Here is a 62,470-nt window from a genome sequence, read left to right on the forward strand (position 1 = left end):
GTGAGGCCAGAAAGAGCACAGCAGAGGAAAGAAAATTGCTAGGGGCTGGAGCGAGAGCACAGCGGGTAGGGCATTTGCCTTGCATGCAGGCCGACCCCGGTTCAATTCCCAGCATCCCATATGGTCCCCTGAGCACTGCCAGGAGTAACCCGTATGCATCGCCAGGTGTAACCCAAAAAGCAAAAAATAAAAATAAAAAACTAGATAATTTATCTCCCTCTCTGAGGTCCTAAGTTCTGGGGCCTGAGCCAGACACTGGGTTAACGGTGAGAGTTTTAGGGGAAAAAAACTTCATCTTCAAGAAGTTTATGGGGACAGAGCAATGTCTCCAAGGACCGGAGCATGTGGAAGGTCACGGGGGATGCCTGGTACCGCATAGTCCTGCCATGGTCGCTTCGTGTGCCAAGAAGAGTCCCCCACCAAAACAGAGAGGGCAAAGCACAGATTCTGGAGGCAGGGTCATTCCTGGACTCTCTTGTGCGTAAAGTTCTGGAAGACGGTGGTAATGGTTGCACTACACTGGCCCCTGCAGATGAGCCAGGCGAAAAAAATCAGTACAAAGTTGTCTGTTCAGGGGTCAGAAAAATAGGATAGCAAGTAAGGAACTTGCCTTGCACATGGCCAACCTGGGTTTGATCTCTGGCACCATATAGCATCTCCTGAGCACCACTTGGAGTGATCCCTGAGCACAGCCAGGAGGAGTAAGCCCCAAGCATCATCGAATGTGTCCTCCCCCAACAACAACAATAACAAAAGACTACAAAAGCTTGACTCAGGCTTTTGGGCCCTGGCCTCACCCACCAGATTGTTTTTTGTTTGTTTAATTTTTTTTTTTAATTTTATTGAATCACCGTGAGATACAGTTACAAGCTTTCATGTTCGAGTTACAGTCATACAATGATCAAACACCCATCCCTCCACCAGTCCACATTCCCCACCACCAATCTTCCCAGCATACCCCCCTTTCCCACCATCCCCCTGCCTCCCTGGCAGACAATTTCTCCCATACTCTCTCTACTTTTGGGCATTATGGTTTGCAACACAGGTACCGAGACCCACCAGACTGTTATACGCCAAATAGTGCAGGGACCAGAGAGTACAGTGGGTAAGGCACTCACATCCCGTTGACCCTAGTTCCATCCCAGCACCGCATGTGATTCCCTTGAGCCCTGTCAGGAGTGATCCCTGAGCTCAGACCCAGGAGTAAGCCTTAAGCGCTGCCAAATGTGGCCCTCAAACAAAAACAAACTTAAAAAAAAAAAAACACAGAGTCCAGAAAACAAGCTCAGAGAGAGGACGCTGAACCCCAGGGGGTGAACCGGGGGTGGGGACAGATGGAACTGTTGGAATATTTAGTGCCACCTCAGTGCTTCTGGAATGTGAATAACCTCCGAGCGCAGGCGGGCACCTTAGGAGGCAGGAAAGAACCTTCTGAAACCATTGTGATCAGAATCCTTGCTCAGAACCAGGGAGGGAACCCTGCGGGCTTAGCCTGTCCCCACCTTCACCTCTCCCAGGGCCTGGCTCCCTCCAGCAGTAGGACCAGGGTAAGGGGAATGACACTGACATGTGCAAGGGACCGTCCTCAGTGTGCCTGACACCAGCACTAAGAGATGCCCCCTGGGTGACAGGCACTAGGTGACTCTCCCACTAGGCCCCTTTGCAGGGGGGTGCGGAGGGGCACACCTGGTGCTGCTTGGGGGAGGGAGGACCATGCAGGGCCAGGGATGGAACCTGGAGCTCCAGCCCATTGAGTCACCCTCACCTTCCCCAAAGGACACCCGTTGAGGACTGAAGAGGGGGATGGACCCAGAACAAAGGCTTCATTGAAGGGCCCGGGCCTATTTCTGTTGTTGTTTTTGTCTGCGGGATATACCTCACAGTGCTCCGGGCTCACGTGCTGGGCTCTCTGCAGGCAAGGCAGGTCTTGGGCCCAGCAAGCTCTCTCCAGCCCAGGTCCAGGATGTTTTTGTTTGTGTTCGCTTTGGGGCCACACCTGGGCTGTCCTCAGGACTGACTCCTGACTCTGAGCTCAGATTCACTCCTGGCAGGCTCAGGAGACCATAGGTGGTGCTGGGGATCAAACCTGGGCCAGCTGCGTTCGACTGCTTTGACGCCCAAGCCCAGAATATTGGGAGGCAGGGAGGAACCACATAACGGATGACAAGAGCGTCCTTCTGGAAGGCACACGGCCCGGGGAGCAGGACAGGACTACGGAGGGGGGATGCTGAGCCCCAGATTTCCCTTGCTAAGGCCGGTGTCAGCCCTAAAACTGGGTTCACTGTCCCGTGTTTATTCACCTGGTGCTCACAGCGCTCATCATCTGAGGCTGAGGCACATCCGGCAGCTAAGCTGGCATGGCCCTGCCAACCTTGGGCCTCTGTTCCGGAGAAGTGAGACAAGCAATATGAGTCAACGAGATGTCATCATTCCCCCAGTGTGTAGGGGACAGGGATGGGGAGGACCATTTCAATAGGGGCCTCAGGTGACATGCATTTGTGCAAAGGACTGAAGAACAATGGGGGGAGCTGATCATGAAATATTGGAGGGAACGTTGTTCCAGGTGGGGGAAAGAGCCAATACAAAGGCCTTGCATAGGGAGCAGGTAGGGCACGTTCTGGGTGAGCAGGAAGGCTGGCAGAGAGTAGAGGCACAGGAATGGGTCTTGGAGGGAAGGTGAGTCACAGAGGGCCTGGGCCTGGCTTCATTCAGAGTGAAGGAAGATCGGGGCTGAGTAGTGCAGAGAAGGAGTCTGGTGATTTGTTTTCATTCGAGGGGAGGGACCCTCCCAGGCTTTGGGGCCTGCACAGGAAATGGGGTGTGGGAGAGGGGAGGGGGGAGGGGAGGGCTATGTTGTGAGCTGGAGGTGGAAGTGAGAAGTCTCAGAGTCTGGAATGTGGGAGAAATCACCGACTTCAAGATGCTGCTAGAAGCAGTTTCTGCTGCGGGTGGAAAATCGGACTGAGATTGCCGAGTGGCTGAGTTGTAAAGATTTGGGCCTTTTGGGCTGGAGCGAAAGCACAGCGGGTAGGGCATTTGCCTTGCATGCGGCTGACCCGGGTTCGATTCCCAGCATCCCATATGGTCCCCTGAGCACCGCCGGGAGTAGGAGTAATTCCTGAGTGCATGAACCAGGAGTAACCCCTATGCATCGCCGGGTGTGACCCCCCAAAAAAGGAAAAAAAATGATTTGGGCCTTTCGGTAGAAGTCTCTGCTGTGAGGGCTGGAACGTGGGGGGCAGGGTGGGGTGCTGAGCTGGAAGGGAGGGCAGTTTTGTCTGGGTGGGATCTGTCTCCTGACCTCAGGGATGGAGAACGCTATGGGGAAGGGAGTCTTCACACAGAAGATTCACAGGACTCAGTTTCCCCATCAGTGCTGAAACCCTGCCACTCAGGACTCTGGCCAGACTCATCTTCAAAGGACGTGAGAAGGTCCCCAGGACCATGCCTCTGACACAGGCAGTTAACTTGTAGGACCAAGACCCCCATGGAGATAACCAGACCCTCTACTCCAGGCCTTTATCTACAACTTCCTGCCCAAATCACTAAGCCCCAGAATCTGCACCTGGACACACCTGACACCTGCCCACACCCACTGAAATGCAACAGCATCATCTAGGTGAACAACCCATGACGTCAACTCTCTTTGAAGCCCCCAGACTCGCTTCTCCCTGTGAGGCCTCCTGGGTCCTGCAATCCTCCCCTCACCCTTGGCTTTGCAAAGAGAAGCCCTAAGCTGTCCAGCCTGTCCCCTGCCCAGCCCCCACCTCACCGCCTCCCAGTCCCCCCCTCCCCCTCCCTCGCCCACCCCCCAGGGCACCGAGGTCAAGCTGAGGCGTGAGTCATCCTGTGTGGGGGAGGGGCTTCAAGTCCATAAATGGGCAAAAACTCTGATTTCAGGTTTCAGTTTCCAGGAAAGGTCGAATCTGTCCCTCGAGGTCCTCCTCCCCCAAAGGAATTCCCAGGGAAAAGGAAGGTCTGGCGGACGGCTGGCTGTGACCGACGACGGAATTCTAGAAACAACAGACATTCTTTGGAGATATAGTGGAGGCTGACTCAGCTTCCCTGACAGACAGACTGCCTGTCAGGATTTTCCCAGCCTGAAAAGACAAACCTCTGTTTCCGGGTGGCTGGTTTGGGAGTTGCACCACCCCCCATTCACGGCTCTGTAGCCCTCAGGGTGCCTGTCCCCCCCATACACGCTGGACACTCAGCCTTGGCACTGTGTGGTCACAGGCGCTGCCTTGGACGCAGGGGAAAGGCTACGGAGACCCTTCAAAGCTCCCAGCTGGCTGGTGGCACTTCGCAGCGCCTCAGACCCCTGGTTCCTGACTGTGATTCCTATTGTCCTTCTGGAGGTCCCTGACCTGACCGGAAGCACCTTTGTCCTCACAGTGGGCACTGCTGGCAAGGTTCCCCTTTCAGCTAAGACTCCCTCTCCTGGCCCAGGGCACAGTTCTCCGGGAATCGAAACTGGGAGAGGCTGGATATCATCTGGGGAGAGTCCTGCCCTGTGCCAGGGTCCAGCAGGATCGCAGGAGCTGGAACTCACTTGGATGCACCAACCAGACTGTTGCTTGTTGCGGCAAACTCAGAAATTCTGAGTTGGACCGTGACAATGTCCTCTCATTGAACTACAGTGACCCCATAACTGCTGCCCACCCGGCAGGGACAGGACTGCCGCAGGGTTCTGTTGGGAAGTTCACAGAGGGGATGTTCAGGTTCAGGGACGTTTGCTGGGGAATGGGGGGAGGAGTGATCCTTGGAAACAGGGCCAGGAGAGCAAGTTGAGTGGGCTTCCTGGCAGGACCTTCTGCCAGGGTCCACAGGGGGTGATGCTCAGGACCCCCGACCCATCTAGTCCTGGGAACTGTTCACGATTCATCCAGGGCCTTGGGGTGACTCCTGGGTGCTGCATTCCTCCTGCCCTCCAGGCCTTGCACACCCTACACTCGCTTCGAAAGTCACTTTCACAGTCCATACACGCCCTTCAGGTGAAGGTGCTTCATACGTGATCCCCACGCAAAGCACACCGGGCCCTGAGAGACAGTGTTCAATAAACGTTTAATAAAGGGCCTCCACCTGCTTCCCTGGAGCCGGCCTCTTACAAAGGAGACTCGATGGTTCAATCAGTGATAAGCCAGCCCCTAATAAACCCACCAACTGAGACCTCAGCATTGTTCTGGGAGCCATGGAAAATACAGAAGCAATAAAGCACGGTCTCCTCCCCGTCCCCTCCCACCAGGAATGTATAGACAACAAAGCAGGAGCTGTAAGCCAGCACCTCAGGCTACCCCTGACCTGTGGGGTGCAGGACAGGCTCAGGGTGTGGCTGGAACAGAAACTGGAAGAGGTTCCAGCTCCACTGCAGCTGGTTGTAGGGGACCCTTGGGTGGGCGACACACACTGGCTGTATTAGGTCCGCACTCTGCATTAACGGGTTAGCAGCAGACTGGGGACTCCAGCAGTGGAGGAAGGAGCCCCTTAACCAGAGGTGTGAGGACCCTGGGCCAGAGGCATGGTCTGATGCTGGAGGTTACTCAGCTATGAGGTGGGGACCTGGGGGACAAGCTCCCAGCCAGCATTAGCCCCGCTCCCAACCACCCTCTGCAGGAAGTGAGGCTGAGTTGCAAGGAGCAGACCTGGGGCTGAGCTGGTAAGTCCCTCTGGTGCCAGCTGATGCCCTCTGGTGCCAGCCCAGAGAGAGGACCAGAGAGAGAGATGAGTGAACACCAGATTCTCTCTCTCTCTCTCTCTCTCTCTCTCTCTCCTCTTTTTGGCCCATGGCCCATGTGCTCAGGTCTTACTCCTAGTCTATTCTCAGGAACCATATACGGTGCTAGGGATAGAACCCGACTGAATCAGCCACATGCAAGGCAAAAAAGTGCCCTACCCATTGTACTATCTCTCTGGCCCTTCATTCAATCTCATCTTCCTGATGAAGGGGTTCCACATCTGCTAATGTCCTGGCATAATGTGGAGTTGTTGAGATTCTTCTCAATTGAGAAAACTTGGCCCAATTCACACCCTGTAGGCGTGCCCAGGCCCCATGTTTTTCTACACCCAGTTTGTTTTGTTTGTTTTGTTTTGGGGCCACAGGTGCTCAGGGCATACATGTGACTGTGCTCAGGGATCATTCCTGGCAGTGCATGAGGAACATATGGGGTGCCGGGAATTGAACCCAGGTTGGTCGTGTGCAAGGCAAGTACCTTAACCACTGTACTATCTCTTCGGCCCGCTACACTCAGTTTTTCATTGCTTCCAGGTACTAGGCAAGACTCAGTCTCTGCCTCTTCCTATGGTTGCTACATAGGAACCCAGCTTGGAACCATACCAACCTCCCTCCCCTCCCAGAAAAGGCAAGGGTCTGGGGAGATGGTTCAGGGGGCAGAGGCACATGCCTTACATGTACAAGGACACAATTTTGAACCCAGGACTTCATGGTCCTCTGAACTCTGCCAAGGTGGCCCCAGCACTGACGGACCCGAGCATTGAGTTGGCCAGTGGGTTGTCTGAGTATCACTATGAGTAGCCCCTGGGCACTTGCCTTGCACACAGTCAAACTACGTTTGATCCCCGGCATCCCATATGAGCATTGCCAGGTATGGTTCTTCACCCAAAAAAAGAGTGGCCCCCTGGGTACCCTGAACTTTAGGAGATCCTCCCCCAAAAAAGAGGGGGCAAGAAGTTTCGCTCTAGAACACTGGTTCTCAAAGAGGATTCCAGGGACCCTTGGAAGATTCCCAGTTTCTATCAGAGGATCCAAGAGGTCAAAACTGTTTTTACTACTAACATGAAAACATTGTTTGCCTTTTCACACTTATTCTCTCCTGTGTCTAGCGGAATTTTTCAGAGTGTGTGATTTTGCAACAGACCTCATGCTGAAGGAGATAGAAGAGTTCAACTTGGCAAAAGGGACTGAGAAAATGCTAGTGATGTTCGGGTGTCAGCTAAGCAACAAATCATTTTCTAGTCTACTAGGACCTGGGACATGCTGAACCAGACTGCCGGTTGCTTAGCTGACGTTCCATCTCAGTGAGTGTCTGCTTGTGTGGTGGTTGCCTGCTGAGCTGGCGCTGTGAGAGCAGGAAAGATGGAGGCACCACTGAGAGGTCAGAGATCAGGTGGTTGTTGCTCAGGGCTGGGAGTTACAATCCAAAATCAGGCCCAACACCCTCCTACCCTCCCTTCCAGGCCCTCAGAGGGAGAGGGGAAAGCAACGCCATGGGAGGGGGGGGCATGGAGATATGCCGGGCCTGAGCAGGACAGCGTGGGGGCAGGAAGACTGACTCCCCTGGGTGAGGCCCCCTTCTCTCCTGAGCTCTGTTAGAAAGAGTTGCGGTCTCTCAAGAGATGACCAAAAAGCTCCTAGAAACAATAAGCCTATTCAGCAATGTTCCCAGCTACAAAGTCAACACACACAATGAGTCCTACTCTTTCTTTGTTTTCTTTTGTTTTGGGGGGCATAGCGGCAATGCTCAGGAGTTACTCCTGGCTCTGCACTAAGGAGTAGCTCCTGGCAAGTGCTCAGAGGACCACGCAGGATGCTGAGGATTGAACCTTGGTCGGCCAAGCGAAAGTCAAACACGCTACCCTCTATAGCAGATCTGCAGTCTCATTCTTTTGTGTTTGTTCTTTTGAGGTCACGCCCAGCAATGTTCAGGGGTTATTCTTGGCTCTGCACTCAGGAATTAACTCCTGGCAGTGCTTGGGGGACCATATGGGATGCCAGGGATGGAACCTGGGTCAGCTGAATGAAAGGGAAACTCCCTACCTGCTGTACTATCTCTTTGTCCTCAGTCTCATTTTTACATGCAAATAATTAATCAGAGGAGAAAGCAAACAAGGAGTTAATCCCATTTAAATTAGGATCCTCCCCCAAAATCAAGTATCTAGCTAAACAAAATATGTGGGAGACCTGTGCCATGAAAACTTGAAAACTCTTAAGAAAGACATAAAAAACCTTAGAAAATGAAAAAACATTCCATGCTCATAGATTGGAAGAATCAATATTGTTAAAATGACTATTCTACTTAAACTATAAATTCAAAGCAATCCCCAGCCAAATTCAGACTACATTCTGCAAGGACCTAAAAGTGTCAGTAGTATGGTTCATACAGATCCAGAGAAGGCCCCAAGTAGGTAAACCACACTGAAAAAATAAGAAATTGGAAGGCATCTCATTACCTAATTTGGAACTGTACTATAAAGCTACAGTAATCAAAACGGCATAGACAGGCTCTCTGATCAGTGGGTCAGAATTGAATACCCAAGGACAAATTATGAACAGGTAATTTTTGCCAAAGAAGCTGAGAACATGAAATAGAACAAAGATTGTCTCTTCAACAAGTGGTGCTGAGACAACTGGAGAACCACTGTAAAAAAAAAATTAAAGCAGGGGCTGGAGCAATAGCACAGCGGTTAGGGCATTTGCCTTGCACGCGGCCAACCCGGGTTCAATTCCCAACATCCCATACGGTCCCCAGAGCACCGCCAGGGGTGATTCCTGAGTGCAGAGCCAGGAGTAACCCCCTGTGCATTGCTGGGTGTGACCCCCCCCAAAAAAAATTAAAGCTGGATTCATAGCTCACACCTCACACAAAAGCCAACTCAAAGTGGATCAAAGACCTTGAGGAAAATACAGGCAGAATGGTCCAAGATTTGGAACCTCAAAGACATCTTCAGTGACATGATGACACTGGCAAATGCAAAAGAGTCAAAAATAAACAAATGGGACTACATCACATAAAAACATTTCAGCATGGCAAAAAAAAAAACATGGTCTAAAACTAAAGGACAATTAACTGAAAGGGGAAACTATTCTCATTCAACACATCAGATAAAGGGTCGATATCCAGGAACTATAAAGTACTCACAAAGATTAAAAAAAAAAACCCTTAAAAAACATATAAAAAATGCTGAGGGAGAATGAACAGACACTTTTCAGAGGAAGACAGACAGATGGCTAGTAGGCACATGAAAAAATGCCCAGCATCATTTATTATTAGGGAAATTCATATCAAGACGACAGGAGCTAACGTCTCACACCAGTGAGAATGGCACATATCAAAAATAATCAGAACAATCTGTAATTGAGGGAATGTGGGAAAAAAAGGAACTTTCATCCACTGCTGGTGGGAACGTTGAGCCAGAGTTTAATCCCTGTGGAAAAACACAATTCAAGTTCTCAGTAAACTTAGAAATGAGTGTGCCATAGGACCAAGCAATTCCACTTTTGTGCCTCCCTACCCTGCCGGATACACAAAAACTTTCATTCAAACATTCAAAAGGACACACGCATATCATTATTCATTGCTGCAGTTGGTACAATAGCTAAGATATGGAATCAACCTGGGTGTTCAGCGGCAGATGAATGGATGATGAAGATGTGGCATGCACTATGCAGCTGCAAGGAATGATAAAACCGTGCAACGTGGTACAACCTGGATGAAACTGGAAGGCACATTACATGAAGTAAACTAGAAGAAGGATAAACACAGCATGGTGTCACTGATCTGTGGTATATAGAATAAGTGGAAGAGGGAAAGAATGTAGTAAAGGGGGCTGCCTACATCACCCTTGACCCCAGAGTACAAGAAGAAGGACAGAGAAGGGGAGAAATCAAAGGATCAAGGAAAAAGATGAGAATGGGAAGAAACAGGGGGTCAGGGGTCAGGAGCCTGAGGTGTATTGAAAATGTAGGGGAGTGATACAACTATATACCCACAGAGCCCAGACTCAACAACACTGAAAACACAAGATCCAAAATACAACCACCGAACTATAAAATGTACCTATCAAGGTGGCAGCCTGGGGGTGCAGGAGGGAACCTGGGGACATGGTGGAAGAAAGCTGACACTGGAGGTGGGATTGGTGTTAGAGCATTCTATGACTAAAACTCAACCATCAATAACTTTGTAAACCATGATTCTTTAATTTAAAATTGGCGGAAAAAAAAACTCCCCAAAAACCCCAACCCATAACTATTAGTGGTCTTGGAGCTCTGGTTGTTAGGAGGCTGGGGGTGGTGGCCAACAAAATGGACAAAGATTAGGCCCCAAAGCAGCCCAAGAGATGGCCCTACCCTCCTGCAGAGAGCAGAGGGGGCCCCCTCCACCCACCCGCCTCCGTGGGCCTGGGAAGCTCAGAGAAGCTCTTCCTGTTCAGAAAGGCAGGGCCCCCACCCCGCCCCGAAATAAAGCTGGGAGGGAGCTTGTGGTGTGTTGGTCACACCCAGCAGTGTTTGGAGAACCACATATTGTTGGAGTTCAAACCCAGGCCCTGGCATGCAAAGCATTTGTGCCAGTCTTTCGAGCCATCCCTCTGGCCCCCAGTGCACTTTTTTCCTTTCTTGCATACTGAGCATCATCTGTGTACTTGGCCTTGTACCAGGCCCCAGGGATTCTGAACTGAATAAAATATGTTTCCTGGATCATGGCTGCGTGGGAGCTTAAGTAGCCGGTGGCCGTTTGTGGGTGTCATCTCGAGTCCCATCGGGTCGGTGGAGGGGAAGGAGAAGGGCCGGCTCTTCCCCTGTCTTGCATGATACACACACACACACACACACACACACACACACACACACACACATCTCAGGATCGAGCATCTCCCTGCAGAGATCTCTCCACACCCTAACTGTAAAAATTTTAGAATTCCTAGGATGTGCGGCCGCCACACAACATTATATTTTATCTATAACAAGCAATACAAAGAAGTTGTCTAGCATTGCCTTTTCAGCAGGTTTGAGTGGTGGTGGGAATAGTGTCGAAATATCGAATGTAACCGAAGTAAAGAGTATTGTGCAAATTGTCTGCCACACAGGCAGTGGAAGGGGTGGAATTGGGTGTGTGTGGGGGGGGATACTCGGGATTTTGGTGGCAAGGGATGGGTGTTTGATGATTGTATGATCGAAGCTCAAATATGAAAGCTTTGTAACTGTATCTCACGGTGAATCAATAAAAAGGGGGAAAAATGTTTCCCTACTCTGCAGAGTGCAGGAATGCAGTGGGGGAATCCATGTGCTCAAGGTTATAAGATTCCCGAAACGGAGGTCAGGCGAAGCACTGTTTGAATTCGAGCGAAGCAATCCAGTTTGGGGAAGGACAGAAAAGTGTCAGCCTTCTTTCCTGCCCTTGGCCCTGCCTGGGCGCAGCCTGGCCAGTCTTGGCTGCTCTTTAAAGAGCTTTGTGATTGGCTCCAACTGGGGGAAGAGGGCGGGCCTACTGAGATTAGGAAACAGCTTAAAGTCACAGAACAATGGAGACAAAAGACCCTTCTCGGACCCTGAAGTCTGCAATTTACAGAACCAGCACAGTTTGGGCCCCCATTGCTAGGGACAGAGGAAAATGGATATTCTGTTCAGGAGATTCCACGGTGAAGTTGCTGGTAACCCAGCTGTAAGAAAAGTTCTCCTTCCAGGCTCGGGAGAAGGATGGATGTCAGGCCCTGGCCTGTGTGTGGCTGCGGCAGCAGTGAGGATGTTCGGATCCTCCATGTATGGTCCCTGAGCATCTTTAGGGCTCATTGATGAGCACGGCCAGGAACAGCCCCTGAGCACTGCCAGGTGAGGCCTGACCCTCCCCCCGTCCCCCAGCAAAAGGCTTTCCAGCAGTGAGTTCTCTTGAATCCGGACAGATGTTTAATCTTTCAGAACGGACCCAAGAGATGTGTGAGTGGCACAGCCACTGCTGTGTGTCAGCCAGGGGCGGGGCGCGCCTTGTCCGCAGCTGTGTGTGTGAACACACGCGTGCCACCTGCTGTGCCACTGCTGAGGGAAGGGAAAGGGTGGAGGGAATAAAAGATAAACACAGGAAGCTGGGACAGAGACGGTAGCGGTCCTGGCGGTCCTGGCCCCGTGGCGGGAAGAGACAGAGATGGAGGAATGGCAAGACTTGCTCCCGGGCCCTGCCCCAGGCTCCCCCAGGGTTCCTTCTGGGAGGCATCACTGGGCCTCCTGGGTATTGTACCCTCCCAACCCCAGCCCCCACCTGGCCACCACCATGCTTGCAGACCCCTGAGGAGTGAGGATGTTGGTCTCAGCCCCTGGTGTACCACCGGCTTCCCAGAGGGGTGGGGCCAAGAAGATGGCTCAGTGGTTAGTCACTGTGATCAGCTCTTGTTCCCTCAGGGCAGGTGGCTCGGGAGACAGGCCCCTGGCTGGCTGGGCCTGTGGGGACAGGTTCTCCAGCCTCTGCCTGGCAGCTCTGGGGACAGTCAGGGCTTGGTTCCCGGTTCCTCTCTCCCTGCAAGGCCTGATGGCCGTTGGGGTGCTCCCTGGCAGTGTCTGCCTTGGTGGAGTCCTAGCTCGGCCTCGGCATGCTGGCCAGCAGGGCCCTGCAGCGTGGCCTGGGCACTGGCCAGCATGCCAAGGGGGACTGGCAGGGCGCCCCTCCCTGGTGACCGCACCCCCATCCCCACCCTACCCACCCCTGCCGTGCCCTTCCTAACTAAACCTCCTTCCAAACCTGCACTCACTGGGCAGGCCTGGCCAGCACCCCGCCCACTTTCAGGGAACCGGAACCCTGGGGATCAGCGGGGTAACTTGCGGTCAGTGCCCACAGGCGCCCCCTGGAGGCCAGGTCTGGTGGCTTGTTGGCTCTGGGGCTGGAAGGCACTGATGGCCTTGGTGTGATCCTTGTGGGGACACTGAGACCTCAGAGGGTAGCACTGACTCCAGCTTCTCTCCTGTGTCTGCTGCTTCTTTCCTCTTGGAGCTCCGGGTGGTGAGGTTAGGCCACCCTTCCCGTCAGTGGAGGAGCCTAGATGGGGTGGGGTGGGGCAGGAGCTTAGTTTTCTTACCTGTAAACGGCCACAAACAGGCACCGACTTGGTTGTTCTTTTGTTCACTGCCTTGCCAGCGGGCCCTCCCCCTTCTTCAGAGGAAGCTGAGACTGAGGCCAGACCTGGCGTCCCCGGGCTGTGGAGCAGCCTGGACCTGCAGGTACGGCCTAGACCTCTCACCAACCTGCCGCCTGCCGCTGGCCAAGGCGGTCAGAGGGCCTGGTGCCCTTTCCCAGGATCCTGTGGGGGTCGGTGGAGTGAGGGCTGCTCCAAAGAGTGCAGAGGCAGCTGTGGGGATCCCACCAGAGGACTCGGGGCAGCAGCGGGAGCTTGTAGGGTGGATGAGGTGGGGCAGTGAGGTAACCTGTGTCTCTGAGACGGGGGTCCAGGAGCTGACTGGGGGAAATGTTTTTTTTTTTCTTTTTGGGTCACACCTGGTGATGCACAGGGGTTATTCCTGGCTCTGCACTCAGGAATTACTCCAGGCGGTGCACAGGGGACCATATGGGATGCTGGGAATCGAACCCAGGTCGGCCGTGTGCAAGGCAAACGCCCTACCTGCTGTGCTATTGCTCCAGCCCCTCTGGGGGAAAATCTTAGCAGCAGATGATGGTGCCTCTGGGACAGTCTGAGGGGCAGAGGGACTCTCGGTGCCTCATTGGTTTGAGTCTGTGCCTCCCTTGGTTTTCCATTAAAGACGACGGGGCCAGGAAGACAGCTCAGGGGTTAGTGCAGCCCGCTCATGGTCCCCTCAGGGCCTGAGACCCCTGAGCACTGTGGAGTGAGCAGCACTGCATTCGCGGGCTCTTACACTGAACCCCAGGCCTGGAGGACCCACTCAGTACTGGTTTGGTGTGTGTGTGGCAGGCGGGAGGGGTGTTCCTGGGAGTTCTAGTTCCAGGGATCAAATCCAGGGCTCCGGCATGTAGAGTATGCACTCCAGGCCACTGAACCGTTCCCCCAGGCAGGGAATCTGGGGTGTGGGGTATATCCAGAGGCCTTGGGAAAGCAAGTGGTACAGGGCATTGAACTGGGTTTGGTCTCTTGACGTAAATGTTTTCGCTGGGTCCTATCTTCCAAGCCCCCAATTTTGAGTACCTTTTTCTCTTTTGCTGCACCAGCAGCGCCCAGGGGCTACTACTCATGGCTTTGTTGTTCAAGAGTGAACCGGGCAGTGCTTGGGGACCATGTGTTGCGGAAATTCCCACCCAAAGCCAGTGATGAAGCAAACAACACACCCTGAGAAGTGTGAGGCACAGTTAGGTGATACCAGTGGGCCCAGATGGACCCATGCTCCAGAACTGGGTCAGAACAAAGGTGGGAGCTCCATTTTACAGAGCATCTGATGGGGGTTTGGGGCATTGGCAGGCAGCTGGCGGGATAATACAGAAGCAGAAATTTAAACATGTTATTTTGCAAAGCAGTGTCTGGGCCACTCAAGGACATGAGCACGTTTGGCAGACAATCCCAGGTTACTAAGGTCACAAGGCACTGCTAGGACCCTCTCCAGGACATTCTGAATGCACCCTTTGGTCATGTCAGGTTGCCCAGGCTTGGCCAGCCATTGGCAGTGCTTGCTCTCTGGCGTGGAGATGTGGCAGGGATTCTTGTCCTCACCAGTGTCAGGAACTGCTGGGCATGCGTCTGACCTTCTGTACCATCTCTCCAGTTCCTGAAATAAAGTTCTAAAAGTTATCGATGTGGAACCAGAGTGATAGTACAGCGGTAAGATGTTTGCCTTGCACGTGGCTGACCCAGATTAGAATCCTGGCATTCCATATGTTCCCCTATGCACCGCCAGGAGTAATTCCTGAGTGCAGAGCCAGGAGTCACCCTTGTGCATTGTCAGGTGTGACTCCACCCCAAAAGTTAATAAACAAACTAATAAAAAATAAGAGTGATTGATGTCGTAGGGCCAATGTCAGTGAACAAGGACACGCCGTGCATGTGAGCTGGATCCTATCTCAGCACTGGCACAAAGCCAGTTTGGGGGGTGTGGCCCTCAGGTGTAAGAGGCCAGGGCAAAATGCACTCAGCTGTGGAGGAAAAACAAACAAACAAACAAACAAACAAACAAACAGAAGTTGATGGACTTGAGAGCAGTCACATCCCTTGAAAGCATTTTTCCTCCCTAAGCTCCTGTGCTCTCTCTCAGCACTGCACAGGCATGGGCTGATGTGCCCCCAAGTGTGACCTTGCACTGGCTTCCCTGGGCCCAGACTCTGGCCCCTGTTGCCTGGGCTGCCCCCCTCCCCCCTCCCCCGCCACATGTCCCTGAGTCCCTTGTGTTCCTGGCTCAGTTGCTCTCTCTCGAGTGGCTTACAGCTGGCACGGCTCTGTCCTTGGAGATCGTGGGGCAGCTCCTGATCATGCTCACGACCCATCTCCACACACTTGACCCGAGCCTCATGCGTGAAAGTCAATCTGTTGAAAAACTCAGGTATGTGGATTTTGTGATGGAAATCTCCAGGCTCACATGGAGTTCGAAATGGGCGACCTCCCCCCATCTCCCTGTGCTTCCTGGAGCCTGGCAGTCATGCCCACGAACTCCCTCTGGCTCCATATAAACTCATTAACAGCCATGACCCAGAGACTCACAAATAAATGTCGGGAGAGAGCCACAAGCTGCAGAGATGCCTCCGGACTCCAAAGTTACCATCCAGCTAACTGCAGCTCTATCACCCTATTTTAAATTTTAGAATTCCTGGGGTGACATCTGGTACTCTATACCACTGATGTACCAGGAGCAGCTCACCACATTTAATGGAGGTTAAAGTAGAAAGCAACCAACCTCGATCAATATATATATATATACATATATATATATATATATATATATATATATATATGCACACAAGGCCCAACCTGTAACAACATGTTGGTAATCTATAAGAGCTTAATGTCTCCTGGGTGAGATACAACAATCTTCACACACTTTCCTCAATGGAAACTTTTTCAGGAACATTTTTAGTGGGATTATTCAAAGCAAGCAATACAAAATGAATTATTTAGGTTTAGGCAGTCTTGGGTGGTGGTCAGAAGGTAAAATGGCGGTGGTATTGGAGTTGGGAGTATTGAATTTAATAAATTATTGTAAACAACTCTATTAAAACATTTAAAAAGGGGGTGGTGATGGTGCTGCAGCTTTGGGTGGGAACCTCCCCGGACCTTCCAAACAGCCCAGCAGTCAATGGCTGGCCTGGTTGAAGCACCATGTAGCCTGTGCCTGTTGCCATTCACCCTGTCCCTAGGGAATCTTCTCTGTCATCACAGACACCTGGGCTGTCCCACCCTAGAGGGCCCCTTCAAGTGAGAACAAGTCTACCCTCTTTTTTTTTTTTTTAATTTTTATTAGTGAAACACCATGAGGTACAGTTGTAGACTTACAGATTTTTGTGCTTGGGTTTCAGTTATACAATGATCGAATACCCATCCCTCCACCAGTGCCCATTCTCCACCACCACTGATCCCAGTATCCCTCCCACCCCACATCCCCCCATCCCACCCTGCTTCTGTGGTAGGGCGTTCCCTTTTGTTCTCTCTCTCCTTTTGGGTGCTGTGGTTTGCAAAAGAGGCATTGAGTGGCAATCGTGTTCGATCTATGTCTACTTTCAGCATGCATCTCCCATCCTGGAAGGATCCTTCCAACACCCTTTATTTGGTGCTCCCTTCTCTATCTGTGCTACCTTTTCCCCTAGCGTGTGTGGCTGGCCTTCAAGCCATGGAGTGAACCTCCTGGTACTTATCTTGGCAATTCTTGGTCCACCCTCTTCTTGCTCCATCTTTGCTCACCTTCCTGCCTGCTCATGGCCCAAATCAGTCCAGTGCCCCTCCCTGGAGCCTGCCTTCTACTCAATCTCTGTTAGGACCCTGGGGGGCTTCCCCAGCCCTCTAAGCCAAACCAGCCTCTCCAACCTAAACTCTCCATTTGAAAAAAGTGAATAAATAAATAATTGTTGTTTGTTTGTTGGGGGTGCCACACCGGGCGGTGCTCAGGGGTGACTCCTGGCTCCGCACTCAGGAATCACTCCTGGCGGTGCTCAGGGGACCACATGAGATGCCGGGGATCCAGGCAAGCACCCAAACTGCTAAACTCTCCATCTGAAAAAGGAATCGTCAGTCAGTCGCTGTGCGTGGGAAGGCTGCCCGGCACGGCAGCTTTGGGAAAGCAGCATTGGAGCCTTCTGCAAAGAGCAAGCCTGGATCTTCCACATGACCCACGTGTTTCTCGGCAACACACACAAATACAAGAACATTGATGCAAAGATATCACCTTGGTTCACTGTGACACTTAGTCCAATAGCAGGTTAAGGAGACACTCAGAACATCCAAGGGCAGATGAGCGGATAAGAAGTGGTTGTTTATGGGGCCAGAGAGATGGTACAGTGGGCAGGCAGTTTGCCTTGCACACGGCGGACCTGGGTTGGATCCCAGGCACCCCATAGGGTCCCCCGTGCCTGCAAGAAGGAATTTATTTTTTTTCTTTTTTCTTTTTTGGATCACAGTCAGCGATGCTCAGGGTTTACTCCTGGCTCATGCACTCAGAAATTACTCCTGGTGGTGCTTGGGGGGCCATATGGGATGCTGGGAATCGAACTAGGGTTGGCTGCGTGGAAGGCAAACGCCCCACCCACTGTGCTATTGCTCCAGAGCCAGGAAAAAATAGCTCCAGAACCAGGAATAATCCCTGAACGCCAGGCGGTTTGGCCCCAAAACAAAATATTGTGGTTATAGAGACCGGGGAAATAGTTTACATCTGAGAGAGGGAAAGATGAAACATTGTTGCTACAATGTAGATGGAGCTGGAAGGGATCAGAGGGAGAAGGACAAGTATCAGGTGATCTCACTCATCAGTGGAAAAGAAAGACAAAATAAGGGACTAGATAGTATCACATAAAGAGCAAGCCCTGATCTTGGATCACGAATCTGAGATTACCAAATGGGGGTGGGGAAAGTGAGGGCCTGATAAGTGAATGGAGATGAGATGAGGCTGTGGGCAGAGCGCCAGGCCCTTGAGTGGGGTTGAGTTGTGATGCGCATCTGGATCATAAAGCCAACATGCTACTTGAAACACAAGAATTAAAATGAGTTCTCCCCCTGTGCGGAGGCGGGGTCACTGAGGCCAGCCCAGCTCCTCCAGCTGCTCCTTGTCAAGGTCACGGGGCAGATGGCACATGGCCCCTATGTCCCAGGAATGCCAGGCCGCCCGTTTGCCTTTCCTTTGCCCTGGCCTTGCGAAGGCCACACGCCGGAACTGCTCTCTGAGATACCCCAGCAGCTCCTCTCCTGGGGTCCTGCCTGGGGTCCTGCCCTCTGCAGTGTGGGCACAGCAGCTGGGACCCAGACAGGGCAGTGCCTTGAGAGTCATCCACCTCACCTGCCTTCCACAACGGCCGGGCATCTCCCGGGACCTGTCATCCGTCCTCCTGGGCTCAGAGAAGCATCTGGAACAGCCTGCAGCACTGCTCTCCCTGGGGAGCAGCAGGTGTGCGTCCATCTTTGTGTGAATGTGTGCACGTGTCCGTGTATCTGTGTGTGCACGTGTATGTCTGTGTGTGCATGTGTTTGTGCATGCATGTGTGTGTGTGTGTGTCTTTGTGTAGCTCTGTGCATCTGTATGTGCGTCGGTGTCCCTGTATGAGTCTGTGTCTGTTTCGGTGTGTTTGCGTGTACCTGAGCCTGTGGGTGCCTGTGTGTTCCCGTGTCTCTTTGTTTGTGTATCTCTCCTTGTGTCTGTGTCTATATGTGCGCCTGTGTATCTGCATGAGCCTGTGTTTATCTGCATGCCTTTGTGTCCATGTGTGTTGGTATGCCTGTGTGTGTGTGCACATGAGTGTGTCTATGCGCACACACCTCCACACCAGCTCAGAAAGTGCCCACCTCGTCTTGCTTTTCATGTCCCTAGCAGTGGGCACAGAGCAGGCTCTTAAAACCAGATCTGGGACTGGAGTGATAGCACAGCGGGTAGGGCGTTTGTCTTGCACGTGGCTGACCCGGGTTCGATTCCCAGCATCCCATATGGTCCCCTGAGCATGGCCAGGAGTAATTCCTGAGTGCAGAGCCAGGAGTAACCCCTGAGCATTATTGAGTGTGACCCAGAAAGCAAAAAAAAAAAAAAAAAAAAACCCAAATAGAACAGCAGATAGGGCGTTTGCCTTGCATGCAACTGACCTGGGTTTGATTCCCAGCATCCCATATGGCCCCTCAAGTACTGCCAGGAGTAATTCCTGAGTGCATGAGCCAGGAGTAACCCCTGTGTACCGCCGGGTGTGACCCAAAAAGCAAAATAAATAAATAAATAAAAACCCCAAACAAAAAAAAAAACCTTGAAGCTGGGTAGTTGGGGGTCCTGGGTATGAGAATGATGAGTGAAGCCCCTCCTCAGCGTGCTTCTCTGCAAACGTGCACCCCAGTTTTCCCGCAGCCAGGCCCTGGGGACAGGGCGAGGAGGCCTAGGACCCCCACAGTCGCCCGCCGGGCGTCAGGAAGTGCTCAGTGAAATGGGGAATCCTCTCCTCACCCCAAGCCGTCTCTGGGTAGCCAGGGGTGGGGTCCCCTGAAGCTGGGGCCCTAGGAGGGTAGCCTGAGGAAACTCAGCCTTCCCCTAGGAGGTCAGAGCCCCAGAGCAGCCCCAGCCCCAGAGCTCCCTGAAGCCTCTCATCTGCCATGAGCTGAAGTTGCAGGAGCCACCGAGATGGAGGGGGGTTAGGGAGTTGTGACCAGCACCCAGACACTAGCAGCTGGGATGCTCCCGTGCTTGAGGCTGATGGAGGCAAGGCTGTCAGGGGCTGCCCAGAACGGCGGGCCAGACCACCGCCCTGCTAGGCCGGGAGGGTGGGGGCAGAAGAGCTCTGGGGGCGACTGGGAGAGGGGGCAGGAGGGGGGAAGGGGCACAGAGTTGCCTGGGCACAGCACAGTCCCCCCTCCCCCCCCCCCCCCCCGGCCTTCCCAGTACTCAGGGGCCTGTGTCCTTGCAGGCTGGCCCTGACCTTCCTTCCGCTTACCACCGCCACTTCCTCACCCCTGAGCAGTTGAGTCAGCCCTGAGGCCCAGATGGCCCAGCAGTGGCCCAACAGGCGTCCCTCCCAGAGCTAGTCTGACCACATGTACGGTGGCCTTGAGAAAGCCCATTACTGGGGGAGTGGGCAGCGTGACCGCTCTGCCCACGAGGCCCCGTCTCTGCTCCATGCCCACCCGGGCCCGGAGGTAGGATGGCTGGAGGGTGGGGTTGGGGTGCTGGTTGGCAGGGAGGCTGGGCCTGAGCCCCGAGTTCTGGGTCTGTGTCATGTGGCCAAGGAACAGTGACAGTCTGGGTGGCTCCCTTTGTCTGCTCGAGGGTTCGGACTGATGCTGGGGGGTGCAGACGCCATCTCTCCCGCCCCGTGCAGAGTCCGAGGAGCACTGAGGGGGGACAGAGCCAGTTCCCAGGCGAGCTCTGGAGCCCAAGCCTGAGCGTGGAGGCTGCAGCCCTCATGAGGAAGCAAAGCCCAGACCCTACCGGGCCCGGCCTCACCCCCCTGACCCTCAAAGAGCTCCCGGGGTGGGCTTGAGTCACCTCTGCACACTGAGTGCTTTATCACCTTATTGGCTGCCTCACCTGTCATGGCTCTTTCCCAGGCTGGCAGAGGTGCCAGCTCCATGTGGCACTGAGTGTGCCCAGCCCCAGTCTGGACGGACTGCAGCCTGTCCCTCCTCCATGCCAGCCTGGCTGGGCATCCCAGGGGCTGGACGCTCAGGGCAGGCTCTGCGACCTGCAAAAGGGGCCCTGTGGGCGAGGTCCCCTTGGGTAAGTGTCCTGTTCCCAGCAGGAACTGAAGGCAGGTCCTGAGGGGGAGCTGTCCACCCCGTTTCACAGACGGCTCAGCCGAGAAAGCATCCTCAGGCATCCGGGAGCAAGGCAGGGCCCCAGGAGCTCCATGCACCCAGCACAGGCCTCATGTGAGGGGCCCGAACTCCCTCCCCAGCACCGTGTGGCCCTGGGCCAAAGGAAGCCAACCACACCCCCCAGCGCATCGCCCAAGGAGCCCTCCCCCAGCGCCACCAGGCCCAGAAACAGAGGAACAAGCTTTTATGAGGTCACTGTGTGGTCATGGGACAAACTCGGGGCTGGAAGAGGCACGTCTGTCCTCTCGGCAGAAGTGGACTCTGGGCAGCCCCTGCCCCTCCTGCCACTGTTTACTCTGCAGCTGCAGGATCCCCAGAGGACGCTGCCCTCCCCTGGGCGGCGGGAAAGGCACTGACCTTGGGGAGGAATGTGGGAAATGTCTGTGCTGGGGCCAGGAATGTGGGCTCTGGCCCCCCGGGGAGCTGTGTCCTGTGGCTGATGGTCCTTAGCTCACAAGTTAAACTGCAGGTCACGGGGTGAAGATGGCCAGAGCCGCCCTGCTGGGTGCCTGGAACGAGGGTGGGGGGAAGGCATAGCTGGAGGGCATAGCTGTCGTTCTTGACCCACAGAACACAGGGATGTGGGGGTGTTGGAGCCCTTTGGGACGAGCGGTGAATCCCCCAGCCCACGCGAGGACTGGAAATGGAGTCCAGAGGGGCTTCAAGATATGGCACCTCCCCACCTCTGCGTCTCCTCCACAAGGCAGGGGCACTTGGGGGCTCCCACTTCCCACCGGTTCCTGTAGGGACCCCAGGGTCTGGGGTAGACCCCGTAACTGCCAGGAGCCAAGCTGAAGCCACAGAGCAGACAGCTGGCCTCACCTCCGTCGCCAGACACTGGGAGGGAATTTGGTCTGGCCAGTGATCCAGCATTGGTGATGCCCAGCCCAGTCCTTTGGGACAGAACCCTGAGTTGAGTCAGGCTGCTGCTGCCCTCTTGTGGCCATGTCTGGGCATGACTGCAGCCGGGCAAGCCTCCAGTAGCAAATTCTCTAATTCTGGCACTTTCTCAAACGCCCCCTCCTCCTCCTCCTCCTCCTCTGGGAGGCCCGGATCGGGTAGGGTGACCTCATTCCCGCCTTTCACAGAGAGCCCCAGCACAGGGCAGTACGGGAAGGGCAGCCGATGATGTCTCGTTCAGAGGAGCAAGGCTTCGAGCCAACCCGCCCAAACACGTTGAGTGTGGGGGAAACGAGACAGACGAATCGCACTCCAACAGGATGGTTGGAAAATTTAGAGAATCTTTATTTCTCAGGAAACTCCGCCACAGCTGGCAGGCACTGCCCTCTGCGGCCGGGAGCCTCTCGCGCCCCTTCCGCCTGGAAGCAGGGAACGGAGGCGAGAAGCCATACAGCAACACCCCAGAGCCTTCAAGAAAGCCACAAACCACCTCCGCCACACAGACACACACAGACACACGTACAAAATAAATAGACGTAGAAAAGCGGCTGCGCTGGCCCGGCACTCCTGGCCAGGCCAGGGATGGGCGGGCTGGCCCCCATCTCTGCCACAGCTCCTTAGGGGAGCTGGGAGGGGGAGGGGAAGGGACGGACGAATAAATAAATAATAAATAGACCCAGACTTGCTCCCAGAGGCCTGAGGACTTGGGCAGCTCGAGGCTCAGGGCCCCTGGGGTCTGTTTCCCTGAAGGTAGCAGACTCCGTGACAGGAAGAAAGAATTAACAGGGAAAACAATGTTCCCGCCACGCCCCGGGTGGGGGACCTGCGCCCTACCATCCCGAAGGCCTGCGCCCAGAGGCCAGGCTCCAACCAGCACGGGAGAGAGGGGAGGGCTGAGCCCCCCCTCCCGCTCTCAAGCTGGGGAGCCCCTCCCCGCCCTGCTCTGGGCTCCCTGGGGCCGGGCAGTGTCTCCTCCCGGTCCTCCTGTCTCTGCACAGGGGCGGGAGCCCAGAGGTGGCCCGGCCCGGCTCCTGCTCGGGTCGCTCCCGGTACACCCTCTGCTGCTCTCAGTCACGGGCGCTGCCTCCGAAGCTCCCTGCGGGCCAACAGGGAGGATGCGGTGGGCAGAAGCAGGTGCGGGAGAAGGGGCAGCGCTGCTGCTTGGGACCGGAGACCGCACCGGGCCCCTCCTGGCCCGCGGGGCGCTCAGCTGGGCAGCAGCACGTGCTCCAGGAGGTAGGTGAGGGAGTCCCAGTGCTTCCAGAGGAGGAAGAGGACGAGGAGCAGGAGGGCCGTGCTGGTGACCCGCAGGCGCGTCTTCATGAGCGGCGTGATGAAGTTGGCGATGGTGGACACGAACACCAGCAGCACGGCCATGAGCGCCAGGATCACGTTGATGAACTTGCCCAGCAGGGCCCGCGCGTTGGCGTTCTCCACGCCCTCCAGCTGGACCACCTGCTGCTGCTGCTGCTGCAGCTCCAGCTTGGTGACCCGGGTCAGGCAGGACTCCACGGCCTCCTGCGGGGCAGAGAGGGGCACAGAGTGCTGCAGGGGGGTGGGGCCGCCCTGCCCACCCTCCCTTGGCCAGGCTCCTCCCCTGCCCGGCTCCTCCCACCCCCACTTCTGGCCAGGCTCCTCCCCTGGCCCCTGCCCACCCGCCTCTGGCCAGGCCCCTTGGGGTGGGTGTCGGGGCAGTCTGCTTGTGGTGGGTGCAGGGATGCCCTTGGGTCTAAGGGTCCACTCCCAGCAGGGACGGAGCCCGGGCCTCCCGCAGTGAAGGGAATGCTTGCTCCACTCCGTGCTGCGCTGCTCGGCCTACTGGTTTTCTAGTTTCTGATTCTGGCTACTTGGGGAGGGTGCTGGCACACAGGCATCCAGAGGGTGAGGAAAGGGGCCCGCTGGGCCAATCCGCCCTTGCCCAGAGCCCGGATACTCCCTGTGGCAGCCCCATTGCGCGCGTGTGTGTGGGGGGGGGCAACCCTCACTGTCCAGACTGCCCTGCCCTTTTTTTTTTTTAAATGGAGTTAATTCTTATTTTCTTTTTCTTCTTCTTATTGCTTTTTGGGTCACACCCGGCGATGCTCAGGGGTTACTCCTGGCTCTGCACTCAGGAGTTACTCCTGTTAGTGCTCAGGGGACCATATGGGATGCTGGGAATCGAACCCAAGGTCAGCCACTGCAAGGCAAACGCCCTACTTGCTGTGCTATTGCTCCAGTCCCCACCTGCCCTCCTTCTGCCCGCTGGGTTCCTACTCTCACCCCATGGCTGCCCCAGCCCTACCCTCCCCCGCCAGTCGGGGCCGTACCTGGATGTCCCGTGCCCTCTCGTACGACTGGTAGGCCACCTTCTCCTCCATGCTGGCCAGCTCCTGCTTCAGGTTGGTCATTTCGTTCTGGTGAAGCTCCGTCAGGTCGTTGAGCTGCTCCTCCAGCCTCTCGTACCTGGCAGAGGGGAAGCGCAGGTGATACCCGGGCCGGGCGCCCCTTCTCTCCCTCGCTCACTCTCCCGGATCCTGTGTGCCCCGTGCCCTCACCAGGCCAGGCCCCTCCCGGCTCAGCACTGGGCCTGTGGGGGGGTGGGGAAGGTGGAGGGGGCTCAAGTGGCTAGAATGCTAGTGTGGCTGGTCCTGTGCACCGCCAAGAGGGAAGAGGTGGCAGGGTGGTGGTAGGGGCCCGAGTGATCTGCCAAGACCTTGCCCTGTGGTGTAAGAGGTCTGGGGGGGGGGGCGGGGGGAGGATAGGGACATGGTGCATTTTCAGAAAGGGTCCCCCAACCTCGCAGGGAGCAAGTGCCGGACTGCCCGAGCTGTGTCCCCGAGTCCTGCGCCCCCGGCCGCCCTGCCCCAGGGGTCCCGCGGGGGTTACCTGTACCGCTCCTCCTGCAGACACTGGGTCATGTAGGTGTAGTCCCTCTGCAGCTGGGCCTTCAGGTCCTCCATGGAGCCCTCGAGGTGGGCCTGGCCCTCCTTGATGTCCCGCAGCTCCTCCAGCAGCGCGTCCAGGTTGGCGGGCGCCCCGTACAGCGTGTTGGACCGGGGGCTGCCCAGCGCGCCCGCGGCCCCCGAGTTGCTGCCCGCCCCCGCCGAGCTGGCGCTGGCGCTGGAGCACTCGTCGTCGCTGCCGTACTTGGGGCTGGACACGAGCGTGGCGCTGCCGCTCAGCGCGCGCGCCGCCTCCTCGGGGCCGCCGTCCTCCAGCGGGTCCTTGAGGTGCGCGATGTTGTCGGCGCTGCCGAACTTGTTGCGGATGAGGCTGGCGAACTCGCGGGGCTTGGACACCACGGCCGTGTGCGTGGCCTGCGACAGGCCCGACAGGCTGCCCTTGACGCCCTCCACCACGCCGCCGCCGAAGCCGCTGATGCCCGCGCGCACGTTGGCGCCCACGTCCTTGAGGCCCTGCTGCATGTCCCGCAGCACGTCCTTGGGCTGCCGCGACGGGCCGTTCTGCTCGATCTCGCGCAGGCGCCGGCGGTAGTGCTCCAGCTTCTTGTGCAGCTGCGCGATGGTCTGCGCCGACTTCTGGTTCTTCTTCTCGAACACCTGCTTGATGCGCGCCGCCTGCTGCTTGTCCGCGTTGTTGGCCAGCTTCAGGTACTCGGCCACGTTGTCGTCCCGCGCCTCCTGCTCGATCTTGATCTGCTCCGTGATCTTCAGGATCTTCTGGTGCAGGTGCCCGATGGCCGCCTTGGTGCGCTGCGGGTCGGGGGCCCCGTCGGGCACGTCCAGGCTGATGGGGCCGTCCGAGTCACCATGGCCCGGGCCGCCGGCGAGGCTCAGGGCCGCCACGTCCCCCTTGTCGACCTGGGGAGAGGCAGGAGGGAGCCTGAGAAACCCAAGAAGGCAGTGGGATGGGGTGGGGGTGGGGGGCTCGGGTTTGCTGCTGACAGACGGAAAGACAAGGCGGAAGGAAGAGGAAACTCCAGGCAAGAGGGAGCAGGTGTTGAGGCTGGAGCCATAGCACAGCGGGCAGGGCGTTTGCCTTGCACATCCCAGCATCCCATATGGTTCCCGAGCACCGCCAGGAGTAATTCCTGAGTGCCAAGCCAGGAGTAACCTCTGTGTATTGCCGAGTGTGACCCCAAAAGGCAAAAAAAAAAACCAAAAAAAACCCCAAAGTGAGCAGGTGCCCGGCAGTGGGCCATGTGGGAAGGAGCGCATCCACGGCCCCCTCTTGTCCCCCCGACACCCCTACACAGCCTCGGCAGTCCTGCTCCTCTTCCTGCTCAGAGAGGAGGGACCCCTGCTTGGAATGCCCCAAGTCCCTCACCTGCACCAACAGGTCGGACAGAGGGTCCCGCTCAGGGCCGCCTGTTCTGCCCTCCAAGTCCCCCCAGCCCCACCCTGGGGCAGGCCTGGCGCACTGAGCTGAGCAGGGCCTTCGCGGTCCCCACACAGCCGCAGGAAGCCTCTCGGCCCACCCCACCCGCCTCTGCCGGGTGCTCCCCCGGACCCCCATTACCTTCCAGTTCTCTGGAATCGTCAGCAACCACTTCCGCTTCATGACGGCGGGCGCCCCCAGCCCTCCTCCGTCTCCCCAGACCAGGAGCGGGGCGCACCCCGTGCTACCCTGCGGCCCCCGGTCCCTCTCGCCCAAGTCCCAGAAGCAAGTCACAGGCCACTGGAAGTGGGGAGCGACCTGGGGATCTCCTGGCTGCCTCCCTCTGCAGGGACTGAGGATGCAGGGGGGGGAGGGCAGCCCCACTTCCTCGCAGGGCGGCCTTCCCGAGCACATTGGGGGTGACGGGAGAAAGGGAGGCGGAGGGAGTGGGAAGGACGAGGGGAGGGCGCGTGAGGAAGACCACGGCAGACAGGTGGGTCGCGAGGTCAGGTCGGGGCAAGCAGACGGGGCCGGGGAGACGCCGTCCCGGGGCTGTGGCCTGGCCTGCGGGAGGGCGAGGGTCTGTGCACCGCAGCCGGCCCCAGCCTTATCGCCATGCAACAGCGGAAGCAGCAGGAAATGGCTCAACCCCATGTATTTTTACACGCAGCACGCCCCGATGAGGCGGCCAGACCGTCCGCCCTGCTCAGTGTGGGGGCAGGGCCGGGCGGAGTTGCGGGTGGGGTGGGGGTGGGGCGAAAAGAGGTCAAACACAAAGAGAAGTGGGCAGGTCACATGCACCGGAACCTGGGACGAGCTCGTGCCAATGGCCCACAGAAGTCACGGGCTGCGGCTGGTGGAGAGGCCGCAGAAGAAAACACGATGGGGAAACAATGGTCCGGCCAGACTCTGGCCCCGGGGAGAGGGTGGCTCCCCGGGCTTCCTCTGGGGACTTCTGAGGTCACTGTTCCACCAGGGACGCTGGGGACACTGCCGGGCCCCTCCCCTGTCTGTCCTGAAGGCAGCACGCGCCCCTCTTTGTTTCCCTCACCTCCCCGGTCCTCCTCCCTGCTTGCTCCCACTGAGATCCACCCCTGTATTCCAGAGGCGCCAACATCCATTCTCCATGATTTCAGCCCTGCTCTGAGGACCAGCAGCCTGCAGCTCAAAGCCACAGACCCTCCATGTAAACAAGGGGGACCCACACCTATTGCAGGCCTCTGCAAGGCTCCCCCCCACCCCGTGCTATGGGGCACATGGGAGGTGCATATTCAACGCTGCCTGGACCTGAGCCGCACGCCTCCCCTTTTTTGGGGGAAGGGAAATGGTAAGTGCGAGTACGTGGGACTTTACTGCAGGTCTGCCCGCGATACGACCTAGACGCCGAATGAGACAGAGTCAGATTTGAGGCCTGGGAGATGGCTCCAAGGGCCGGGGCACAGGCTCTGCATGCGGAAGGCCTGGGTTGGAGTTCTGGCATGAAACAATGCCCCAGGAATGTTGAAAGTGACCCCAGAGCACCAGGCCGGCCCCAAGTATGGCCCCTAGGTCAGAAAAAGAAAAAAAAATTTTTTTATGTGCAACATGTGGCTCTTACTATTAAATACCAGATCCCCTTATAAGGCCACTGTCCTTTCTCAGCGGGCTCAGCTTGGGCAAGCCTATCATCTCGGCAGGGAGCGCCCGGCCCACCCCTGGGTGGGGCTAAGACAGACCCAGATGTGGAACTGCTGAAAGTGCCCCCCCCCCCCCCATCCCTGTGAGCCTCACGTGAGCCTGAGCAGGAGCCTGTGCCCATCGTGGCTCCAACTCTGGGCAGTTCTGTGGCAACTTCCTCCCCCTGCCCTCAGTACCTCGCTCACCATCACAGAAGTGGGAGAGCGCCCCCCCCCCTCGGCCAGCACAAGAGGAGCACAGAGCAGGGAGCAACAGCTGCTTCCCACCTCTGAGGGGAGTCTCAACACAAACACCCGCAAAGGACACGAAGGGGTCAGGGTGGGCACAGCCAGCCCCCAGGAGGCAGAGGCTGCACGGCCGGCCGGCTGGCCGGAAGGACACACGGAGACCGAGGGAAGGAGGCGGGTAGGCACAGAACGGGCGGGTAGGCCACGGGGATGGAGGGAGAACGGGTTCGGGAACGGGGATGCACGCCAGAGAGAGCTGCTGAAGTGGGTGGTCAGGTCACACGGCAGATACTGGCTGTCGGACAGAAAGTATCTGGGCTATCTTGCAGCCCGTAGACGGGAATCCTGGCCCTCTCTCCAGAGAGGCTAGCAGCCACCCCACACTCCTCTCTGGGCACCCACCCACCCACCACCGCCTGCGGGGAGCAGCCCCCGGTATCCCAGACTGACGCCTCCTACAGGTGACTCCCCTCCCCCCGGGGGCTCCTGAGTTCTCAGCCGTGGGGTGAGGAGAGGCCCTCCGGCCTGCACCAGCCGCTGGCCACTGGGCACGGAGGCACTTTGGGAATCTTAGGCTGCAAGGGGGCAGCGGAGCCAGGAAGCTGGTTTCCCTTTAGGCAAAGGGGTGGCAGGACTCCTGGGCAAGACTGATGTGCCAGGGGCTGGAGTGACAGCCCGGCAGGTAGGGCGTTTGTCTTGCACGCAACCGACCCGGGTTCGATTCCCAGCATACCATATGGTCCCCTGAGCACTGCCAGGAATGATTCCTGAGTGCATGAGCAGGAGTAACCACAGCCCCCTGTGTATCACCGGATGTGACCCCCCAAAAAAGCAAAACAAACAAACAAACAAACAAAAAAACAATGTGCCAACTGTCTGGATGGGGCAGACTCAATGGCAGGGGGCAGCCAGGAAGTGCTCGGCCAGAGCTGCCGGGGAAGCCGGGGACAGGCCCTGGCACCCCAGCCAGAACAGCTGCAGGGATCGCGCCACACGCCCCTGAGGCTGCCATGCGCAGGGTCAGGCCCCGCCTGCCCAAGGCCAGCAGCCTAAGCAGCTTTCCCCCAGGGGCTGGGGAGTAAACACTCAACCACGTGGCGGGGCGCATGCGGACAGTGCGTAAGGGGGTCTTCCGATCACAGGGTAGAGGGGTCTCCCTGAGGCGCCCCTCCCTTGCGGCCTGGCAAGCCCTCCAGGGATGAAAGGGGATGGCATGCGCCAAGATGGACAGCGGCCAGGACGGCCAGGACACGCCCCTCCTACTTTCATGCAGCCGGGTGGTCCCAGCCAGCCCTAAGAGCGATCTTCCTGCCCCAGCGAGACCCCCTTGCCCAGCCCCGCTTCTGGGCTTTTCCATCAGACCCAGTCCTTGGTTCTGAACCCCTTATTGCCCCTGCAGCCCTGCAGAGAACAATGTCCTTGCATGTCCCTCTGCCTCCACCCCCCTCGGAGCCCAGGCGGCCCCTGAGCTGCTATCCCCTGGATCTCAACCCTCCCGATCTTCCCCAAGGTCATCTGGCTCCTTCCAGACTCTCCCTGGGGCCACTCCCTGGACCTTGTCCTCTGCCCCACCCCCACCCCGTCCCCTATTTCTGCTCTGCCAGCCACAGAACCGCCACCAGCCACCAGCTCCTGCCGGGGGCTTCTCTGCCTGCCCCCAGGGCTGCGAGCACCGAGCACCGGCAACTCAGGTCCTGCAGTTCAGGTCTTGGCCCTCCCGTCTCTGAGGGGTGCGACTGAGCCCTAACCAGCCTAGTGTTGCCCACCCAGCAGATACCTAACCTGTGTGGGCGCCGTCTCCCAAAGCCTGGCTGTGGCCGGCGTGCCAGGGCCTCGGGGGCCCCCACCGTCTGCAGGTTGGGCAGAGCCCGCGGGCTCGCTGTCCCCGGGCGGCATGGGGCTGCCCAGCGGCTGTGCCCGAGCCCCTCCGGCTCCCCGCTGCCACCCGAGGCCGGCTCAGGCAGGCAGGGGATCAGCAGGGATTGCCCGACTTCCCCTCCCGGCACCCAGCTGCTCTCTCGCCTCTGGGAGAAGTGGGAGGGGGAGTGCACTGAAGGGGAGTGCTCCCTGTCCCCCGGGTCTAACTGTTGGTATGGTACACTCCCTGTGGCGGGGACACAGGTATGACAAGTCACAGCACATGGGACACGTGTGCCACCATCCCTCACGCACGCGGAGAGGGTGTGAGGCCAGGCAGGCCCCGCCCCCAGCAGCAGCTTAGACTACTGCCTCCCCCACGCCCCTGCGAATAGAGGGGCCTCCGCAGGGCCGGGCACGGTGCCCGCCTGGAGCCCCTGCCCTGATCCCAACGGACCTGCCCACGGGTTTAGGGCAGCCCCCCACCCCAATAACTGCCTAGGGAAGAGACGGGACTTAACCGTCTGGACACCACCATGCAGCACAGCACAGAGGTGGCTTCTCTGCTCCCTTCCACCTTCCCTTCCTCCTGGCTCTCGGCCGCAAGCACGCCCAGGGCCCACTCACAGCAGTCTCTTCTCCTTTGGACTTCATCAGGCCGGTCCCAGCAGGAAATCCCGTCAGCAGCCGGCAGAGGGGGCCAGAGTCCCACAGCAAAGACCAGCAAGTTAGCGGTGAGGGAGTTGCCAGGCAGTGGCTGGCAAGGTTGGGGGCCAGCGGGGTCCTGTCTAAGGACGGCTGCCCACGCGGCTTCGGAGACGACCAGGCGGACAAACTCCCACTCGAGCCTGGTGAGAAACTCGGCTTATATACTGAGGGCCGGCATGGATCACGCTGACAGGGCGGTCCCGAGTTCAAGACGTTTGGAAGAGATAAGGGAGGCCCAGCACTATCTCGGGGGCCCCAAGCCAGGGCCTGCAGCCAAACTCACCGAGAGCAGGAGTCCCCACATGCTAGGGACGCACAAATACAAGCACAAACCTCACAAATATTTGTGGTGGTGGATGACTCGGGCTTTGAGGGGCAGCAGCGTACACAACACTGGTGCTGGTTTCCAGGGCCAGCTCAGACACGTGCCAACTGAAGAATGTGGGCTCCGGGGGTATATGGCAACTCCGGGCCCACCCACCCTCCCAGAACACTCAGTGCTGGGAAGATGGGCCCATGTCGCTGTGCACCCAGTCCTGGGGCCAGCACTGAGCCTCCCCTCACATCCCTAGCCATAGGATGCCTGAACACTTTCATTCAGCTGTGAAGAAACAGTGCTCTGGAGTCCCTGAGGCATCAGGGGAGGTTCAGGGCCAAAGTGTCCTTAAGGCTGGGGGGCGGAAGTACTGGGAGTTCCTGGCTGAAGGTCGGTGGGAAGATGGGCCAAGGCTGGGAAACCTGTGTGCTCCTGCTGGACGAGGGGCCTTTGGGAATGGGGCCAGAGGTGCAGGGGGGGAGGGCCAAGGGTGCATGAGCTGAGCCCGATTGCCACATGGTATCCCAGCTGCCAAATGAAACCTATAGCCACTCCTGAGCTCCATCAGCATGTACGCGTACACACACACATACACGCATACACATACATACACACATACACACGCATGCACACACCTGCACACGTAAGTATGCACGCACACATGCACACTCACATGCACAAACGCATACATGCACACACACTCACACATACACAAATGCATGTGTGCACATGTGTGTGCACACACTCACATGTATGCATGCACTCATATACACGTGTACACACTCACACTTCACACCCTGCAGTGTGGCTGGCCAGCAGCCCCTCTTCTCTCTCAGCTCCCCTCCCTTCAGTCTTGTCTCTCCAACCGTGGCTCCTTCTTTCTTCAGTGCCGCTTGCATGCGACTTTTCTCTTCATTTGCTCCTGTTCTTATTTTTCAGGTTTCCCGCCCTCAATTTAATTTTTTTTTGGGGGGGGGCACATTGGGTTATGCTCAGGGGTTACTCCTGGCTCTGCACTCAAGAATCACTCCTGGGGCTGGAGCGATTGCACGCAGGTAGGGATTGCCTTGCATACAGCCGGCCCGGGTTCGATTCCCAGCATCTCATATAGTTCCCCCAGCACTACCAGGAGTAGTTCCTGAGTGCAGAGCCAAGAGTAACCCCTGTGCAATGCCGGGTGTGACTCAAAAAAGAAAACAAAAAAAAGAATCACTCCTGATGGTGCTCAGATGACCATATAGGATGCTGGGGATCGAACCCAGGTCAGCCTTATGCAAGGTAAGTGCTGTACCACTGTATAGTCTCTTTTAGTCCCTCAATTTTATTTAAATCTCCCTAATTTCCTTTCTCTTGGGAAAAAACAAGCACAAAGCAACCCTCTCCTCTCTCTCTCTCTCTCTCTCTCTCTCTCTCTCGCTCTCAACAGTGGGGGCTGAGAAGTCGGCAGCTTCAGGGGCAACTAAATTTAGTAGTTCAGAACACAAGGTGAGGCCCTGTGCTGTGAACATCTCCCAGCGAGGTTCCTCCATGCCACGTGGTGACTACTCTCCCCTCTGGGAAGTGGGGTTTCGGGGGCAGTGGCTGTTCAGACACCCTGAGGGGGTGTCTTCTCACTCAGCCACTCCTTGGGGGAGGAGGGATGTAGGCGTGGTGTGAACTAACACCATCCCAGGGACACGTTCCAGGGGCAGGGGGAGAGGCTGGACTGGAGGGTGGGTGGTGGGGGACATGCGCCCCCTCCTCCCACCTCAGAGCAGCCCCTTCCAGGAAGTCCTGCTGGGGCCCAGGTCCCACTCTGGATAATGGGGAGAAGCCTGGCAGGGCTCATGAAGTTTCCTGTGGTTCCCAGCCACTCAGGGTCCCTGGGGAAGGATTCTGGGAGCCAGCCCAGAAGAAAGGGGCCCAGACAGGAAGCAGCCTGACCTCTGGAGATGGTTTTTTCTTTTTTTTCTCTTTTTGGGTCACACCCAGTGATGCTCAGGGGTTATTCCTGGCTCTAAACTGAGGAATTAGTTCTGGCGGTGCCCCGGGGACCATATAGGATGCTGGGAATCAAACCCGGGTTGGCTGTGTACAAGGCAAACGCCCTCCCACTGCACTATAGCTCCAGCCCCAGGGGGGATGGGTTTTAGGGGCCAGAAAGCCCTGGCAGTAAGGCTGGCACCCTCCCCATCAAGAATCCTTGAGTTGGATTCCCTTCTGCAAGTCCACAACTGAACACAGAGCCCAGGGCCCGAAGGGCAGCGATGTGCCTTACAGGAAGTGAAAGCATCACTTCCTGCACACTTGAGCATATGCTTCCAAGCAGAGGGCCACACGTGGCCCATGCACGAGGCCACTGAAGGAGGCTCCGAGCAGGCTTCAGGGAAGAAACCGGAGATGCTGGAGTTCGTGTTGCAGCATCCCCCTCGGCAGGGAGATTCACCTTTCCAGCCCCCCTCCCCTGCCCCCCTCCGAGGCAGCCTCCGGCTCTAGAGTATCATCACCCTGCCTGCGACTGAGCCGCACTGGGCCCTGAATTATTCACCAGCTGGGGAGCCACCCAGGGCCCAGTGCTGGGGACCCACACAGGGAAATGGGAGCAGGAAGAAGCCCAAATGCAGGGGCAAGAGCGACGGTACAACAGGTGGAGTGGTTTCCTTTGCCTTGCACGTTGCCGGCCCAGGTGCATTCCCCAGCATCCCATATGGCTCCCCAAGCACCACCAGGAGTAACCCCAGGTGTGTCCCTCCCCCCAACCTGCACCCAAAGTAGCCCCAGCGCATCCTGGGAGAGTTCAGAGGACAGGAGCAAGCAGGGGCAGGGGAGTCGCCCCTGAAGACAGTGGCAGACAGCTGCTCGCAACAGCACCATGATCACTCCCATAGGGGCTGGGAGAGAGAAAGCCACTGTCCCCGGAGTCCCCTCGTTGCCTCTAGTCCGGCAGGCCCTTGTAGACTTGCACCCACAAAACCCAGGGAAAGGTGGAAGCAGCAGGTCAGGTGGGTGAGTGACACACACACACACACACACACACACACACACACACACACACACACACACCCCAGCCCCTTCCTGTGCAGAGCCTCCCGCAGGGAGCTGGGGGCCAGGGGGCGACCATCCCGGTCTGGGCCATGGAGGCTGACCTCGGCCCTGGGCCTGGGAGTCCTGTGCTGATGGGGGCACGGGGCCTTGGCCTCAGAGGTGGGCGGGGAAGGCGGGTGGGCGAGCCTGAGTGAGGGCGCGTTGCAGGCCAGTCGCCCTCCTGCTCTGCAGAGGCTCGAGGTGGCTTGGAAAAGCCGCCGATGGGGCTGTGGAGTGGCCTGAGGGCCCTGAGAAATGGACGTGGGCTACTGCCCTGGAAGCAGGAGCCGGGCACCTCAGAGCTGTGCAGAAGGCTGCAAGGGTGTGTGGGGGAGGTCCAGGCTGGCTGCCCCAGGGGCACCCCAAGCAGAGCCAGAGAAAGGGGGAGCAGGAACTCAGGCAGCTCCTCCCCCAACACCGGGCAGCTGTCCCCACCAACACCCGGGGACAGCTGTCTCCCCACTCAGCACCCAGGGACAGCTGTGTCTCCACTTAGCACCCGGGGACAGCTGTTTCCCCACTCAGCACCTGGGGACAGTTGTCTCCACACTCAGTACCCGGGACAGCTGTTTCTCCACTCAGCACCCGGGGACAGCTGTCTCCCCACTCAGTACCTGGGGACAGCTGTCTCCCCACCAACACCCAGGGACAGCTGTCTCCCCACTCAGCACCTGGGGACAGCTGTCTCCCCACCAACAACTGGGAACAGCTGTCTCCCCACCAACACCCAGGGACAGCTGTCTCCCCACTCAGCACTTGGGGACAGCTGTCTCCCCACCAACACCTGGGGACAACTGTCTCCCCACCAACACCCAGGGACAACTGTCTCCCCACTCAGCACCTGGGGACAGCTGTCTCCCCACTCAGCACCTGGGACAGCTATCTCCCCACTGAGCAGCCAGGGACAGCTGTCCTCCTAGCACCCGGGTCAGCTGTCCAGATGTGCAGCCTGTACTGTGTACATGTGGTCTCACACAACCCTGATGGCAGATGCATCCCTGTGGACAGGCTGAGGGACCCCAGCCCAGGGACCCTCTGGGACCACCCACCCACCCAACTCTGCCCCTCCAGGGACATGAGCCGCCTGGCCAGCCTCACCCGCCCGGTCCCACAGGCTCCAGACATAAATAAACCAGGGCACTGGCGCCTGCCAAGATCTGGCTTCCTGGCACGAGCCCGGGGCTGCGGGCGGCCCCCGCCACCGGCCCGGAGTAAACAGGGGCGCTTATTTACTCATCCCCCAGCAGAGGAGAAATCTTGTTGTGCGTAAATCTGGAGGAGGGTGTGAGGGGCTGGCGTGCTGCGGGGACTCTGGTTTGGGAGATGGGCCGAGCCCTGAGCCTGGGGCCCAGAGATAAGCACGAGGCAGCCCATCAGGGGCTCCCCCAGCACCTGCTCTGCCTGCCACCGTACCCCAAGCATGGCCGAGACCAAGGGCTACAAAGTGCCCCCCGACCCATGTCCCCTCCCCAGGCCTCCATTCCCGACGGCACACGCTTTCCAGGAATGGCCACGCAGCCCCAAACAACCCCAGCCCCTCACAAGGAGGATACGGACAAGGGGTGCTGCAGGGAGGCACTTTGCCAGAGCAGGGAACCACGCACAGATGGGAAGAGACACCCCCACATTCTCTGGGCCCCCAACAAAGAAGCCCAGCCCTTTCCGACCTCATGGAAGGGAGGCTCAGGGCATAGAAAGGGCTGAGGGCAAGGCTGGCTGCAGTCTTTATGTACACACACACACACACACACACACACACACACACATTATATAGATGCTCTTTTTCCTTTGGGGGCCACACTTGGGGACTGCTTCTCAGGGATTCCTGGCTCAGAACTCAGAGGTCACTCTCAGCAGTGCTGGGGGAAAGCCATGGTACCGAGAGACCCCAGGGATCAAACATGGCTTGCACACAACGCATGCGTGAGCCCCAGCCCTAAGCCATTTCTTGAGACTCTCAAATAGAACTGTTTTTTAATTTTTTTTCCTCCCCAGATTTCCTTTCTGGGCCCCACCTGGTCCTTTGAGCTACGCTCCTAGCCCTATTTATTTGGGGGCGAGGGTGGGGTGGGGGCTAGGGCTTGAACCCCAGGTCTCATCCACAAAGCTGGCCTATACCCCGGATGTTTTTGCGACTTCTGTTTTGTTCTGGAGCTGCTCCTCGCTGGGGTGGGGGGGGGTGGGGGGGCGGGCTATCCCTGTGTGGTGCTGGGGAGTGATCCCTGGCTGGCTGCGTGTGCCCCGCCCGCTGCACTCTGGCTGCTTCTGTGTTTACAGGGAAGAAATGGGAGGCGGGTGCCAGGCTGGCTCTGGAGGGAAGAGGTCAGGCCCAGCCACATCCCCGAGGCTCTGCTGCCCCCAGCCATGAGCCCCTCTCTCGCATCCCAGCTCTCCGCGAGGGTCCGGCCCAGTTTTTGGCAGGCGGGACCCGGCGCGCTTTTCCAGGGCAGCTGAGGGACTTTAGCTGCCTCCTGGGTGCTTTGGAAACTCAACCCCCACCAGCTCGCTATGGTCCGAGCACCAGCTGGTGAGCTGTACACAATGGTAAGGGGTGTGGGAATGGGGGAGGCTTATGAATTAAAAATAGATGCTAGTAAGTGCCAGCGAGCTTCCAGCGAGGCTGTGGGGCTGTGTTTACTAGCGGGAGAAGAAAGCGTCTATTCATGCCGAGACCAGGGTGGAACTGCTGGGGCCTGCACCCCACCGCACGGAATCAGCTGACAACAGGGCTGGTGGGTGGCGGGAAGACCCCCTTTCTCAGGGCCCCCAACACAAGCGTCTCTCTGCTTGGGAGCCCCCAGAGCACACCCATTCCCAGAGGGGCAGTGACAGGTCAGGGAGGCTCTGCGTGGCTCGGTTGGCAGACAAAATCTCCCAGGCCACAGTGGGTAGGGCACTTGCCTTGCCTTGCGCGAGACTACGGACCCGGTTTAATCCCCCACATTCCATACGGTCCCCCAAGTCCTGCCAGGAGTAACTCCTGAGTGCAGAGCCCAGAGTAATATCTGAGCATTGCCAGGTGTGGCCCCCAGACACACACACACACACACACACACACACACACACACACACACACACACACACACACAGAGTAAGATCTGAGTAAAATCTGAGCACTGCCAGATGTGGCCCCCAAATCAACACACACACACACACACACACACACACACACACACAGAGTAAGATCTGAGTAAAATCTGAGCACTGCCAGATGTGGCCCCCAAATCAAGACACACACACACACACACACAAACACACACACACATACACACACACACAGAGTAAGATCTGAGCATTGCCAGGTGTGACCCCAAATCAAGACACACACACACACCTGTGAACACTTCGCGGCATGGCCTGAGGAACATGTGGGGACTGCAGTCCTTGGGGTGGGCTTGTGGATGCGCCGGGGGCTCTGGCTCTGCTCTGCCAGGAAGTACAAGGGGAGCCTCCCGTGCTCTGAGGCCTCTATCTGCTCCCCGGTGAGACAGAACTAGCGCTCCATCCCTGGATACTGCTCAGGTTAACCCTGCACCATGCAAGACAGAGCCTGGACAGCTGGGAGTCCAGCTGGGACGTGGGAGTCAGGGGACCTGCCACTCGGCCGGGTGCTCTGAGCCCAGTCAGCTGCCTGGTCTCTGCCGGAAGAGCCCCGCAAGTCCCCTACCTACTCCGCCAGCACACACCACCACCCCGCCCCTGTCTCCAGCAGGCCAGCTAGAAGCCAGCCGGACCTGCAGGACTTAGAGAGGCCACAATCCCCGCCACCGGCAGACAGCATGACAGACATGCCCGCTCGAGGGGACATTTCCGATTTGCTCTGGTTGGGGCCATGCCCAGTGCCCAGAGCCTACGCCAGCTCTGGGGGGTTGTCCTCAGGGGTCCCTCCCAGGGGTGCTCAGGGGACCACACAAAGCTGAGGGCAGAACCCTGCACACAAAGCCTGTGTTCCGCCCACTGTGCTCCCTCCCCGGCCCCTCGAATCTGCTGCCAGGGCTCCGTGCTCCCTCCTTCCGGCCTCAGTGCCACCGGCCTCCATTCCCCTCACAGCTGACACCCTCAGGCCTCCCTGCCAGACTCCTTCCGGTGGAATGGTGCTGGCCAGCCACTTGCAGACGGCTCACAGGTGCAGGCAGCCAGCAGGATTACTCCTGAGACTCCAGCTCCGATGCCCGCAGCCTCCTTGGCACGTCTACATGGTTTTCTAACAGCCAAAGGCGACATGTCCAAAACCCATTTCTGATCTCTGCCCCTATCCCCGCCCCCCCCCCCCCGCCCCGGAATTCCTGCCCCTGTGTCATCTTCCCCTGGCAGCTGAGGGTGACGGCTTGCCAGCTGCTGAGACAAAAGGCTGTGCCCTCCCGTTCCGCCATGGTCCACATCCACCAGAATCCTCCGCAGCAAATTCAGCATCCCATCCCATCCCCCACGGCTCAGCTCCCAGCCCCTCCCCTGCAGTCCTGGACTGCCCCCCACCCCTGCCCCACCTCCACACAGCCCGATTGTGGCTTGGCCCCCATCTGGCAGCCTGAGGGGCTTTTGAGAAGGCTGCACTTGTTAGAAGGCACCAAAACCTCTAACTCTGCATCTCCTGTTGGAAAAATCTACAACCCTTCCCTGACCTACTAGGCCCGTCCTTACAAAACCAGTCAACCAGGCAGGGCCAGTCCCCGGCCCCAGCACTACCTCCCCCAGACCCCACTGTCCCTTCTCCTCCCTGGAGCTGCCCAGGGCTGCCTGTCCTCCTGCGTCCTCCTTGCCCCCTGAGACTGCTCCTGCTGCAGTGATCAGAAACACCGGGGGCCTTCCACACCCGGAGCTTGTCACTCCTGCTGCCCAGGGCTCCTTCTCATCTTCACCGGGGTCTCCGTGCAGGGGCACTCTTCCCCGCTCTGTCCTTCACCTCTCACCTGTCCTTGGCCTCCAGCACACTCTGTGGGAGGGAGGGGGACCTGAGTGCACGTGTGGCCTGCAGCTTGGTGCTGACCCCAGAATACCAGGTCCAGCCCGGCTCCCGGGAGCCTGCGGGCCAGCCTTGAGCAGGACAGTCCCCAAGGCACGCCCGAAACTCAATTCTGCACTTCACTCCACAGGCACGCTCCTGGCCGTGGGCTTCCTCCACTCGAGACTGGCTGCCCACGAAGAGGCTGACCCCGGGTCCCAACACTCAGCCCTGGGGGGGCTGGAGTGATAGTACAGCGGGGAAAGCTCTCAGCCGACCTGCGCTCAACCCCCACATCCCACGTGGTTCCCCGAGCACTGCCAGGAGTGACTGCTGAGCACAGAGCCAGGAGTAACTCCCGAGCATCACCGGGTGTGGCTCCTCCCCTCAAAACCCTATGACTCAGCCCCTCCTCCCCTTTTTCCCCACCGTCAGCTCTCACCGCTTCTGACTCACATAGGCCTTTTGAATTTGTCTCCTGCATCCTCACTGCTACTGCCTAGACCCTCCAGTTTTCATCCTTGACTCTACAGCCACGCCATCACCTCCACTGAGACCCAGAGGCGCTTCTTCCCCTTCCAGTTTCCCGCCTATACCACTGAATCTTCCCGGTCCCCTGGGAGCTGCCTCTGCCGACCTGCCTGCCCCAACTGAACGCTCCATCCACCAGAGCATCAGTTGACTAGCTTTTGTGCACAGCTCCCTCGGCCTTCTGCCCTGGATAAGAGACTCCTTCAAGACTCTATTCAATGCCCCACACTCACTGGAGCTGCCACAGTCTCCATCCTTTCCCTGCTGACGGCAGACTCGGGGCAGAGAGAACCTTGGGGCTTGTTCCTTCTTAGAACAGGTATGAAGGATCCTTAATATCTGAATAAAGAACATGCTGAAACCCAGAACAGACCAAACACATTTGAGAATACTTGCCACCCGAATAAAGAACAAATACAGAAACACAGGAAGTGCCAAACAGGTGCTGGGGAATACTTGTCACCTGAATAAAGAATGAACACAAATACCAAGCCAGATCTTCCAACCGAACAAACCTTTCGGGATATCTCCCTTATCCTTTCTTGGTTGGTAATAACAACAAAAGCAATACTGTGGGCCGGGCAGATGGCTCAGAGGGCTGGGCACATGCTTTGCATCCAGGTGTCCTGGTTTGATCCCTGGCATCACGTGGTCCTCTGGGCACTGCTGATGGCATCCCTGAGCACCTAGGCAGGAAGAGCTTCCAAGCACCACTGGCTGTGGCTCCAAAGCCCCCAGAACCATACTGTGGTTCCCTCTTCACTCCAAATATTTGGCATATCTGAACTCATTTTCATCCTGAAGTACCTCTACTATCATGACTCCCATTTTTTGAAGGGAGAAGCTGGTTCACAGAGGTGGTCAGTAGCAAAACCAGTCTAGAGTGGGCTCTTTTCAATTTTTCTTTCTTTGCGAAGCGGGCCCACACCTGGTAGTGCCCAGGGCAGCCTCCAGGCTCTGTGCTCTGAGATGACTCCTGGTGGGCTGGGGGGCGGGGGGAGCCCATAGGGGATGCCGGAAGAATCAAACCTGGCTTGGCAACGTGTAAGGCAAGCGCCTGACCCGCTGTACTATTGCTCCAGCACCCTAGACTGGGCTCTGAACTCATTGCTTCCGCATAGGGTGTGGCAGGAAAACAACCCAAAATTAAACAGCCGAGTGAGCAAAACCCGACGGCGAAGCACGGGGGCCCAAACCAACAGGAACGAGATGCTTGGGGTCACCTCTGGCGTTGAGTCCACCTGACGCCTTGAAGCAGGCAGGCAGCTCTGGGGGGTGGTCTGTGTCCCGTCTCCCCCCCTCCCCCCCACACGCACCTTTCCCTCCCCTGCAGGTCTAGATGCCCCGTGCGCGCGCGGGGAAACCTCCCCTAGGCACAGGGCCCCGCCTCACCTTGTCACTGCCGCCCTCCGCCTCCTCGGCCAGGAGGCACACGGTGGCACCGTCGGCCAGCAGCAGGGCGGTGTCCGTGGTGGAGGAGGAGCGGGGGCGGCACTGGTGCTGGTGCAGGAGCGCGGCCAGGCCGCTGTCCTGGGGGCCCTTGCGCAGCAGGTGGGGGCTGCCGCGCTGCGGCTCCAGCGAGCTGCTCTTGGTGCGCCGGCTGCCGCCCCCGCCGCCGCCGCCCCCGCCGCCGTGCAGGCTGGCGCCCCGCTTGATGGAGGGCCGGGAGCGGATCTGCTGCAGCACGCGGTTGAAGGCGGTGGGCCGGGCGGGCAGGTCGTGCAGGGACACGGCGTAGGAGACGCGGTGCATCTCCGGGGAGCGCTCCTTCTCGTCCGGGGAGTCATGGTCCCAGGGGCCCGGGTGCGGCGGCGGGGGCGGCTGTGCGTCCTGCGCCGTCTGGTGCTCCCGCTCCCTGGACCTGCGGCGGCTGTGGAACAGGTGCTTCAGGCCGTGGCCAAACATGGAGCCCTCGGAGAGCTGCTGGATTTTCTGAAGGGGAGAGACAGGGGCCCTGGTGAGCGGGGAGGCGCTTGGGCACCCAGGGAGAGGACAGGGTTAGTCTGCGGGAGGCCAGCGCGGTGGGCGGTCATCTGACTCAGGAGGGTCCCTAGGAAAGACCAGACACACCTGCCAGGTCACCTCCTGCACCTGCAGGGCACCCTGACTCCTGGTCAGAGGGGCTGCCCACGGCACCAGGGCTGTGGCTGGACCGGGGCTGCTCCTAGCCTTGGATTCTGGGCTGATCCTCCCCAGTGCCAGAGTCTCCCTCCTCCTAAATTAGGCCCTCCTACAAGCTAGACGGTCTGGGTGGGCAGGGGGGCGGCCAGGCAGTGTGTGTGTGTGTGTGGGGGGGCCCATCCCTGTGCTTGGAGATGCCCTGTGGTGTTAGGATCAACCTAGTGTCTTGGGCATGTGCCAGGAGCCCTAGCTAGCTCCCAGGTCTCTGCACGGGCTCGACCTGACCATCACACGTCCATTTTCTGGAGCTGGCCCCTGGCCACAGCCCTGGGGTCTCTGTGGTGTGGTGACAGGTGCTGCTCACTGTGGCCCCTGGGTCGACTTCCCTTGCCCTTCGACCAGCCAATTGGCATGGCCTTTAAGAAACTGCCGTGGGGCTGGAGCGATAGCACAGCAGGTACGACATTTGCCTTGCACAAGGCCGACCTGGGTTCAATTCCCAGCATCCCATATGGTCCCCTGAGCACCGCCAGGACTAATTCCTGAGTGCAGAGCTAAGGAGTAACCCCTGTGCATTGCCGGGTGTGACCCAAAAAGGAAAAAAAAGTGTCCCCACAAATTGCCTACTATGGAGGCAGGGTAAGGACTGGGATGGGGGTAGCGGGGGCATACTGGGGACACAGTGGGAAGTGTGCAGTGGTGGAGGGATGGGTGTTTGATCATTGTACAGCTGAAATCTCAAACACGAAAGCTTTGTAACTGTATCTCACAGCAATTCAATTAAAAAAGGGGGGGTAATGTGAAATTCATGCCCAATTCAATCAGCTTAATCAATGACTGAATAAACAGCAGTACTCCTACATTAAAATAAAAAAGTCTCCGCAGCCTGGAGAAGCTGCCAGGCTGGGCATGGCTCTGCCCCTGCCCTGCAGGCAGAGGTCATTCCTGGTGTCAGTGGGAGGGGCTCTCGCTCCTGATCTGGCTGTGACTGCAGCTTCTGGCTGGACTGGCTGGCGAAGGAGGCCCCGCTCTGAGAACAGAAGCTGTGGGTGCTCGGGACCCTCCCGGGGTCACCCTGCACACCTCATCGCAGGTCCTCTGCCTCCCGCGGCATGCTCTGTTCCAAAAACAGGTGCGCGTGAGACAAACCGCCTGTCGGGAGGTCACATCCATACACACAACAGGACCAGCAAGCCGAGCGCATCCTTTCCTTCCCCTCAGACTGGAGTGGGTCAGAGGCTCTGGACTGCCCTGCTACCCCGGGTTGCCTGGGAAGGGATGCTTCGAGGCAGCGGTCACCCCAAGGCCCAGTGCTGAGGACGGCTGCTGCTTTTCAGGAGGCTAAGCCCCGCTTCAGAGCCAGGTGGGGAAGGTCTAGGATCCTGAGAATCTACACTCCCTAATTCCAGGAGGAGACTCGAGCCAAGTATTGGGGCCCGTGGTAGCTTGTCATCCTATTTTTTTTGGAGGGTAGCGGTCTCCCAAGTAATGCTCAGGAGGCCTCTGGGATCACACCTGGTGGTGTTGGGGGTCTCCAGAGCTGCACCGCAGGGCACCAAGTGGTGCCAGAAATCCTACCAGGGTCAGCTGCTTACAATGCATGCACCTTAACCCCTGCGCCACCTCTCTGGGCCCCAGCCTGACATTCAAACAGAAATTCCAAAAGAAGTGCATGTACTGAGGATGAGGAGATAGCCCAAAGGGCAGGATGCATGCTCTGCATGCCAGAGCCCTAGGTTCGATCCACACCAAGCAAGGACCTGTTCCTGAGCACCACCAGGTGTGGCCCAAAAGCTGGTGGGAAAATGAGCATGTATCAGATGGTCTTCTGGTTTTGTTTTGTGGACCCTATCCAGCTGAGTACAGGGGCTACTCCTTGCCCGGTACTTATTTATTTTCTTTTTTTAAATTTTTGCTTTTGGGTCACACCCAGCAATGCACAGGGGTTACTCCTGTACTCAGGAATTACTCCTGGTGGTGCTCAGGGGACCATATGGGATGCTGGGAATTGAACCCGGGTGGGCCGTGTGCAAGGCAAATGCCCTACCTGCTGTGCTATCATGCTAACCCATTGCCCGGTACTTATGGGACATGCAGCGTTGGGGGCAGAACCCAGGACTCCCACAGTGCCTGTGCTCCATGCCTTTGTGGCATGTAGAGCTGAAAACGGAGATCAAGCAGAAACCAAGGATGAACCACCCTCACCCCAGGGAGACTTGCTACTCAGAACAGGCGGTCCCCAACTTATTTCACTTACTAGCTTCTTTTCAGGGAAAAAAATAATCACTCATGCACCCCGCCCCCCTCAACCCATTTTTTTTTTTTTGCTTTTTGGGTCACACCCGGCAATGCACAGGGGCTACTCCTGACTCTGCACTCAGGAATTACCCCTGGCGGTGCTCAGGGACCATATGTGATGCTGGGAATCGAACCTGGGTCGGCCGTATGCAAGGCAAACGCCCTACCCACTGTGTTATTGCTCCAGTCCCTTGTTTTGAATTTTTTAATGAAACTCTGTGAGATACAATTACAGACTTACACACTTTCGTGATTACGTTTCAGTCATACAATGGTCAAGTATCCATCCCTCCACCAGTGACCATTCTCCACCACCAATGTTCCCAGTATCCCTCCCCCACTCTTTGTCCCACCCACCCCCCAACCCCGCCCTCGGTGGCAGGCACATTCCCTTTTACTCTCTCTCCTTTTGGGTGTTATGGTTTGCAATATAGGTATTAAGTGGCCATTGTGTTTGGTCTAAAGTCTACTTTCAGTACGCATCTCCCGTCCCGAGCGAGCCCTCCAAGCATCCTTTGCTTGATGTTCTCTTCTCTATCTCATCTGCCTTTTCCCCCGACATGTGAGGCTGGCTTCCAAGCCATGGAGAAATTCTCCTGGTCCTTATCTCTACTATCCTTGGGTGTTGGTCTCCCATTCTGTTGCTTTATATACCACAAATGAGTGCCGTCCTTCTATGTCTGTCCCTCTCTTTCTGACTCATTTCACCTAGCATGATACTCTCCATGTTGATCCACTTCTATGTAAATTTCATGACTTCATCTTTTCTAACAGCCGAATAGTATTCCATTGTGTAGATGTACCAAAGTTTCTTTAACCAGTCATCTGTTCTCAGGCAGTCGGGTTTTTCCAGATTCTGGCTACTGTAAATAGTGGTGCAATGAACATACAAATGCAGATGTCATTTCTACTATACATTTTTTTTTGCATCTCCGGGATATATTCCCAGAAGAACCCATGTTCTTTAAGCCAACAAAGTGCCCGCGAGTGGCTCCCAAGGCTCTTACTGTGCCCCTGGATCTTTCCAGAGTCCCAATCCGCTCCGTGGGTGGCATCGCACACTTTGGGGAGCGAAAGTATAGATGCCGCCTGTGCCACTGGGTGTCAGTCACCATCACACTGTGTGTTTGGACAGACACTCAGGGTTTTCACTTTTCACCTCATCGGCGTCTCCCCACAATGTTCACAGTGAGCAGGGTCCTCTCTGCAGGTTGGATAAGGCCCCTTACACCAGTTCACTGCACACCTGATACTTTTCAGGTGCGTGATCTCACCCGAGTTGCTTAGACACTAGCAAAAGTGGCAGCAGCCACATTTCCAATTTTAGATGCAGAAATTCACCATCCCCTTGAGAACCTCATTCTGGGGCAGCCCTGGAGTCATGAGACCAGCAGGTCCCCCTGGGAGCAAGCCGCTCCTGGAGCCAGCCAGAGGCCATGGGAGGCCCGGCCTGGGTGGGCTCAGTGAGTGGGGAGTAATCTGCCACAGACCCGTGGGCTCCTGCCAGGGATGGACTAGCACACTGCTCTCCTCAGCCCTGGCCCCGGGCTCCACCGAGGGGGCCAGCAGGCTCTGGCATCTGCCCAGCTGCTTCTGCCAAATGGTCCCATTACACAGTACATATCATCTTCCCGGGCTGTTGGTGTGGCCAAACAACAGCCAATCATCTTTCACAGCATTCGACTCCTTCCTCCTCTCTACACCTGCCTAACAGCAGTGCCCCACTTCTAGGACCCCTCAGGCAAAGGGACCTGGCCTCTCCTCTGTCCCCAGGAAACAGATGAGGGGCTGGGATGGTCCTGCACCGAGCGGTAACTCCCATGCTCGGCCCTACAGCCTTAGACCCCCAAATCCTCAGGTGCTTTATTTATTGGGTTTTTTTTGAGGGGGGGCGGGGGGTGGACCACACCCGGCAGTGCTCACGACTTACTCCTGGCTCTGCGCTAAGGGATCACTCCTGGCGGGCTCAGAGAAAATGGATGAGGTACCGGGGATCAAACCTGGGTAAGCTGCACGAGAGGCAAGTGCCTCATGTGCTGTACTATCTCGAGCTCACACATTGGCACTTTTGGAAGTGCTTGCCAGTTCAGGCTGTGGCTGTCGCCTGGCGCAGGCCTATGCAGGCATGGTCTTAGGCAGCAGACCCTGTAGGCAGGGTCCAGCCCAGGTTGGTCAGTGTCACCTTCATGCTGGTGAAGAAACCGACCCAACATGGTCAGGTGGCTTGCACAAGGCACACAGGTGACCCTCCCCCCTCAACTTTCAGTCCAGTAGTTCACCTTTTCTGGACCACACAACGGTCCCAACACTGAAGCAGACCATCCCACGGTTGCCAGAATGGGATCAGGACAGGATCTAAACAAAACTGGAGGGGTTGGAGCGATAGTATGGCGGGTAGGGCATTTGCTTGCCTTGCACGTGACAGACCCGGGTTCGATTCCCCGCATCCCATATGGTTCCCTGAGCACCACCGGGAATAATGCCTGAGTGCATGAGCCAAGAGTAACCCTTGTACATTGCTGGGTGTGACCCAAAAAGAAAAACAAAAACCACCAAGAAAAACCCTGGAATGCCAGAGCCAGAGTCAGCAGCCTACACCGGATGTGGTGGCCCTGCCCTGCCACATCCAAGCACACAGGCCAGACCCTGAGCTGCCCGGGTCACTGCCAATCCACTTCTAATCCACAGAGAGAGGGGGACAGCAATGGGTGGCTCTGGGACCTTTGCCCCAGTGGCACCAAGGAGCATGTACAAGTCTCTGGGAAGCACAAAGGAGTAAGAAGCCCAAGAGAGTGGGGCGGGCACTGCCCCGCACCCAGGGCTTTCCCTCACTTGCAAGATGCAGGTAACAAGGCCGGGTGGGGGTGGTTGCAGGGATGCTGCCACCGTGGGTGTCAGCAGGGAGGGCAAAGAGGTTTTGACACAGCATGGGAAGGCAATGTTTAAAAGAAAAAAAAAAATCACAAAAGCAACCCTTGGTGCGTGCATGTGCGCGCGCGCATACACACACACACACACACACACACACACACACAACAGTTCCCCAACTTTTGGAAATTAGGAAAACCATGGTGACTAGCTCGAGGGAACTTAGCCACCAACGCAGCAGAAAGCACCACCTGCTCTGACTAACAGGTTCCAGCGACTAAATGTCACTTGCTTTTTCCACGCTGACTTTTTGCTTTTCCCCGGCTGCTAGAAACCATTTTGATGGCCAAACGAAGTCATGGATTCGGAAGAGAGCTGAGTGGCTTCGGGTATGAGATGATGGGACACAAACAGAGCTCTCGGGACAGGCGAGAAGGAGAAAGTGCCGCCCTGCACTGCACAGAGCACTGCAAGGCGGGCACCCACAGGCACGGCCCCGCGACTATCTTTCAGAACAGGAAAGGCCCAGCTCCCGGGGGTGCCCCATCCTCTCAAGAACAAAGGGTGGACAAGCTGATTTCCGAAAGATCCTTCCGGACAAGGCTGTGGTCTCCTAACAGTTCGGCTTCATCCGTTTTCCGCCCTGGGTGTGGGTCCCCCAAAGGGGAAGTTTGCTCCCAAATCTGCAAACTCAGCTGCCTGAGGTTACAAGTGAAAGGCCTCAGGGTACATCTTCAGCACCCTCTCTCTAGAAGAGCCAAGAATGGCTTCTAATTCTCCAGGTCCCCAAGTTAACAAACCCCAGCAAGGCTGAAAGGACCCTCCAAAGTCACACCAACCTGTGGCCAATCTAACAACCCCCAGGGCTGATTGAAGGTCCCCTGACCCACCAAAAGCTGGGATGAGTGGGCTTAGAGTACTGTGGGGTGATGGGTCCATCACCAAAACTCCTCTGTCAAATCTGCAAAACACAGCTGCAAGAGGTCACAAGTAAAATGCTTCAGGCCACATCTTCAGCATCCTCTCTTTAAAAGAGCCAAGAAGGGGGGCTGGAGCGGTAACACAGCGGGTAGGGCTTTTGCCTTGCATGTGGCCGACCTGGGTTCGATTCCCAGCATCCCATATGGTTCCACAGCACCGCCAGGAGTGATTCCTGAGTGCAGAGCCAGGAGCCAGCCCTGAGCATCACGGGGTGTGACCCAAAAAGCAAAAAAAAAAAAAAAAAAAAAAAAAAATAGAGAGAGAGAGAGAGAGAGAGAGCGCGCGCCAAGAATGGCTTCCAATTCTCCAGGTCTTCATGTTAACAACCACTATCAAGGCTGAAAGGACCTTCCAAAGTCACACCAACCTGTGGCCAATCTAATTACCTGGGGGCTGGGGGGGGGGGGGGAAGAGGGGAGAAAAAGAGGGGGAGGGAGAGAGCGAGCAAGAGCGAGCCAGAGAGAGAGAGAGAGAGAGCGAGAGAGCGTGCAAGCACGCACTGCTCTCCAACACGGTGGGCCAAGGGATGTCGCAGTTGTCCCACAGTTGCATGGAGTGAGGGGTCCTGCGGAAAGAGCGGGAGACGCGCTACCACCCCAGCCCTGGCGCTGATGACATCGATGCAGATCCAGCCTATGGGGTTTCTAGTAGAAACATAAACATGGATGTGGTTCAAATCAGTTTCTGTCTTCCGGAGAGTCATAGCGGGTATTTAAAAAAAGAGATTTCAACTTGGGGGCAAATGATCCCCTTTCCAATTTTACTTTACTTCCCTGTTCCTTCCCCATGTGACAAACTGCGTGGAGCGGAGGCCAGCAGGGAGAGATGGCCAGTGGGTCTGGACACAGAACCAACCCAACCCCGACCAGCACAGCTGCTGTTATGCCAGTCACCTGCTCTCAGGGCCTTTCTCTTCTCCCCCTGCCCCTCCAACATGGCCCCTTCCTCCATGGCAGGGGGTGGAGGGGTGTGGGTCTCTGAACACCCGCTTTGAGCTGCAGAGCGTGCATTATCTGCACTGGCAATTAATAAAGCACCCCCTAGCCTGGCTTCAAACTGTTACCCAACTTTCCAGCTGCCAACGGGTGCGATCCGTGAGTAGCACCTGAGCAGACGCGGGACAGGCACTCGAGTCCCTCTGTGACTCTCATCGTATGCCAAGACCACGATACAGACACGGCTCCTGTTACATAAGTATTGATTCTCCAAGGTAAACAGTCCAGCCTACAAAACAATCTTCAAAAGTTGATTTAATCTAGGCTAGGACAACTGCCTTTTCCAGAGGCTTCACCTTTTGCAGAGATCTAAAATGTCCAGGAGGGCAGCTTTTTCTGGCCTCTAAGCTAGATCCCTCATGATGCAGTTTAACCCCTCATCTCCAGGTCAGGGTGGGGAGGCGCGCTGCAGGCAAGAGGCCAAGAGTTGGGGGCCGCATGTGCACATGTGATCCAGCAGTGCTGCCACTGGGATCCCAGCAGGAGAACTACATGTGTGTGAAGATCACGCTGAAAACTTACGTGTTATTTAACGCATGAACGATAACAGGGGCTGGAGAGATAGCACAGCAGGTAAGATGTTTACATTGCATGTAGCAGACCTGGGTTCAATCCCTGACTCCCAGATGGTCCCCTGAGCCTACCAGGAGTGACTCCTGAGCACAGAGTCAGGAGCAAGCCTTGAGCATTGCAGGGGCGGCCCTGGCACTCACTCTAAGGCCTGGGCAGTGCCTTCCATTCCCAGGCCCTCACATGAACTGAGCAACCTGGGTGGCTGAGAATCACCAGGAATGGCATCCGGTCCCCAAGAGACACTTGGGACACCTCCCAAATAACTTAAAACTTCAGCGAAACAAAAACCCACCCTCCTTATCTTAGTCTATTATTTTAGTGAGTTTCAAGACTGAGAAGGATGGGAAGATGATCCCGGAAACAAGGGAAATGCTACCCTTCCCCGTGTCCCCATGGGCAGAGCTGTATCCAGAAAGGGCATCTCTACTTGGTATCAAGAAGGAAGCCTTGAGCCACTGGGTTTGAAAAAAAAAAAAAAGAAACAAAAACAAATGCTGTTTTGTCCTCTTAAATTCCTGCTACCCCATCCACACCTTTGTTCTAGCCTAACATGGGGAGGAACAGAAGTATCTGACGAACTCAAGTGTGGGATGCTTCAGAGGTGGCAGAGACGTACTTACTTTGTATACCAAGAGCACAAAATTAACACGGCTGGTACCATGTTCCCTCAACTACAATATACTGAAAAACTTAAAAACAATACCAATTCATAGCTCCTTTCTGCAAGGATTTTGGCAGGAGAGGGCCTACCTAGAGAACATGAAAGGAAGATGAGTCTCCTGGTGGCCTCCGTACTCAACAGAGAAGCTGCCTTAGCCTTTTTCAGCCCGACACTCACACCTGAACTTCCACACCGAATCAGGTCCTGAGGGATGTTTCAATTCCCCGTTGAGGGAGAGACGCTTCTTAATGGGGACTGACAGTTTGAGATGCAACTAGAGACGTGAAAAGAAGCAGCCTCTGTAAATCCTGAGCCTCCCTGAGCTCCCACTAGAACAGTTGGACAGCTGGGAGCTCCCTGGGAGCCCAATATGTGGCAGAACACAGAGCTGCGTTTGCCACATGCTGTCTCAGTGGTCATGGGTTCCTCACGATTCAGGCCGGTCTGGAGAAAGCAGAGGGGGTGGACGTGGTGAGACCCTCCAGGAGGAGCCCGTGGCCTAAGAGGCCAGGTTCTAGGGCTCAGGCCTGACAAAGGACAGGGCACTGGCCATCTGCTCCCCCAATTAGAAAGCCCTTCTCCAAGCTTCAGTGATTGGGAAAGTCCCGCCCATAGACAGACCGTATCAGGTTCACAAAGTCCTAAGGTCTGGCTCTAGGACAGCTGTGTGTGCTTATCACAGGCCGCCTGTGGCCTATATTCCTGTACCGAATGGCCCCAAACAATATTTTAAATATACAAATGGGGCTCAGAGATAGTACAGAGGGTAAGGCACTTGCCTAGCACATGGTCAACCTGGGTCTGATCCCTGGCACCACATCTGGTCCCGAGCCTTGCCTAAGCAGAGCCGAGAGTAAGTCCTGAGCACTGCCAGGTGTGGTCTTATAGAAAACCTTGGCAGGAAAAAAGTGTCCTCCCTCCCACCTCCCCACCACCACTCGCATCCTAGCTCAAGGGGCTGGAGTGCCAGCTTTGAAAGTGGGAGAGCTGAGTTTATCTCCAGCACTGAACCACAACAATGCTGGGAGAGGCCCTGGGGCCCCAGGACAATGACTCCGTGGACACCCCAATATTAAATAAAAATAAAAATAGAAACCCTTCTCCTCTAGTTTGCTAATTATTTTACCCTTTCCTTTAATCCCTTGCTCTGGGCCCACCTCCCCATCCCCCCCCCCAACATAATTGATTAACCCCATAGGTCTCTGATTCTGTCATATATTTCAATTTGAATGAGTCCTTCAGTGAATGACTTCCTGGCAAGTCCTTCATCCTGGGAGCCTGCCTAGAGATGAAGGCAGTGCCTTTTGCTCCCATTTATTTCCTTGTTCCTGGGTCTGCCTCAGTTGACTTCCCTGACAAACCCCTGCACAGCTCTCACCTGAGACAGGATCCTTTCAGCCCGAGACTATCACTGTTCAAGCAGAACTAGGAGCCTTGGGCTACTGCGGGTCCCACGGAACCACTCGGCCAGTGTCCCCAGGCCCAGGCACACGCTTTCCCACGCTTTCCCACCCAGACGCACCCTTACTAGGCAGCCGCCTTCAAGGGAGAAACTGAGACCCACATCTTCCTATCAACACGCTGGGCTTTAAAGTAAAGGAAGGCCAGGGGTTGCGAAATGTCTCACAGGGCAGGGCACGTATTCTGCATGTGGAAGACCAAGGATTGACTCTAGACCCCGGCATGACCAGCATTCTCAAGTTCTATCAGGTGCAATCCCCAAATTAGAAACAAAGCCGGAAAGGAAATTCAGGGCCAGTTAGAAAATAATTAGTTAGGGGTTAAGGGGTTTGCCCTGCATGTGCCGTTCAGTCCCAGAGACCGCATGGTACTCCTGGATGGATGTGAGCCCATGCACCAGGAGTAGCCCTCAGCATTGCTAGGTATGGTCAAAAATCATGTGCCCCCCCCCCCCCCGCCAAAAAAAGGAAAGGAAATCTAACCACCAAAGTGAGCACTGCTGGGGAGGGGAGGAGAGGGGAGGAGAGAAGAAGGGAAAGGAGGGGGAGGGGAGAGGAGGGGATGGGAGAGGAGAGGAACAGGGGAGAGGAGAGGAGAGGAGGAAAAATAGAGCAGAAGAGAGGATAGTAAGTAAGGCCTTGCATGTGGCTGGTCTGGGTTTGCTATCTGGTACCCGTTATGGTACCCTGAGCCCCACCAGGAGTGAGCCCTAAGCACAAAGAGGCAGGAGTAAGCCCTGAGAGCAGATACATATGGTCTACCCCCCCCACCCCAAACACATACCCCTGTCCCCCAAAAGAGAGAAAGAAAAAAAGAAGAAATCACTCCCTCCCCCCCCCAAAAAAAGAAAAGAAAAACTAGGCCGAGGACGTGGCTCTGGCTCGGTAGAGGGGCATGTGTGAGACCCCGGGTTCCATTTCCCGCACCACAAAGCAAACACAAACACAAAACCAATCAACCAACCATCCAAGGACCGGAAGGCAAGCAGGGCTTCCTGGGCACGCCGCTGGCGGACAAAGGCAGATGGAGGCGCGAGCTGGCTGCCGTCATTTAAACTCTCCATATTGGTCTCCGGACACTTTTACGTGCACGCCATATTCATTCACATTTCCAAACTGTGCCAAGCGTTCAGAATGCGCCCGGGGGCAGGGGGCACGGCCGCCCACTGGCCGCGTGCCCGGGCGTCCAGCACAGGCTGAGCCGCAGAGATCTTAAGGGGATCCGGCTGTGACTTTCCCTCGACTGGCTTCTCTCGGCTTTTCCTGACCGTTCCTCTGAGCAGGCAGGATGACCCGTGGTGGGACTGGAAATTCGTAACCCAAGGGAGTCAAAAGCACATTGAGCCAGGAGTGGAACGAAGGAATTCAGACACCCCAGCCCTCCTCCCTCCCTGCTTCTTCTGGGAAAAATATTAATACTGCTCGGAACTCCCTGGGGAAATTCTTCCTGGGGCCTGTCAGGGGAAAGAGCCCGCAGGGGACTGGACCAGAACACCCTGACCCTTCCTTTCAGGAAAGACTCAATTCCTCACAAGGCTGGGAGAGGTGGTGAGGTCGGCAGTCTCCTCCCCCGCCTTCTGGCTTCTAGAACGCCCCAGAACAGAACCAACTGACTCTGGACCACAGCCACACATCCTGGGCCTCTGTGAGATTGACCACATGCTGCGTTTCCCTGCTCTGTGTCTTCGGGGCTGCATCTCCTTGCTGGGGCATCCCACCGGCCTGACCTCTCCTCCCAAACAGCAGGGGAACAGGACAGTAACAGAACAGTGACCACTAAACTAGACACCTACTCAAGGGGCTCCGGGGAATCCAAGTCACCGTGCCTGGGATGCTGAACCACTGGCTGTGACTACAGGGTGTAGGTACACAACCTCCCCAAAGGTCTCATCGATGACTGCTGGGGCTGAGAAGACCCCCTACTGTCCATGCCAACAGCGGCCTGGCAACCATGCCCCTGTCCAGGGAGGGGTGGATTAAGGCTGCTGCTGAACTATTCTTCATTCCTTTCCCAGGCACCTCCCAGTTACAACCCCCAATGCAAAAGGAACAGTGCAGAGAAAAGAGCTCTGAGATACTGAAGGGCTGTGGAGAGAGACCCCCAAAAGCCGCTGAGACCTCTGGGTGCCACACGTTAGTGCATCATTCAGATCTCTGAGAAAAAAGACCAAGTTCATTCACTGCCCTCGGTTTCCACAAACAGGACCCTCGAGCTCCTTCCTCCAGAAGATCTCCTCTGAGGCTCTGAATCCAACTTGTCAAATGCTCCGATGCCCAGAACTTGCCAAAAGAAAACAGAAGTGGGCTGAAGCAACAAGAGTTCTTATTCTCCAAAGTTTAAGATGAAAACAAATGCACACCCCAAAGTGCTGTTCTCCCTAGGGCAAATACAAGTGTGGGTATCAAAAATTATACTTTTTTTTTTTTAAAGTGTTATGCATTTGTCTTGCCTGTGACTGACCCTGATTCAATCCTGGGAACTTCATACGGTCCCCTGAACACAGGCCAGTCCCTGAGTGTAGTTGCCGAGCACGGCCCAACTCTGCTCCCCCAGATTAAATGTTTAGGACCAGGAAGGCAGATTCAGAGTGAGAGTACATGCATTGCATTTGGAAGCTCTAGGCTTGACTCCTGGTGTCACATGATCTCCCCCAGCACTGCCAGGTGTGGGTTCCCTGACAGAACAAACTTTTCCCTTTCTGATATCACCATCAAATATTTGGGCAGTGGTTCCAAGTGGGGGCTCCTCCTGGCGATATTCAGCCCGACAGGCGGATGCAGCTTGGATGCTCAGGGGCCTCCAGAGCCACATTCAGCCACGTTCCAGGGCCACCAAGGTCAGATCCAGTGATGCTCCGGAGGTCAGTTGGTAGCAGGGGCTTGACCCCACGTCAAGAGCATGCCCTGGCACTACTGCCCGACCTCCAACATCAATGCTCAAACAAATCAGCTTCTACTTAACTCTAGAACCAATGGTGGCATTTTTCCAGCACTGGAAAATGACTTTTCCAGCACTGGTAAACAAGTATGGACACCCTCTAATATCCCTCGACTCTTTCCCTAGAAAAAAAAAAGCTCAGAAAAGTTAAGTGATTGGCCTGTGATCACAGAGCAGGTCAAATTGAGACCGCCCCCGGGCGTGTGTCTAGTTCGGCTGTCCCTCTCTCAACATGTTATGATAGAACAAGTCCAGGTAAACAGGAAAGGCCCCGCGGTGGCCTGGCCCCCACCGAGCAGGCGGCAGCTAGGGTTTCTCCTCGCGCCAGCCTGGCTCCCTTGGTGGCCGCCACCAGCCTCAGTGGAGATCTGGGGAAAGCGGGAGGGGTGGGGGGGGGGGCTCCTTTTCCTATACCTGACCTCAATTCCGGTTCAGGAAAGTTCAGCACTTAATATCAAGTGTAGAGTTGTGGCCATATCTGCCCTAACCAGAATGAGGGTGTCACCAAAAAAAAAAAAAAAAAAAAAAAGAAAGAAAGGAAGAAAGAAAGAAAGACGATACAGGAGGGTGGGAATGAATGAGTTTCTTGAGGCATATTATCTACACAAAGACACCGCCAGTCCCCACACCACAGCCCACCTTCCCTCCTGAGGGCAGCCTGGGGACATAACTGGCACTGGGGCGCATCTCGCATGCCAGCCTGACCTGGATCCTGGGGTCGTTCCCAAGTCGGCTGCTCGTGGACTCAGGCCAGGATCCCATCTGGTCAAGGAATCAGGGTTCAATGACCAGACGGATCTGCATCCGCCCAGAACTGCATGCGAAGGCTGTCCCCTTCCCACATCCTCACTGACTGCACCCCTTCACCTTCCCAGTTAAAAGAGGAGCTGCCCCTCCAGGTCACAGGGGACAGGCTGGGGCAGGCAACAAGGACTCCTTGGGCCTGATTCAAGCATGGCTGCCGGTGTGGTGCTGGACAGAGGTCCCATCGTTAGACCTGAGGCTAGCCTAGAACTCCAAACAGGGCAGCAGGGTCACCGGTCACATGCAAAGAGCCCCCCCTCCCCGCCCCAACTCTGTTTAGCAGCACACAAGGAGTGGGTGAGTCCCCTTCCCCCCTCCCTAAGAAACAAACAGGTAACAGACAGGTAACGCACACACTCACCTGCACTCTGATTTCCTGACTCTGAGCCCCGCAGGCCAATTGAGGAATGTCATTGGCTTATTCTGGTGAGCTCCTTAGAGGCTGCTGCCATAGGATACAGGCTTTACTTAACCTAACGAATCCTGTCACTCCCCCAGCCCAGACCTTGCACCCCCTCCGGAGATTTCTCCCCAAGGCATCAATCTCCAAGGTACCTAAGTGCCTTCCTTGGGCTGACATCTCGCTCAGCCCAGTGGCGAGCGGGCTGGAGACGCCTGAGCCTGCAGTCTCTGTAGCTGCCCCAGCGAAGGTCCATCAGTTATCCCAGGGGCCGTTCTAATTAATATAGAGAGATATTCAATACAGCTCAACGATTGTCTTGCAACCCCAGGCTGGAAAATAAATGGCTCCCAGTTGCATGTGCTCAGCTCTTGCCGATTCTGGTTCTAACTGCCGGCTCAGCATATGTGCAACTTGAACTGTCCCCAAACCAGCCCATGCCCAGCTCAGCCACCTGTCAGTCCTCCACCCTGGGGGTTGGTTCAGCAGACAGCCAGGCGGGGATCTCCAAGCACTAGCTGAACCTCGGGCTCCACCTAATGGCAAAATATCCTCACTCCCCTTTCACAGATGGGCAAACTGAGCTTCACCCAGGAGGGGGTTCAAAAGGAGGTCAGCAACTGAGCAACCAAAGGTCCTCTGCTTGGCCTCTCCCACTGGTAATTTTCCTCTGCCAGTTTACAGGAGGGAAAGTGATGTCAACTTTTTAGTTAGCATCTTAGATTCTGCTCAGCCCTTTGTCTGAGAATAGTTATTCAAACAATCTCTAAGGGTGAGTCACTAGAACGGCTGTTGAATGAGGAACAAACAGAGGCCTGGAAGGATGCGGGAAGGCACAAAGGTACCCCGGGACTGGCCCCAGGGCACACCGCGCATCCTCTCTGACCTCCGCTCGCTGGTACTTTATCCCGGGAAGGCACTTGGGGGAGCGCCAGGGCGCGGGCTGGGCTCGCCGGGGAGGGTCTGCGCTCACCTTTAAATCAGGAGGCTTGCTCCGGGGGCCCGGGTTGGGCGCGGCGGCAGCGCCCGCGTCGGGAGTTGGCCCGCCGGCCGAGTTAGCACCCGTGGCCTCCCCAGGCCGGAGGTCCGTGGCCGGCAGGTGGCTCGCGGCATCGTCCAGCCCAGCTCCATCCTCCTCGCCCTGCTGTTGCTGCAGCTCGTCTGATTTGCACCTCTTCATGGTGTATGTGGGTCGGCCCCGGGAATCTGCCCTTCCAGCGCCCCGTCTTGTGGGGGAGACCGCACCCCCTCTTTACACTCCGAAACGAGGCCCGGGATCTGAATTATTAATGCGGAGGGGAGTCGGCGGATCACAATTGCTCGAATTAAAAAATAAATCTCTCTTTTTTTTTTTCGAGGAGGGTGGAGCGAGGTACGAGGAGGAGGAGGAGGAGGAGGAGGAGGGGGAGCCTTGGTTACAGCTTGGAATAGTTCATTACGACCTGGGGAGCGAAGGCAGGTCACGGGCGAGGCTGGGCAGCAGGAGTCCTTGGGCAGTCATTGGAGCCATTGGAGGAGAAAGCCAGTCCCCCTCCCCGCCCCCCGGCCCCCCAAACTTTCTGCTTCAGGGCATGGGCAGGGCGGCGGGGAGCTGGGCGGCACAGCGCATCCCGCCCGGTTGCTGGGCGCGGCAGGGCGCGGGGCAGCCGGCCGGGCAGGTCCTCGCTGGACGCCCGAGGGGGGCCGGCTGCAGCCCCCGGCCCTGCCGCCGGCCCCCGGCGCACATGGGCCGGCCGTGGAGCCTGCAGCGCGCCGGCCCCTCGCGGCCAGCGCTCCCGGCGCCCCGCTGCCAGCCGCCCGCTCGCCCGCCGCGCAGCCTGCTGCAAAGCAGCGACCGCGGCCCGAGCCAGCGACGAGCGCGCAACCTACCCCGCCCGCGAGGGGAAGGCGGGGCCAGGGGCGAGTGACAGCGGCAGCGGGCCAATGGGACGCCCGCGGGGCCGCGGGGGGCCGCGGGGGCGGTGCGCGGCCGCTGTTTCCGGGTTGGTTGCACCGTGCGCACCCGCGGGAGCCGCCTGGGGGCTCTGCGCGCCGGCACTGCGGAGGGCGGCGCGGGCCCGAGGCGCGGCGCCCGCGGAGAGAAGCGCACGGGACCCGCCCAGACCCAAGGCGCTCCAGTCGGGCTCCCCGCGACCCCAACCCGCTCGGCCGGGGGGGCGCGCGCGCGGGGTGGGAGCGGTGGGGGGGGGGGGCAACTTTGCATATTCTCACTTACGGGGACTCCCGCTGGGACGGCGGGTCTGATGCGCGCCGACCCGTGCCTGCCTGCCTGGAGCCGGCCGGCCCCATCGCGGCTCCCCCCGCTCTAGGCGACCCCTCTCCTAGGAGGTCTTAGGCATCAGAAGCATGCATCGTCGCGACGCAATAATCGGTGACGGCTCCGTGCAAACGGTGAAGCCGCCGCCTTCAAACCAGAAGGTTGATGCTTAGGGGTAGGAGAGGAGGGAGGCGATGTCTTTTTTTTTTTTTTTTCTCTTGAATTTCAGCCAGACCTTTACTGTGAATCAGGATCCGAGCAAAACCTTGGGTCACCAAGGTGCGGAGCAGTGTGAGTGAACCCAGCAACTACTCTGTCTTGTGCCATGACCCTGGATACTGCCAGCAAGGAGGGGACTCCCAAGTCGTCACTGATGCTAAGGCCACTTAGCCGTGGAGTCTGTTAGCGCCCATCCACCCGGCAGACCTGTCACTGGGTTGAGGAAAGCCACGGTGTCACAAGCTTTCCGCGACTGCCCTTGCTTCCTTCTGCCTGTGAAAGTCTTTCATTGGAGAATGCCTTCAAGAAATGTTCAGTTTTGTTATATATATATATGAGTTTAGAGCATCTTTACAGCAGTGTTCATGCTTCTGGTTTTGCTGTACACAGTTACCATGCCTCACCACCGCTACGGCACCCAAGACTGTCCACTACTGTCCTTGCTCTGCTCCTGGTCCAACTCATGCTTCTCTCCCTACTCTTCCCCATTTTTTTTTTTTTTTGCTTTTTGGGTCACACCTGGCGATGCACAGGGTTTACTCCTGGCTCTGCACTCAGAAATTACTCCTGGCGGTGCTCAGGGGACCATATGGGATGCTGGGAATGGCAACTCACTCAGTTCTATAATCCAAGAGTTTATAATCCAAAGAGTTTGCTCTACAATTCTAAGAGTTTGTTTCATAATTTCAAGAGTTTGCCATCATTAGATACTGCCTGTTCCCCGGTTTTGTTACTCTATAGGCCACATATGAGTGAGAACATGTGCTATTTGTCCTCTCCTAACATTTCACTTAACACAGTATCCTGCAGTTCCAAGGAAGTTGCAATAAATTGAATGACTTCATCTTTCCTTATGGCTGTGTAGTATTCCATTGTGTACATATCACAGCTTCTTTATCCCTGCATTGGACATTTGGCTTGTTTCCCTATGCTAGTTATTGTATTAAGCTCTGTAAAAAAATATATATATGTATACATATTCGTATATCTTTTTCAAAAATTAGTTTTAGTTAATGTGTTTGTGTTTGGCAGGGGGATAGGTGCCAAAAAGTAGAAGGGTCATATGAGAGTGACCCTTGTATTTTTAAGAAATCTCCATACTGTTTTCCATAGAGGCTGAACCAGACAATATTCCCACCACAGTGAATGACAGTTTCTTTTCACCCTATCCCTGCCTGGTTGTTTCCATATTTTTTTGACATATGTCATTCTCACTGGTATGAGATGACAGTTCGCTGTCATTATTATTTGCATTTCCCTCCTGATAAGTGACAATGAACATTTTTTCACATGCCTACTAGCTTTCCATATGTCCTCTTCATGGAAATGTCTGTTTATCTTGCCCCATTTTTTGATGGTGTTATTAGTTCTTTTGTTGTTGAACTTTGTGAATGTTTAGCCCTTTATCTGATATAATGTCTCCCATTCAGTAGTGTGTCTCTTTATTTTAACCCAAGCTTCTTTAGTCATGTAAAACCTCTTTGCTTGAATGTATCCCATTTGTTTATTTTTGTTAAGTTTGCCAATGGAGTCAAATCGCTGAAGACATCTGAGGTCTGTATCCTAGAGTGTTGTGTCTATGTTTTCCTCAATGTCTTTTATGGGTTTAGTGTAATTTTGAGGTCTGTATTCTACTTTGAATTAAATTTTAAATGATCTGAGAAAGTATCCAGTTTCTTCCTCTCTTTTTATTTTTTTGCATGTGGCTATGTAGTTTTCCCAACACTCTTTGTTTAAGAGGCTTTCCTTGCTCTATTTCTTATACAAAGCTCCTTTGTCATACCTAGGAACATAGGTCAAACATAGAAATAAAATTAATAAAAGATGTGAAAGACTTATATATCAAAAACTATTAGCAACTTTTGAAAGAAATAGAAAAGAACACCAGGAATTGGGAAAAATAATCAATGTTCGTAGATTGAAAGGATTAACAACATCAAAATGACCGAAAGTATCATACAGATTCAACAGAATTTCCCATCAAAATTCCAATGACATTCTTTTTTTGTTTTTGTTTTTCTGGGTCACACCCAGTGATGCCCAGGGGTTACTCCTGACTCATGTACTCAGGAATTACTCCTGGTGGTGCTCGGGGGGGACTATATGGGATGCTGGGAATCAAACCCGGGTCAGCCTCATGCAAGGCAAATGCCCTACTGTGCTATCGCTCCAGCCCCTCCAATGATATTCTTTTTTTTTTTTGGCTTTTTGGGTCACACCTGGCGATTCACGGGTTACTCCTGACTCTGCACTCAGGATCACTCCTGGTGGTGTTCAGGGTACCATATGGGAGGCTGGGTTGGCTGCATGCAAGGCAAACGCCCTACCCAAGGGGCTATTGCTCCAGCCCCTCCAATGATATTCTTAGGAACTTAGAACAAACACTACTAAAACTCCCTGAATATCAAAAGTCATTCTTAGGGAAAAAAAAAAAAAGATGGGCAGAGAGACAGTATAGGGAATAAGGTGCTTGCTTTGCACATGACCAACCCTGGTTCCATGCTGGTTCAGGGCACTTATATGATCCCCTGAGCATTACCAGGAGTGACCCTTGAAAACAGGCAGGTGTGGCCCCAAAACTATCACTGTATCACTGTCATCCCATTTGTTCATCGATTTACTCAAGTGGGCGCCAGTAACGTCTCTATTTCTCCCAGCCCAGAGATTTTTAGCAGCCTCTCCTTACTCTCTTTCCCAACGATTGGAGGCTCTTTCATGGTCAGGGAATGAGACCTGTTGTCATTACTGGTTTTGGCCTATCAAATACTCCACGGGGAGCTTGCCAGGCTCTGCCCGTGTGGGCAGGATACTCTCGGTAGCTTGCCGGGCTCTCTGAGAGGCATATATATATTATATTTCTCTCTAATATTTGTTGCCTACTGTCTGAACTCCATCAAACATGGTGTGGTAATTATGGAAAATGGGTAGGGAGTGTCTTATGATGTGTCCGGTCTGGAAAGCGGCCTGAAGAGTGGGTGGTTGGATAGTGGAGGTCGGCTGCTGGGGCTGGGTCCTTTGGGGGCGGGTAGGGCTCTCACCCACCTGGCACAGAGTCCGGTGGCGTGGTCATGGGGGCCTCATTTCATACTCCCCTCTGGGAGGAGCAGCCATGAGTTCTAGAGGGTGGCGGATGAGGAGATTGTCTGGTGCCAGCAGGGTGTGGCTTATGGGTGTGATCCCTGAGTCACTGGAGACTGGGAGAAGCAGTCTCTGCTCCTGGGTCCTGTTGAGTCCAGAGTCCAAGGTCACAAAGTTCCACATTATCTGGGTTCCATGGGACTTTATTCATGTGTGAGGCTCAGTGAAGATAGTGGGTACTGGACGTCAGCAGCTGGGGCTGGGTCCCTTGGGGCAGGGTGGCCTCTCACTCGCCCTCCCTGGAGCGCCCTGAGTAAAAACAGCCTGGCGTGGAGTCCAGGACCAAAAACTACAGAAAGAAAAAAAAAAAAGAAAAAAGATGGACCAAAGAGATGGTACAATGAGTATGGCTTGCGTATGCCCACCTGATCTGAGTTCTGTCCCTGGCACCACATATGGTCCCATAAGTCCCCTTAACCAATGAGCTCAGAACCATCAGTAAGCCTGGTGTGGATCCTCTTCTCCCCAATCCAAATAAATAAGATTGCCTGACTTCTAAGAAGAAAAGAGATGATGGGAGGCGTCACATTTTCAGACCATCAATTATAGTATAAAGCTAGAGTAATCAAAATAATGTGGTACTAGAATAAAGATCGACTCTCAAACCAGTAAGATAGAACTGAGAGTCCAGAGGTCAATCCTCAGATTTATGTAGACTCTAATTTTGTTCACAGTTCTTTTCTAGTTAGTTTTTTTTTTTTTTGACTCACACCCAGCAGTGCTCAGGATTTACACCTGACTCTGTGCTGAGGAATCAATCCTGACCAGGATTGTAGTGCTGAGTATCAAACCTGGCAAGCTGTCTGCAAGGTAAATATTCTACTCGCTGCACTCTCTCTCTCTGATCCAAGAAATACAAATTCTTGAGCAGTCTCGCCTACTGAATCATAGTAGTAAACCCAGAAATCTCTTGAGACTCTTGACAAGCTAACATCTGGGGACCATTGGCACAGCCAAAAGGCTTGATCTGAGTCAGATGGTGACTGCTAAAAGGTCTCCGGTCTTCACATCTCTCATATACCATACCCTCCTGCTGCTCCATTTCAGACCACCTACTCTGTGAGTCTCCCAACTGTTCTGTCTCTGCCCATCCCAACCTCTCATTTGAATGTGTATCCTAGAAGAACTCTAATTGCTCAGCACTATTGTCAGTTAAACAGCTACTTCCTAAACGGCAGAGAAGCTCCATTTTTAGAATCTAGGATTTTGGATCCATCGCCTGTATCAGGCACAACGTGGAAACACAGTCACAGGCCTTTAGCATTTCCAAAGGTGGGGGGGGGGAGTAGAATGTCGGAGAAATCCTGGCAGGATTAGACAGAACTTGGCAGAGAAGAACCTGGCAGGCTGGGTAGGTTCCAATGAGCGAAATGGCAGGCAGAGGCACCTACTGTCATTGGCTGACCTGTCCCCAGAGAAGTGCCAGGGCCCTTGAGTCGGTGGTAAGCAGAGGCCCCATATTCATGAACTTTTGGCTAAAGGAATGTGGAGGGTGTTGCTTTAGAGATCTAAGGAATCAGAGACTGTTATCCGCCTGAAGCATGCCTCCTTTCTG

At 56.1% G+C, this 62,470-nt stretch overlaps 1 protein-coding gene across 2 annotated transcripts; it reads right to left on the reverse strand.

The window, feature by feature from the left end:
* Positions 1 to 22,733: 22,733 nt before the first annotated feature.
* Positions 22,734 to 57,108, reverse strand: TMCC2 (transmembrane and coiled-coil domain family 2). Of its 2 annotated transcripts, none has more exons than XM_056119170.1 (5): positions 56,275 to 57,108; positions 40,595 to 41,134; positions 24,430 to 25,364; positions 23,871 to 24,006; positions 22,734 to 23,082 (listed from the first exon to the last, which is right to left on the reverse strand). In XM_056119170.1, the coding sequence occupies exons 1-5, from the start codon at positions 56,479 to 56,481 to the stop codon at positions 22,771 to 22,773; spliced, it is 2,130 nt and encodes a 709-aa protein (XP_055975145.1). In that variant the 5' UTR covers positions 56,482 to 57,108; the 3' UTR covers positions 22,734 to 22,770. The 2 variants fall into 2 exon arrangements, with proteins under 2 accessions (XP_055975145.1, XP_055975146.1); XM_056119171.1 differs by lacking the exon at positions 56,275 to 57,108 and adding an exon at positions 55,263 to 55,688.
* Positions 57,109 to 62,470: the final 5,362 nt, after the last annotated feature.

Source organism: Sorex fumeus, unplaced genomic scaffold (genome assembly GCF_029834395.1).
Source record: "Sorex fumeus unplaced genomic scaffold, SorFum_2.1 ptg000039l, whole genome shotgun sequence".
Taxonomy (NCBI): domain Eukaryota; kingdom Metazoa; phylum Chordata; class Mammalia; order Eulipotyphla; family Soricidae; genus Sorex; species Sorex fumeus.

Coding starts and splice junctions, on each gene's coding strand:
- TMCC2 (XM_056119170.1), bottom strand. CDS start 56,481: ATGAAGAGGTGCAAATCAGACGAGCTGCAGCAACAGCAGGGCGAGGAG. Junction 41,135..56,274: donor GCAAGCCTCCTGATTTAAAG/GTGAGCGCAGAC, acceptor TCTCCCCTTCAG/AAAATCCAGCAGCTCTCCGA. Junction 23,083..23,870: donor AGAGGGCACGGGACATCCAG/GTACGGCCCCGA, acceptor TCTGCCCCGCAG/GAGGCCGTGGAGTCCTGCCT.